Below are 57,284 nucleotides of genomic sequence, written 5' to 3' on the forward strand. Positions count from 1 at the left end.
CCCACACATAATAAACACGGGGTGGCTCAGGGGCAACTTCCCAAGTAACGCCCCATCAATATAAATGATGCACAGTGCAAAATAAAGCTAACCACAATTCTGTAACTAAACATAGAATGTTTATCATATGATGAAGAGGTGTTCAGCAGTGCACATTCAACCCACACATAATAAACACGGGGAGGCTCGGGGGCAACTTCCCAAGTAACGCCCCATCAATATAAATGATGCACAGTGCAAAATAAAGCTAACCACAATTCTGTAACTAAACATAGAATGTTTATTATATAATGAAGAGGTGTTCAACAGTGCACATTCAACCCTTACATAACAAACACGGGGTGGCTCAGGGGTAACTTTCACGGTAACGCCCCATTCACATATATCGTACACAGTATAACTACACCACGCTCGTTTATAGTCACACAATTCTGAAACTAAACATAGAAAGTGTATGAAATGCTACAGATCGGTCCTCCAGTGCATGTTCTGTGAAAATATGAAGTGTCTGGGGTGGCTCAAGATTATATCTGAACGTGATGCCCCGTTAAATGTCGAAATTCGTAGATCAGCTTAATATTCAGATTAGACCTACAATTCTGAAACTAAACATAGGATATTTATCATATGATAAAGAGGTGTTGATATATATGATACACAGTATAACTACACCACTCTCGTTTACAGTCACACAATTCTAAAACTAAAGATAGAAAGTTTATGAAATTCTACAGTTCCGTCCTCTAGTGCATGTTCTATGGAAATCGTTCATTAATAGTGTGGGACTTATTCTGACAGGGGTGAAATTCGTCCTCGCAGTGTAAAGTAGGCCCCTGACACTCTCCTGAGATTTTCCTCTTATAGTCTTTACATTTCTTTTTCTGTCTGCTTAGCATGTGTTTTATAATTATATCTCTGTTCGCTTTACATTCCTATTTATTATTTTGACTTTATTTATCTTATATTTGATTCTTTTTTGTTTTCTGCCTGTGTTGTAGTTTCCATTTTCTTTCCAGTTTATCTATCTTATTTCCTTGTGTCTGTCTATTTTGTTTGTCTTTCTATTATCTTATTGCTATTTACTTTTCTGTCTCCTATTTTCACGTCCTTTTTTTCTGTTTCTATTCTATATTATTTTCGTTTTGTCCAACTATCTTCCTTTCCCTTTATCCTAATCTCTGACACTTTTATTTTCTCTTAATCTTCTTTTCACTCTTTCCTAGTCCTATTTTCACTCTCCTATGTTCTCTTCCTTCTGTTTGCCTTGTTTTTGATAAACAGAAGGAAGAACATAGGAGAGTAAATAGAAGATTAAGAGAAAAAAAAAGTGTTAGAGATTAGGATAAAGGGAAAGGAAAATTAAAAGGAAGAAAGTTGGACAAATAGAAAACGAAAATAATATAGAATAGAAACAGAAAAAAGGGACGTGAAAATAGGAGACAGAAAAAGTAAATAGCAATAAGATAATAGAAAGACAAACAAAATACATAGAGGCAAGGAAATAAGATAGATAAACTGGAAAGAAAACGGAAACTACAACACGGGCAGAAAACAAAAAAGAATCAAATATAAGATAAATAAAGTCAAAATAATAAATAGGAATGTAAAGCGAACAGAGATATAATTATAAAACACATGATAAGCAGACAGAAAAAGAAATGTAAAGACTATAAAAGGAAAATCTCAGGAGAGTGTCAGGGGCCTACTTTACACTTCGAGGACGAATTTCACCCCTGTCAGAATAAGTCCCACACTATTAATGAACGATTTCCATGGAACATGCACTAGAGGACGGAACTGTAGAATTTCATAAACTTTCTATCTTTAGTTTTAGAATTGTGTGACTGTAAACGAGAGTGGTGTAGTTATACTGTGATATTATCATATATATGGATAGGGCGCTACAGTGAAAGTTGCCTCTGAGCCACCCCGTGTTTGTTATATATGGGTTGAATTTGCACTGCTCAACACCTCTTTATCATATGATAAACATTCTATGTTTAGTTTCAGAATTGTGGGTATAATCTGAATATTAAGCTGATCTACTAATTTCGACATTTAACGGGGCGTCACTTTCAGATAGAATCTTGAGCCATCCCAGACTCTTCACATTTCCACAGAACATGCACTAGAGGACCGATCTGTAGCATTTTATACACTTTTTAGTTTCAGAATTGTGTGACCGTAAACGAGCGTCCTGTAGTTATACACTGTACGATATAAATGGATGGGGTGTTACCGTGGAAGTTGGCCCTGAGCCGCCCCGATTGTGTTATATATGGGTTGAATGTGCAGTGCTCAACACCTCTTTATCATATCATAAACATTCTATGTTTAGTTTCAGAACTGTGGTTACTTTATTTTGCACTGTGTATTATTTATATTGATGGGGCGGTAATTGGGAAGTTGCCCCTGAGCCACCCCGTGTTTGATATGTGTTGTTTGGATGTGCACTACCGAATACGTGTTTATCATATGATAGACATTCTATGTTTAATTTCAGAATTGTGGGTCTAATCTGAATATTATTCTCATCTCCGAATTTCGACATTAAACGGGGAGTCACGTTCAAATAGAATCTTGAGCCACCTCAGACTGTTCACATTTCCATAGAACATACACTATTGGACGGATCAGTAGAATTGCATACACTTTCTATGTTTAGTTTCAGAATTGTGTGACTATAAACGAGCGTGGTGTAGTTATACTGTGTACGATATATGTGAATGGGGCATTACCGTGAAAGTTACCCCTGAGCCACCCCGTGTTTGTTATATATGGGTTGAATGTGCACTGCTGAACACCTCTTTATCATATGATAAACATTCTATGTTTAGTTACAGAATTGTGGTTAGCTTTATTTTGCACTGTGTATCATTTATATTGATGGGGCGTTACTTGGGAAGTTGCCCCTGAGCCACACCGTGTTTGATATGTGTTGGTTGGATGTGCGCTACTGAATACTTGTTTATCAAATGATAAACATTCGATGTTTAGTTTCAGAATTATGGGTCTAATCTGAATATTGTTCTCATCTCCGAATTTCGACATTTAACGGGGCGTCACGTTCAGATATAATCCTGAACCACCCTAGACTCTTTACATTTCCATAGAACATGCACGAGAGGACGGATCTGCAGAATTTCATACACTTTCTATGTTTAGTTTCAGAACTGTGTGACTGTAAACTAACGTCGTGTCAGTGTTCGAGATTAACAGTATCCCAGTATCCCGGGGATACCAGAATTTAATTTTGGATACCAGACTTCAAGAACCCAGTATCCCACCGGGATACCATATAAGGTTCTTGGTTTTATTAATACTGCATTTTTATTTTTTGCTGAAACAGTGAAAGTCGTCATTTACTGGTGAAGTTAAGTAACAGTATTTTTGAGCTCTTACTCAGTCTAATGCCATGCCGTAACAATATCTCCCCCAACTCGTACCCAGTCTAATGCTGGGAACCGCTAAGTCGCTATTGTTTTTGTTGGATGTTTCCTCCTTTCAAATTTTATTTGAGATATTGATCGATTCCACATCCGCAGAAAATTGATACAGGTAGGTTTATCGCTAGTAATGTCAGAAACGCTTATTGATTACTGCTAAATATTAATTTATGTCAGTATTACGCAAAAATAGATGCAGCAAATATTTTTGCCAATTCCGTTTGATTGCGAATTTCACGAATTCTGCGATTTTGATTGCGGTGTAGCAATAGATTGGGAACGAGAACGGTGTCGTCCAAATTTGTTATGATGTTATTTATGAATTTCATTTAAGTGGGATACTAAATTCTCAGGTGGGATACCAGATTTTGAATTGTTAGTATCCAACTGGGATACTGCCCAACACTTTTAATCTAGAACACTGAGCTGTACCGTTAAAAATAATTACCTTCGTTTTAGTGATATTAATTTTAAGTTTCCATGTCTTGCAATATTCATAAAAGGTGTTTAACGTATGCTGTAGGTCAGATGCAGTTGTTGCTAAGACAGTAAGAGGGCTGTATCATCAGCATATAGCAGACAAATAAGTTGAAGACCAACGTCAATTGGGTTTTCGGGATTATCTGGGATAGGGGAAAGCCCTTCACATCCATGATTGAATAAGTAGTCTTCTAAATCATTTAAATATAAAGAAACTAAAACAGGTGATAAATTTTCGCCTTGCCGGATACCGTTGTTGCATGGAAATAGCCCGGAGTGTTGGTTGTTTACATATATATGTGATTTAAGGCCTTGGTACATCTGGTGTATGATTCTAAAGAATTTGCCGTTTATATTATTATATAATAACTTTTGCCATAGATTAGTTCGTGAAACCATGTCGAAAGCTTTCTGAAAATCAACAAACACGCAGTACAACTTCTTTTTTCTTTTTTTCAAGATATCTATCAAATTATGTAAGGTGAATATGTGGTCTGTTGTGGAGTAGCCTTTACGAAAAGAAGCCTGGACTTCACTCATGATATTATTTTCTTCAATAAATATATTTAAACGGTTATTGAGTATAGATGTAGATAACTTAGAACAACAGCAAAGCAATGTGATCGGTCGGTAGTTTTCAGGCGATAGGCGGTTTCCTTTATTTTAAAAAATTGGTATGATGATACCATTGAGCCATTCCTCCGGCAAAACACCGTGCTCGATGAGTATGTTAAAAAGTTTAACGTAAACTGGCAAGAGAATTGTTGCGGTTGATTTAATGTACTCGTTAACGACTTTGTCAATACCAGCAGCTTTACCCATAGCCGACTGGTAAGTGTTACATGGAGACTGAAAGTAACATTGTATAACAACTGTATGGGAGTAAATTACAGATAATGAAAAAGAAGATTGCATAATGGTCTTACTTCAAATTTAGGTCTGCTGAAAGATCTGGATAAATTTGTAATAAGTAAAATACACAGGTATCACCAGATGCCAGTGTGTTCATGAGGAGGACAAAGACTGGCATTGTTGACTAGGTAAATGATCCAGAATAGTTAAAACATGGTTGTTGAGTAATCAGTAGAATGTTTAATCCATTAGCATTTCTGTCTCACTCTACAAAGTAAACAGCCGAGATACAAGTATTACTTTTTTCGGATGGCAGTGATGGCATCAACTTTTGAATTAAAGTTTTGCCTTTAGGTCCTAGATCATTGACACTTGGTTGATAGTTGCACCTGTGGATGTTCATCACAGTGCACAAGTATGTTTATGGTAGCCGAGACATTTTCATTTGTTTCTTGCTACAGCTCTTGACAAATAAAAATAATTTCCATTGAAACATAAATATGAAATGGAAGCTAATCTTTAATGATGTAAATGTTACAACAGATGAAATTCTATTGTCTTATATGCAAAATGAAAAATAATCTGTTTAACATAAAGGGATTAAAAATTATGACTTCTGTTTTCTTTAAACATTTTTATGTTAAATATTATAGTTCATAAAAAATTTGTTTATTTAAAATTCATTCTATTCTATATTCACCGGCCTCGGTGGCATAGTGGTTAGGTCATCGGTCTACAGGCTGGTAGGTACTGGGTTCGGATCCCAGTCGACACATGGGATTTGTAATCCAGATACTGACTCCAAACCCTGAGTGAGTGCTCCGCAAGGCTCAATGGGTAGGTGTAAACCACTTGCACCGACCAGTGATCCATAACTGGTTCAACAAAGGCCATGGTTTGTGCTATCCTGCCTGTGGGAAGCGCAAATAAAAGATCCCTTGCTGCCTGTCGTAAAAGAGTAGCCTATGTGGCGACAGCGGGTTTCCTCTCAAAATCTGTGCGGTCCTTAACCATATGTCTGACGCCATATAACCGTAAATAAAATGTGTTGAGTGCGTCGTTAAATAAAACACTTCTTTCTTTCTTTTTTTTTCTATTCTATATTCTGTTAATATAGGCATGTGCCTGTTTGCCAATCCCATACCTAATGTTAAAATTAAATGTTTAAAACAAAAATTTATTGCAGGTGATGGTGACCATTAACAACGAAGGTTACAAGTTCTGTAAGATCCGTGTACGCACTGTGAAGACTCCTCAGATTGGGGACAAGTTCGCCAGTCGTCACGGACAGAAAGGAACTTGTGGAATTACTTACAGACAAAAGGTGAAGAGATTGGTTTTTTTTCTCTATTTTATAGTAAAATATCTAGACGTGAAATTGTTCATCTTGTTTCTCAATCTCTCTGCTTATTGACTTCCTTTAAAGCAGCTGATTTTTTTATTGTTGATATTGTTCTATCAGGTATAAATAATGTTTCAGAATTACTGATTAGAGTTTAAAAGAAAATAATTAAAAATGGCACAGCTTTCTTATCGGAGATATTTTGTTCAGTTAATAATAAAAAAAATTTTAATTAATTTTTAAATATATGTTTATTGTCCCCAGACCTATATGACAGTGTGAGTTTTTGTCTCTCCTTGATGAAGTAAAAACAAATTATGGGTATTAATTTTCCTGTGGCAACTTTATCAACATTGAGTTTAGCTCTATAGTGTCAAGTTTTTGCATGATCCATTGCTCGCAAACTATAAGTCCTAGATCACTGAAACTTAGTTTCTCGTTGCATCATGAATGTTCACCACAAAGTATGTTGAAAAATTATCAATTTATTAAATTAAAGTTTTAATTTAATTTTTTTTTTTTAAAGAATTAATTAATTCTGAATGTTACATCACAAATTATTTCTTTATTCACTGAATCAGTTTGTGGTAGATAACATTTAATGTGGCAGAATTCTTGTACGATTGTTGTTCTTGTTTGTTCAGTAACTTTATAAAAGTTGTAAGAAATGCTTTTGTTATGAAATAGATAAATTAGTATGTTGCAATTTTTGTTCAATTCAGGACATGATGTTTACTGTTGAAGGCATCAGTCCCGACATAATCATCAACCCTCATGCCGTCCCGTCTCGTATGACCATTGGTCACTTGATCGAGTGCCTGCAGGGCAAGGTTGCTGCTAACAAGGGTGAGATTGGTGATGCTACACCTTTCAACGACACTGTGAACATCCAGAAAATCTCAAACCTCTTGCATCAATACGGATACCACCAGAGAGGAAACGAAGTATGTTTGTTTATATATAAGAAACATTTTAAAAATACTAAACCACATAATAATGCTTTATGTAGGAATGGATTTTTCATAATTTTTTTGTCTAATTTCGGCTCTTGTTTTGTTTTTGGGTTTTTTGCACAAACTAGATTGGATTTAGCCTGAATAGACCTTTATTTAAGTAAACAAATATGGTATTTATGGTAGTTTTTTTGAGGTAGGTAAAAAGTAACTTCATTTTAATGTGTGTTATTTAATATCTAATATGTCAGATTGCAGAAAATAAAAAATGACCCATTAAAACAAACTATTCTAAAATTACTAAGCTGGAACTTGACTAATTTCACTGGCTAATGAAAGTCCAGCAGCATTTGTCCATGTGTTGGTTGGTTGTAAATGTTTACATGCTTACATGCCACTAGAGCTTCAAGCATGTCTGCCCCAGGGCCGAGTCCTGGATAGCCAGGGGTCTGCTCCGGGCTAGAAATTTAACGGGACAATTTAGATATTTACTCTAAAAATTAAATAAATATGGGGACAAATTTAAAAAATATATATAAATTTGTTTGGTGTAATCCCAAAACAATTTACTTAAAAATAAATAATACAATTTCAAATATATCTTAAATTAAACACCAAATTTGGAACGGGCTTCCGAAATAACATAATCTCATAATCTACTTCATATTAATTACTTAAGCCCTTGTCTGGAGAGGGTTGGAGGTTTAAAGGCTCAAAGAGTCACAGGAAATACAATTTTTTTTAAAAATTATATTATTTAGCAGAGGAATACCGAAAATATCGGTAACTAAAGCTTGGCTGGATGGGGGGGGGGGGGGGAAGGAGGGAGGCACGAAAAAGGGGAGAGGGGGCTAACCCCCAGACAAACCTAACTCCCTACGGCCTAAACCGCCTACACCTAGGCGCCTAACCACTAACCTCCGGTGGCACACACCCCCTCCCCCATACCCCACCCAACAAACCCCCCCCCATCCCGCCCAGCCGTCGTGCCCTCCAACATCGGCATCCTCTATTTATCCAGAGGTGGTGTCCCTAGGAGAGGGACAAAATTAAACCACCTCCGGCAAATTCAAAAAGGAGGTGGTGTCCCTAGTAGAGGAACACACATTAAAACACCTCCAATAAGATTCAAATACTCTGCAAGTCCGGCAAGTCGTGGGTGTGAAACGTATTCCAGTGTGTGAAGATCCGAGGCGCCTCTCTGTAGACCAAAAAGAACACAAACGTTACGTCATTCAAAAGACACTGGCACCCTTTAATTTAGAAAACCGACGCCTATGAGAAGTTATGGGTAAAGCATGTGTGTCACAAGTCAAGGGTAATATGTAGTATATATATTGGTGTATATATTGGTTGTGTATATTTTATTAATGAGCTACAGAGTCACTGGGTTTTATTTGTGTGTTTTGGGTACGGGCAAGCCAGAACATTGCATTTAGTTAGCTTGTCAGTTCATTGTTAGTGTACTTTAAGCAATGTAGGAGTATAGTGTTTAATTAAAGTGGAGAGATTGGGGTATAGCTTGGTGTGCGGTGAAAGCAGTGTAGCTTGGGTGAGTGAGTGTTTTTGTGGAATAAAAGGAGTGCATTTGATATTATGAATTACTTGAACATTTTGAGAAAGAGAGAACTATGGTGTTTGAAAAGCTGGTAGAAGAGCGTGAGTAAATATATATATTTGTTATTTTATTGAATGTATAAAATTATGTTTTGTGCATTGTATAATAAGTACAGTACAACGTAGTTATTGGAATTTTTTTTATTGTAGTTTTTATCACCTGATATTACCAATAAAAGTGGATCGTGATATGGTTGTGGTGGATTTCTCGGTGGAATGAGAACATGGTGGATTCTCAGTGGAATGAGAACATGGTGGATTCTCAGTGGAATGAAAACATGGTGGATTTCTCGGTGGAATGAGAACATGGTGGATTTCTCAGTGGAATGAGAACATGGTGAATTTCTCAGTGGAATGAGAACATGGTGAATTTCTCAGTGGAATGATAACATGGTGTATTTCTCAGTGAAATGAGAACATGGTGAAATTGATGTTGAAACATGGTGATTTAAATGATATCGTGATTTAAGACATATTGTTGTTTATTCAGACTAAGTAATTATTAAAAATGTTTTTAAAGCATCTACGCTCTGAAGTTTGAACTTAATTGGTTAACTTATAAACAATATTATGTGACGACATCTTCCTTTGGGTTCAAGATACATATTTAACAGAACACGTTCTATTTTAAAAATTGCTTGACATCAAAATCTATGGACACTGATACTAAAACTGTTTTATTTTAGTGATATTAAAATGGCCTGTTATATTTTAGTGATGGTGGACTGCATTTTGGAGAGATGGAGCGGGACTGTCAGATTGCCCATGGAGCCACTCAGTTTCTGCGAGAACGTTTGTTTGAAGCATCCAACCCATACCGGGTCCATGTGTGTAACATCTGTGGACTGATCGCCATTGCTAACTTGAGAAACCAGACATTTGAATGTCGGATGTAAAAACAAAACACAGGTATGTTGCAATTACAGATACAATAAAAGATAACATCTCGTCTTGATTATAAAGTCTGTATGTTATTTTTCTGAATTTTAAATTAACTGAACCTTAATAGATACTTGTAACAGCAATGCCATCTACCCTCACTCTTATCCATATTATTTGTTCAGACATGGCCGGATATGATTTTCTAATTAACTGAACCTTAAAAGATACTTGTACTAGCAATGCCATCTACCCTCACTCTTATCCATGTTATTTGTTCAGTCATGGCCGGATATGATTTTCTAATTAACTGCACCTTAATAGATACTTGTACTAGCAATGTCATCTACCAGCACTCTTATCCATGTTATTTGTTCAGACATGGCCGGATATGATTTTCTAATTAACTGAACCTTCATAGATACTTGTACTAGCACTGCCATCTACCTGCACTCTTATCCATGTTACCGGCCTCGGTGGCGTCGTGGTAGGCCATCGGTCTACAGGCTGGTAGGTACTGGGTTCGGATCCCAGTCGAGGCATGGGATTTTTAATCCAGATACCGACTCCAAACCCTGAGTGAGTGCTCCGCAAGGCTCAATGGGTAGGTGTAAACCACTTGCACCGACCAGTGATCCATAACTGGTTCAACAAAGGCCATTGTTTGTGCTATCCTGCTTGTGGGAAGCGCAAATAAAAGATCCCTTGCTGCTAATCGGAAGAGTAGCCCATGTAGTGGCGACAGCGGGTTTCCTCTCAAAATCTGTGTGGTCTGTAACCATATGTCTGACGCCATATAACCATAAATAAAATGTGTTGAGTGTGTCATTAAATAAAACATTTCTTTCTTTTCTTATCCATGTTATTTGTTCAGACATGGCCGGATATGATTTTTTAATTAACTGAACCTTAATAGATACTTGTACTAGCAATGCCATCTACCCGCACTCTTATCCATGTTATTTGTTCAGACATGGCCGGATATGATTTTCTAATTAACTGAACCTTCATAGATACTTGCACTAGCAATGCCATCTACCCACACTCTTATCCATGTTATTTATTCAGACGTGGCTGGATATGATTTTCTAATTAACTGCACCTTAATAGATACTTGTACTAGCAATGCCATCTACCAGCACTCTTATCCATGTTATTTGTTCAGACATGGCCGGATATGATTTTCTAATTAACTGAACCTTAATAGATACTTGTACTAGCAATGCCATCTACCAGCACTCTTATCCATGTTATTTGTTCAGACGTGGCCGGATATGATTTTCTAATTAACTGAACCTTAATAGATACTTGTACTAGCAATGCCATCTACCAGCACTCTTATCCATGTTATTTGTTCAGACGTGGCCGGATATGATTTTCTAATTAACTGAACCTTAATAGATACTTGCACTAGCAGTGCCATCTACCAGCACTCTTATCCATGTTATTTGTTCAGATATGGCCGGATATGATTTTCTAATTAACTGAACCTTAATAGATACTTGCACTAGCAGTGCCATCTACCAGCACTCTTATCCATGTTATTTGTTCAGACATGGCCGGATATGATTTTCTAATTAACTGAACCTTAATAGATACTTGTACTAGCAATGCCATCTACCAGCACTCTTATCCATGTTATTTATTTAGACATGGCCGGATATGATTTTCTAATTAACTGAACCTTGAATGATACTTGCACTAGCAATGCCATCTACCAGCACTCTTATCCATGTTATTTGTTCAGACATGGCCGGATATGATTTTCTAATTAACTGAACCTTAATAGATACTTGTACTAGCAATGCCATCTACCAGCACTCTTATCCATGTTATTTATTTAGACATGGCTGGATATGATTTTCTAATTAACTGAACCTTAATAGATACTTGTACTAGCAATGCCATCTACCAGCACTCTTATCCATGTTATTTGTTCAGACGTGGCCGGATATGATTTTCTAATTAACTGAACCTTGAATGATACTTGCTCTAGCTCCTTCTATTATTGGTACTGACAGAGTGTAAAAGATTATTATTGTAATTTTAAATCAGGTGTGTGTATGGCAAGACTTCTGTCTGTGGGCAGATTTAAAAGATACATTGCTGCTAATAAAAAAATTAAGGTTTTCTCTAATGCTGTCAGAATTATCAAATGTTTGACACCCAATAGTTGGTGATTAAGAAATCAGTGTGCTCTAGTGGTGTCACTAAATAATACAAATTGGTCTTCAGAGGAAACTCGCTACATTTTTCTATTAGTAGCAAGAAATCTTTTATATACATTTACGCACAATCACAAACCCTGCAATTAAGAAAACGTCCACAGCAAAAAACAAGCCATGGAAAAAAAATCTAATATAGTTCCCCGCTACATTTTTCTATTAGTAGCAATGAATCTTTTATATACATTACCCACAATCACAAACCCTGCAATTAAGAAAACGTCCATGGCAAAAAACAAGCCGTTGAAAAAAAAATCTAATATAGTCCACAGCAAAAAAGTGCAGTGGAGAATGAAAAACTCCACGGCATTGCTGATTGCTGTGGCCAATTGCAGGGGTTGCAGTCAGGACCACACATACCAGATATACCAGTCAGAAAATGGGTTCACCAATTCTAGCACTTTACTGAGCTAGATCACACACCCAGTGTGGCAATGCAATGCCTTAACTTCTTTCCCTAAAACCCAACCCATAACCCCCATCTCCTGGATGTGCAGCCCAGAACTGTGTGCTGCCAATTTATGGGATAGAAGCAGACATTATAACGAAGTAAAATGTTATTCCATTTCACCATGGTTACGACTTGTTCTGTATTTCAGATTTCACAAGTACGGATGCCATACGCTTGCAAGTTGCTGTTTCAGGAGCTTATGTCCATGAGCATAGCTCCCAGAATGCTCGTCAGTTGAGGCAGCAAGACGGACAAACATTGTGTGAAAAAAATAACAGCTTTATTGAGTAATCAGAGAAGAGAAACGCCCCAGTTTTAGAAGAAAGCTAAAGACTTATCATCGACATTGATGGGTGAACACATTCCAAATTGAAGTGTGAGGATGAACGCACCAATAGCTATCTTAAGATGACTGGATGGCATACAAGGGTGCTATGCGACAAACTCATCCATCTGAAAGAACCCATTGCATACCTGTTGGTGTAATTCTGTATGTTGTTCATAGTTGTGTGTGACATTCATTCAGATAATACCATCAGTTTGTGGTAAAAATGAGATAAACACAAGATGATACTTCAGAGCTGCCATAAGCACAGTTGTGTGATGTACAGTGAATAATAAGACCGACTTCTGTTCACAAGAATCCCTATACTTAACAGGACTAGATGTTTATACTGTCCATCAGCAAATAGGACACTTGTAAATACAGTAAGATGGTTATTATGTCTAGTCCCAAGTTACCGTATTATGTCGGAGTTTGGTATTATCAGTTATACCAACTGAAATTGTAAAAAATGCAGTGTATTTATATCTACAGAATGTACACTCCATGACGACTTTCTCAGTGCAAGTAGCTTTTGATTCTATTAATTATTTTATACTTGATCAGATCTGTAGTACAACAGATGATGGTACTGGTAAGGAAATAAAACCCAGTTGCACAAGCACAAGTTTTAATATTAAAATAGTTCAGTAATACATGTTTTTTTAATGAACTTCCATGCTCAAAATAAAAGAAAATGAACTACAGAATTTAGATGTCTAATAACAATTCTCAATTTTGTGTTCATACAGGAGTCATTACAACAGGTTTTTGAAATTAAATTGTCACATTTAAAAAAAAATTGTATTGAAGTACAAAAAATGTAAAGCAAATCTTCCTTCTAAATACTGTGACATTAGTTACCCAAAAGGAACATCACAAATAATACTTAGTATAGCGTTTACAACAGATGCAAAACAAAATTACTATTGTAAATTTAGATCTTATGCTGTAACATATGTTCATGTGTACATAATTTATTCTATTTTGTACAGTTCATTCAATAAAAGAAATTCAAAACATGTTGTCATTCTACTTTTCACTTTGTAAAAATTCTTGTATATACTGTTTTTGAGCTATGCAGTACTCTGATGGGTTAAAGTTTGTTGTGGTAATTTTTACAGTCAGAGAGGAAACCCTCTACATTTTTCCATTAGTAGCGAGGGATTTTTTTATATGCACCAACCCACAAACAGGATAGTACATACCACAGCCTTTGATATACCAGTCATGGTGCACTGGCTGGAGCGAGACGACCCACTAATAGGGATCGATCCTAAACCGCCCACACACCAAGCGAGTGCTTTACCACTGCAAAGAGTAACACATCTAAAACATTTGTAAACAAAACAAACCAACAAAAACATGGTGCTCATGAACCCTTTAATACACATATCCAAATATGTTTGTATAGATGAATCTTTTATTTATTACAAAAATAGATGAAAATAATTTTATATTTCTAACAAATATGACTATGTACTGTTGATAGCCAACAAGGACATTTACTAGAAATAAAAATGCTGAAAAGCACTTTTTCTTGTCATTGTTAGTTGGATGCACTTTCAGGAACTTTTATCTAAACCTTTAATTGGTACTGTAGAACATTGTCACTTGGGATAAACATCCAAAAATATTTAAGGATTGTCGTATTTCTTTTACGTTCATCAGGGTATGAACAAAATAAATAATCTGCAAACTGAATCGGCAAAACCGTTCTCACATAAGTTTGCAGATTATTAATTTTTTTCATCAGGGTTAAAAAAAAAAACCCCACACAATACTTATAACTAAATTTGAATCATACTTGCTAATAATAACACTAAAAGTTCACACTTTATTTTGGTCCATAAACAATAACGCTTAAAAAGACCACTTGCCCATATAAAATGACGTTCCCATACGACTTAATTTTCACGTTCATCGATAAATGAACAAACTCCTGTTGCTACGTATGGACCATTGGGATGACTTTACATTGTAATGACTAACGGAAATTTAATTATTTGTAAATGAAGGACTAGTTTTATAAATATCACAGTGTTTGGAACTTTTAATTGAATAATAAAGCGGCATGTAGTTGTGCTATATAATTTGTGTATTCCTTTAAAAATTATTTCGTAAATGTAAGAAACAAAACAATCTTCAAGTATAAATCATTAATCAGACATCTCACATAACACTAAGCAATAATTATTTCTACAACCTATATGCCTACTTTAGTAAGAATGGTTCAGTGTATAGTAGCACGGATGTTAAAAAAAACAAAAGAAGGGAATAAGCAGGAAGCATAAAGTCAATGGATAGGTGCCCAAAGCAAGAATGTGCAGTCCAAAGAATCGAAGCATCAGTCTGAATAATGGCACTATTTTGTTCTCAACAAATATTAACATTGCTGTTGAAAACTGGAACTTTCATCGACGAGCTCATTTGTTACATCCTGGGCATATCCTTGGCACCACGAAGTGACCGATCAGTGCGACAAGGGGGTTAGCCGTGGGGACTCCGGGGTACGGCCCACTGGACCCGGCAATGTCGAGGTGTGTGTAGGGTAGTGGTTTGCCTGAGTCGATCCCATGCTTGTCCATCCCCGACGCCCCGATCATGAATGCTGCAGGCATCTGGTGACCTCTGGCGGTCATTGTTGAAGGCTGGTTGTTAGCCTGCAGAAGATCTTCATACTCGGACGGACCCTTGACGAAGTCGTAGTCCTGCAGGAAAAAAGATTACTTTTTACTGTGTGTTGCCCTGTTACTAGGTTATGGCAGTTTCAAAGTTCTGTCGGCTAGTTTGTAGAATATATTTCTAAAATACCATATTTTAATGATGACCTGTTTGATAAATGTTTTAAGAGGTATGGACACATGCTTAGAAATCGCAACTACTAAACCTAAGAGAAAAAATGTGAAGGATTTCCTAAAGTGTATGTTTTTTGTTAGTTTTTTAAAAAGTGTACCTTCAATAACAAATTAAAAACTCAACCTAATGTGTTTATATATTTTTTATAGTGCGGTGCACACAAACACTGTGCACACCCTATATGGGAATGAACCTACTCATATAAATACAGGAATCAAATTCATTAATTCTATCTTAATTATCTATTTAAAATTTGTACACAAATGATTAAAAGATCCGTTTTTCTGATGACTTATTAATATTTGTTTTTCAAACCCAAACATAAAATGCACTGTAAATTACATTTTTAACATTCTACCAATGACTGTTATAATAAATAATTATATTTACATCTCGTCGCAGTGTTGATATTTCAAATGGATCACCAAACTCGTCACCAACTTCCTGAATTTTCTGAGCATTATTCATCTTCTTAGCTGGTCCATTGTCAAGGATACACTGGTTGAAAAAACCCAGAAGATATTTCAAATTAATATATTTAAATCTTGAAGGTACTGTTTTTGAAATTCTGTCAATATTAAATATCAATGTTTGACAAAGGTCTCCTAGGCTCTGTTAGACAACAAAGCATCCTCTTTGCAAGTCTTTTAGCATTGCACTGCGAGATCGCAAAGTTGCGAGAGATTAGTGAATTGGGCCTCAGTTCAGCAGTATATTTTTCATGCCGGAGTGTCATATTTTGTTTGATTGTTCATTCACACTCACACACACTCCATTCATTCATTCATTCACTCACTTATTCATTCACATTCCATTCATTCATTCACTCACTCACTCACTCACTCAGCCATTCCATCGATTGATTGATTGATTTTTTCCCAGATATTCTGCGTTCATATGGGTTTGGTTATAATAATCATCAAATTTTCGGAACCTATAGATGATGCCTCTCATTTGGCAGATTTCAATTTGTAACTGAAATATTCTAATGAAATCAACTGTCTGAAGTAAGTGATATTTATATATTCTGATGACAAAAAAATTAAACAACCTGCATATTTATTTATAGCCCCATCACGTAATATGACGATAATAACAAGATGAGACTGGGGTGTAACGTACTGTGTAGTTGGGTCCAACAGCTCGGATTGAATGTCCAGTCAGTGTAGCGATGGTGAAAATCTGAGGATTGACAGCTTCAACAGCCTGGAACATGACACAGTAACTTTAATGACAAAGCTAATATTTATAACCTATATATAAGTTAGAAAGCAAATACATTAACAGAAAATTGATATCAGTTCAGTTCCAACATTGATGGAAACATCTCATATTTAAGTATATTTATTTTAGCGTAAACAGCCGCCTAGGACATTATTATAATGACCGGTTATTTAACATCCAATAAATGTACACCAAGTGTTGATGCCACTTAGCAATTATGTAATACAAATCTCATCCCATAACTTACAAATAGGTATATGGAATGGAAACAAACACACTAAATAATCCTGTCTCTCAAGCTCTATATAATTGTGGAATAGGCCTTGTGAACTACGGTAAAACACTAAAAATCACTATGAGTCAGTTTACAGTGAAGTGAATTATGATGTAGAACTTACGAGTTCCTTGCTCCTACAAAGTACGTCTGTCATCACCATCCTTCCTTCAGCATCCGTGTTACCAACACGCACTCGAACACCCCCCCGCGACGTGATGATCTCATCAGAAACATAGCATTCTGGGATATAACATATTCATAATATAACATTCTGATATACAGAACATTACAGCATTCTGGGATATAACAACATTCATAATATAACATTCTCATAAAATATTCATCATATAGCATTCTGGGATATAACATAATAACAATATAGAATTCTAGTGTATAAAATACTAACAATATAACATCATAATATATAATGTATATTTACCATATAGCATTCTATTTATAATAATTTATAACATTCTGATATATAAGATATTCATAATGTAATGTAGCATTCTGTATACAAGATATTTACACTATGACATTCTGGTATAACAGCATTTGACCAGTTGTGGTGCACTAGTTGGAATGAAGAAAAAACCCAATCAGTTGAATGGATCCACCGAGGTGGTTTGATCCTGCGATGCAAGCACCTCAGGCGAGCACTCAAAAGAAGTTGACAAAGAAATGATTAAACACTAATCTCACCTGACCCCACACTGTTCCTGACCACGGCCAAACCAGCGACAACTTTGAGACCTTTCGGCTTCAGAATACACACCGTCTGTTAACAGACACACAAACAATCAGGTATACAGTCGGACAATTTACATTCCAGTATTATTATTGCTTTTATAATAACTTTGGCATTTGCCCAGTGTAAACATAATTAGAATAGCATTGACTATAAAGAGAATAATGTAAAATATAGGGCGAGAAATGCTTGAGGAAAATTGTTCATTGTAACACACTATGTATAAGAAAAACATCTATAATCTACTGAAAAAATCCAGTTGTTTTCTAGTTTAATGAATTAACCTAACCTCTAACCATGTGCATTCTCCCCGTCCCCCCACATCCTTAAACCATGAACTGGCCCGAATATACAAACAGAAGGGATATGAAACTTGTTTAAAAATAAAAACTGAAATGATCTTTAAAAGCTGACACTTCTATAATATACCTAAATAAGTTAATTTTTCAGAATTTCAGATCAAATCCAGTCTACTTTGTGAAAATCATTTCACACACACACACACACACACACACACACACACACACACACACACACACACACACAGAGCTGAAATCGGAAGAAAAAGCCCCCAAAAACTCCATCTCTATACATGGCTATTTATTACTAAAATATAATTTTCTAGTACTCTGTACCTCCATTTTTTCATTTTACACAAGAATGCCCTGATTTCAGTCCCCATCTGGAATATATTTAAATAAAGACTGATAACTGGCAGAGGTTTCTTCTGGATTTCATGAATCCAGCCACAGTAACTGGCCGAGTTTTCCTCTGGACTTACCTTCATGAATCCAGCCACAGTGGCTGCTCCACACTTGTCCCGATGCATGCCAGCCATCACCCCACCAGCCTTGATGTCTGCTCCACCAGTGTCATAGGTGATACCCTGAAGTTCAATAATCATTTACCGTATGTACAATATTCAACCGAAAAGGAAAGGAAGGAAATGTTTTATTTAACGATGAACTCAACACATTGTATTTATGGTTATATGGTGTCGGACATATGGTTAAGGACCACACCTATACTGAGAGGGAACCCGCTGTTGCCACTTCATGGGCTACTCTTTTCAAGTAGCAGCAAGGGATCTTTTATATGCACCATCCCAGACAGGATAACACACATTACAGCCTTTAATATACTAGTTGTGGTGCACTGGTTGGAGCAAGAAATAGCCCAATGGACCCACTGATTGGGATCGATCCCAGACCGACCGCACATCAAGCAAACGCTTTACCACTGGGTTAAGTCCTGCCCCAATATTCAAGCGATACACAGTTTACCTATGTTGATGCATAGAAACTTTCATAACAAACATGTTGTTCTTAAAATAGTAGTTGGGGTGGAGTGTTCCTGGTTCTGCCCTACTTTTACTTTTCATAAAAATAGATGTTGGTCTTCCCCTCCAATGAAAAAAGAAACCCCATGCTTTAATGGATTTGGTAGTTTATCAATGCTATTAAATTTTACATTTTTCATTATTTTATTTGTACGTTTTTTTACATAATATTTTTTAAATTACATTTTTTAATTTTTCAAATACGATCAGATGCATTGGTAATCATCAAACTTAAATACGAAGAAACAAGACAAAGGGAGATAATTTAATCATGCACTTTTACAAAAAAGTAAATACAATTTCTATATTTTCACTGTAGCTAAAATACAGTAAAAATATGACTTTTCACCGGATATCACTTTTATGGTTTCCATAGATCTATATATTTCATTACTATGTATATAATAAATCTATATATATCATTTAAGTGAAGACACTGTATATTATAATATTGTTAATAATATATTATTCTATAGACTGGTGGACTAGTAGAAATTATTGCGGGTTAATAAATTTTAATTGATTCTGGTCCAGTGGGCTAGTTAAATATTTTCAATTTCTGCACCTCCGATACTGATTCTCACCTTCCCGACAAGAAAGAGTGTCTTTTCAATGGGACCTTCACCTTCGTATTCCAGCCAAATTACTCTCCCCTGATGTCGTTCAACACCTGTAAATAAAAACATACACTATTTTATTCATTCATTAATTAAATGTCTCACTATATGCAGTGTTTAAATGTTTTTTAATAACAATATATATGCTAGATTAGACTCCCATGACCTGTGACCATCTTGTTTAAGGGTCATTTCATATAAGACTGCATACCATCAGTGGTGTAGCATGCGTGGGGCCACCAGGGTGGTTGCCCTGGGCACAAAATTCTAGACTGGTGGAAGGGATTCGGGGAGTCCTAATGGTCCACTGGTTAGGGAGCACAATACTTGCCTTGCCCCGGGTGCTGGCAACCCACGCTACGCCACTGCATACCATTAATTACTTCATGCAGTCCAATATAATTTCTATGTCAGAATATGAAGAGTTCAGGCACAAAAGCCGATAAACACCATTTTATCCAAAAACAGACTTCTACTATGATCATTACTCAGTTCAAGGCGTTATGTTCTGATTTTCATACTCGTCTTTTGACATTCTCTCCTTTATTTACGTTACTTATTTCAACATAAAAACTTCTTTTGCAGAAAATTACTAATTAATGCATTTATCGTTTTTTGTGCCTGAACTCTTTATATATTCTGGTTAAAATAAATACTGGTTACCATGAACATTTTCAGTTAGCGACCATCATGCCAAAGCACCGGCTTGTGTTGCTGTTGTGCAGGTGGCAGTATACCACTTGTACAGCTGTTATCAGTTAGTACTAAATATTATAATGGGTTATTTAAATACTACACAGTAATCATCAAAGACAGATTTCAAAAGGCATATCAGGATTTTGTATTTTTTTTTTTTTTTTTATGAGGAACTAAAACCAAGTAAGAGCATGACAAATGGTGATGTTGTGCCATAAGGGTCTCCTATTAGTCCCATTCGAAACACACTGTTTATTTCAAATACATGTAATTTTTAAATATCTGACGACTGAAGAGACCAAAGTTATATACCAGGTACAGCACTGGTCTTAGGAATAGTTACTAAATTACACTAGTTTGTATCACCGTTTTAGTTTTAAGGAGAGCCTTACGGTAAATGAAACAGCCCTTAATCAAAATGTCAAAATGAAAGAGTATCCTTCAAACAAATTCTAAAGTTGTGTCTGAAACGGTTACAGCAGACCAGCCTGGTATAAAATACTTAGTACAGACCTCACCGTGAAAAAAACTGAGGGGAGTGATTAATTGCTCCCCTAATTTAGATTGTGGAGAGCCATTAAAGATACCATACAAGGAAGGAAGGAAATGCACTCAACACATTTTACTTATGGTTATATGGGTCGACATATGATTAAGGACCACACAGATATTGAGAGAGAAAACTCGCTGTTGCCACTTCATGGGCTACTCTTTCCCATTAGCAGCACTGACAGGGATCGATCGTGCATCAGGCGAGTGCTTGATACCACATAAATTCACATTGCTAATGGGAGCTAACAATTATCATCCTTCAACTGGTCTCAGGGAAGAGATGGGGAGCAAGATGATAGCTCCCTTTAAACGGCCAACAGCCTCCCCTACATGATCATTTCCAGAACAAGCCTTACCTTTTGCAGCGCGGTTTACGGCAGCCAGCAGTGGGTATTCCTTTTTAAGTGTTTTCTCATCAGAAATAACATCAATCTGCATACAAAGAAATATTTCCTATAAACAAATCGGCAAAATATCTGCTAATTCTTACAATTACGGTGAACCCCTCTACACCAGACATTCATGGGACCAAGAAAAAGTGTTTAACGACATCACTACAGCACATTAATTTATTAATCATTGGCTAGTGGATTTAAAACATTTGGTAATTTTGACAGTCTTAGAGAGAAAACTCGCTACAACTGTCCAATAGTAACAAGGAATCTTTTCTATGCATCATCCCACAGATAGGATAGCACATACCACAGCCTTTGATATATCAGTCGTGGTGCTCTAGCTAGAATAAGAAATCGCCCAATTGGCCCATCGACGGGGATCGATCCTAAACTGACTATGCATCAAGCGAGTGCTTTACTATTGGGCTACGTCCCACCCTAGGACCAAGTAAAAAGTCCAGTTTTAAGGGATGTCCGGATTAAAGAGGTTGTATTCTGTACTGGTAGTTAAAATGGGATTATCAAAAACATTTGGTTTGAGGGAATTCTTACTTCTGTACATGTTATGTTCAAGAACACATGTATTTTATGTTAGTTTGAAAATATTCAACATTATGAAACATCTATGAGCATCTAAATGGGAGAAGGGGGCATACTTATATTTATTATCCATTAAAGGCTTTTGTAGGAGATATCGCTTCTTATAATCTTGATTGGTCAAATTTTAATCACAAAATAATATTTTGTTATGTCACTGTGTTTGTTTCAGCGCTAAACCTATTATTAATGATGTCACGCCACTACCGTTCTGCTAGTTAACGAGTCTACCGCTGCCAAATATAGTGACATTCAACCCACATTACTAATATTGTCTACAAGTGTCGCAAATGAAAAGAATGATAATGGATATCATAATTTATCAGCACTCGTTGATAAAAGTATAAAAATGCTTGGCAAGTCTTGGATTTCATACTTTTATCAACTCGTGCTGATAAATTATGATATCACAAGACACTCGGGGAGTATCCTCTATATAGTACACTAAGATAAATGAAGTTGTAGTGCACCTACCTTGATACAGGTATCCTTGAAGACATGTTCAATATATTCCTGTACCCTTGGAGCAGCCATTCGTTCTGGGTCAGAGCCGCCAATGTCACGTGTGACAATTCTATCAAAAAACAAAGTATAGACATTTTTATTAAAGGGACATTCCTGAGTTTGCTCCATTGTAAGATGTTTCCAACTAATAAAATATTTCTATGATTAAACTTGCATATTAAACATATTTTCTTATTTGGAATATCAGTGTCTGTATATTCAATGTATTTCTGGTCATCTTAATATTTGTAAGACGCTCAAACTGGATTTTGTCTTCAAATAATTTCATACGTAAGAAAATTATTATTTTTAGGAAATAAAATGAAATTTAAACTAATACAAATATTAGAATGATCAGAAACACGTTTAATATACAGACATATATTGAGGGGTTAGTGCCAGAACCCATTATATGGTGAATTATACAAAAATGAGTTAATCATCTTGTCAGCATCATGGGAATGTGTACTATCATTTCACAATGTCTCATTCAAACCAATCATTTATTTATGCTTTTATGGAACAGAACCCAAACCAATTATCTTTTATGTTCATTTCCACAAAAGGCAAAAACCATGTTTTCAGCACTACCTTATTCTGTCTCTCTAGAAGTTTGTAGTATCACCTATAGCTGACAGACATAACACGTTAGCTCACAACACTGGATTGTGGTGGGCTGTAAAATGTCTGAGAAGATTGAATCCTATGTGCCATACCGCATGACAGGCTAATGACATATGCCAGCTCTAAGTGTTTACATCCAGTGAAGGTGTTTTATGTAAACTATCTCTGGCTGGGTGTTTTGGCTTACAAAGAAATAACAATTCTGGCTGAGGTAGCTAGAATTAACTGTTCACGCATCACGGTGACCAGTCCGTTTGTGATAATCTGAAATGGACTGCAGACATGGTGGTGGGGTGTGTGGGGTGTGTGGGCTGGAAGTGTTTAGTTCTTAGACATCTGGAATGTGGTAAAATGTGTGTGTTGTTAACTAGTTGCTGAATAAATGCTGGTTATGTAAATAGTTTATCAGAAGTGATTGCAGAGTTCATTTAGTTCTACAGAAGAAACACGCAGTTAAGAAAATATTAACTGAACAGAGACAGAGAAACTAGTTAAACAGGAAAGTTGTTTTCCCTTATTTTAGTCTGAATAGTTACTATGTGTATTAGAGAAAAAATAATATAACTAAATTAATTTGCCGGGGGCAGGACATAGCCCAGTAGTAAAGTGCTGGCCTGGTGTACGGTCAGTCTAGGATCAATCCCTGTTAGTGGAATCATTAGACTATTTCTCGTTCCAGCGAGTGCTTCATAACTGGTGTTACAGACCATGATATGTACTATCCTGTCTGTGGGATGATGCATATATTAAAGATCCCTTAGTGCTAATAAAAAAAATAGTTGCCCGTAGTTTCCTCTCTAAAATATATTTGTGGTCATTAACCACATGTCTGACACCACATACCTGTAGTTGTGTTGAGTGTGTCATTAAATATAAAATTCCTTTCTTTCTTTCTTTCTTTCTTTTTTTCAAACATGGCTCCCATATGCAACAACCTTGGTTAAAAATTATGATCTAGCTATGTCTGTATTTTGTAGACAATTTGAATATTATATAAAAAATTAATTTAAGTTGCAATTTAAAATGAAAATGCCTGGGAATTGTTTATTGTAAAAAGGATGCTGGCCCAAAGATGATAAATGTTTTATGACCATACGCAATAAAATATTTTAATTTATTTAGCATAGAGGGAAATTAGTTTATATTATTTCAAATGCATCATCACAAGATTGTAACTTTTCTAGTCAATGTATATTTTATAGACATTATATAATATTTGACATATAGTTGAACATGAATTAGTAGATAAAGGTCAAGTATTTATCTTTAAATCGGAGTCCGTTCATGGTAGTTCATATTATAACTAATTGGTTAAAAGAAGTGACCCCTTTATATAAATGGCATAAAATAAATATGCATACTACTAATAAATATTGTTCATTGTAGTAATTGAAATGTATGCACATTCATATTTTCTGGGCTAAAATATCTAGATATTACTACATTAACTGGAATAATTGTAACATTTCAGATGTTCCAATGATGAGGGATCTCTGGTATTATAACAAAGTGGTTACTGCTATAGTGTGTTTAAATAAAATGTGTGTGTGTACATGTATATCATTCTACGAGTGCATTAGACAAACATTATACTTAATCACGCACCAGATCAATGCTGATGACGAATGCATTAAACTATTTAGATATTTTTTACACCTGGTCTTATTGTACTTAATGGCATTCACTGTTATCATTATTATAACATCAATTTATTAAATATTTTAATCAACAATCTTTATTCAATTAACAAATTAAAAGTGGACTTATCGCCTTTTATCTTACTTCAACCAGTGCCCAGGACTGGTACATTAAAGATTGTGGTATGTACTTTCCTGTCAATGGGGAAGTGCATATGAATGATACTGTGTCGCTGTTTTGTTGAAGCAGCCACTATGCCGGCAACAATTTTCCTTTTGCATTTTACAGACCAAGTGTTGAAATACCTTACAGAGAGGACATATGATAACTATGGTTTAAACAACTTCCAGATCAAGTTGCCGGGGTCTGGATTGAAAATTAACGTTGCGGAAAGACACTGGCTTAAGATGTGACAATAATCCAGCTCAGATTTCAAGATATCATTTGCCGGATTCGTTTCGAGTTGTGCTGTGTCATAGCCAGCTTTGTTTTGTAGATCCACAGTCATGATCACGGGACACACACACCATCCCACCTGCACCATATTAAATTCTTAGGGGAACAAAAATAAGAGTTAAAACTTGATACACAACTATCCACAAGCCACAAACACCTACAGTTTGAGGATTTAAAAAACAATTCACTGAACATGGAATAGGTGATTTTAACAATTCACTAGCCATAGTAAAACACCTACCAGCCCTTCTCATGTGTGTACTAATACTACAAGTAGAACATAAAGCCAGAATCCAACATGACCAAAACACTTTTATAATCACTCTAATAATTAGCATGTTAGCATGTTAAAACTATCCCAGTAAATTAATTCCATTTAATGTACAATTGCAATGCATCTACAGTTCACCTGAGGTTGAAATTTGTTTAAGACAAAATTTAAAAATACAAACTTTACTTTCTACAAAATTGGGGATTTCTAATTAACACATTTATTTTATTTCAAATGCCACGAGACACCCTACGTTTTGCTGGTAAAATAAAATGCACAGTACCACATGTTATATGTGTTGCCTGAGTAAATCGATACATTGTTTTTATCAGATAAATGTTTTATTACAAAATGTTTACATTATCAACAATGAAATCTAATTTTGTAAATTTGACTGTTGACCATTTGCGTTTTGCCTACAGTGTATTACTAAGAATAACACGTTTGAGTACCAGTGTCAATAAAATGGCGAGTTTTATTAGGAATCGTTTTTGTCTGTTCAAGTATAGGCTGGAAGGCATTAAAAATATCATGTGCTGGCATGCCTTTAAATATTTCTTTCCCATCCATGCCAATATCCAATTAGTCAACAAAGCCCAACGGGGCATATATATATATATATATATATATATATATATATATATATATATATATATATATTAGGGTAGCCAAGATTGTTTACTGGGGGTGGAGTGGAGATAGAGGGCACTGTTTTTACACATTTTATGGGGTGACATGCATTATAAAAGTTGTATTGTGAAAAAAGAGGTATATTCGAGAAGGCAAGGTCCTCTTGTGCCCAATCCCTGGCTACCCGGATACGCCAGTGCATATATGTGCAATTTAAAGTATATTGATCAGTAGATTTTGGTTTCAACACAGGTACCTTTAGTAGTATCACTTGCATATTTAAAATGTACTCAACAAAATGAATTAAGGGACAGTAGAATTGTGGTAATTATTTGCTAATGTCATATTATTTTAGTAAGTTTTTATCACATATAACTTCTAAACATTGGTTCGAGAATACCGGTAGGTTCGACCATTGGGCGTTCGAGCCAATGAGATTCTACTGTATATGCAGTGTTCGAGATTAACGGCATCCCAATATCCCGGGGATACCAGAATTTAATTTTGGATACCAGACTTCAAGAACCCAGTATCCCACCGGGATGCCATATAATACTAAATTCTCAGGTGGGATACCAGATTTTGAAATGTTAGTATCCAACTGGGATACTGACCAAAATTTTTAATCTTGAACACTAATATATGTACATGTATAACAAATAGAAGATTCTGTGGCATTAGTAAATTGACAAACCTCCCATCTTCAATGGCATTGGCCACTATAATGCCACACTTTAATTTTTTTTCGTTGTTACCCCAGATCCCTAGCTTGTCTGCCTTCTGTGCCTTGTCTGGGAGAGCTTCCCGTATTTCTAGAGGCTGAAATGGTAATGAATCTCTGATCACAGGTCAAGATCTTTTGCGATATCTCCAGTGATATTCTCCTAGGAGATATTGCTTATTTTTGTTACGTCAATGTGTATGTTTCTACGCTAAACCTATCATTAGTGATGTCACGCCACTGTCGTTCTATTAATAAGTCTACTGCTGCCAAATATAGTGACATTCAACCCACATTACTGACATGTTTACAATTGTCGCAAATGGAAAGAATGATAATGAATGATAAAAAGAATATCTTGTAATATAATAATTTACCAGCACTCATTCATACTTTTATTAACTCGTGCTGATAAATTATGATATCAAAAGATAAGCTAAATCCCACTGACTAAGATATATTATTTGAAAATTCCAGATGTTAAGATCAAAAGAAACTACCAGTAATTTGTCTTCGGACAACTAAAGTAATAAATTCCAGTTTAGTCATGTAGGCCTACATATTATTCTCATTATTTATCAGTGGTCAAGTGTACAGTATACTAATATTCAATTGCCATTTTGCCTAGATAATAATTATGAACATATTTAACTAGATAAATATTAACCGAGTATACAGTTATAGTGATATAAAGTTGGTTTTGTTTAACAGCACCACTAGAGCACATAGATTTATTAATCATCAGCTATTGGATGTCAAACATTTGGTAATTTTTACATAAAGTCTCAGAAAGAAAATCTGCTACATTTTTCCATTAGTAGCAAGGGATCTTTGATATGCACCATCCCACAGACAGGATAGCACATACCACAGCCTTTGATGTACCAGTCATGGTGCACTGGCTTTAACGAGTAGTAGCCCAATGAGACCAACAACAGGGATCGATCCCAGACCGACTGCGCATCAAGCAGACACTTTATCACTGGGCTACATGCCACCCATATATTACAAGTGTTAAAGAACAAGTGTAATTTGCAAGAAAAGATCTAGAATTTGTGTGTGGAAGGTTAAAAATTGTAAAACAGACTCCTTGAACCCATGAGATCTGCCAGATCAGAAAAAAACCTATTTCACATTGATACTTAAAAGCATCTTTGTATTTATGCAAGATAGAAAAACTCTACATTTAAATATGGTATTACCATAATACATAGGGCACTATAGTCAAAGCTTCCGTGAGGGCTAGTGACTTTCACAAACATTTATCAAACACTGATGGACCAGAGCCCCATGTTATTCGATCCCCTTAGATCTGCTCTTGAAATATACGGTTTTAATATTTTAAATTTCTAAATTAGCCTTAGCAAATTCAGGAAATCCCTGTCCCGAGTTAGACCCCCGATCCCATCAGAGGCTGGACTCGGGATAGGCATGTTCGAAACCATAGTGGTACATGGACACGTTAAACCACTTGATAATAATAATAATTGAAATATACATATGAAACTACAGTAACAAACCACATAAAGAGCCTGCAAAGAACCGAGAATGGCCACTAAACCAGCGCGGGGGAAGCTGTCATCAATGGGCCACACAAGAAGAGGGTTCTTGCAGCCAGCCTTGAGGGCTCTGAAAGTAAATATAGCACACAACATGTAAAACACTGTGAAAACACCTGAAAACCCGATATTAAAGAGACCAAATAACACATCTGGTTTTTACAGTGCATCCGATTTAGAAAGGTTCTGTTCTGAACTGATATCTTGAAAAGGGACTGGAAAAAGTTTGGTTTGAGAAAATTTCACTTTATTGAAGGGTCCAGTTTTGAGGGGTTTCATTGTATCAGTTAAGCAAGAAAAATTAATTAGAACTAAACAGTTGAAATGATATTTATTGTAACACAGATAGTGATAATTGACGTTTGTTTTGTTTAACGACACCACTAGAGCACACTGATTTATTAATCATCGGCTATTGGATGCGAAACGTTTGGTAATTTTGACGTATAGTCTTAGAGAGAAAACCTGTTATATTTTTCATTAGTAGCAAGGGATATTTTATATGCACCATCCCACAGACAGGATAGCACATACCATGGCCTTTGATAAACCAGTCGTGGTGCACTGACTGGAATGAGAAATGCACAGATGGTGGTGGGCAGTGTTTTGAACACAAATAAATCCTTTAGAAGCTTACCTTTTGATGCCCTTAACCGCTGCATCACTAAACCTCCGAACATCATCATAATCCCGATTCAAGGGTCCAGTAGGTGCGTAGATCTGAAATGAGTTATTTTAGTACTGTATTCATGGTTAAGCTGTTGTAAACAAAGCAAGGACACAGACACAGATAAAGATGAAGACAAAGCCATGAATAGGAGAAGTCCGTATTAAAGCATGAAAAGTTTGTTTTGTTTAACAACACCACTAGAGCACATTGATTTATTAATCATCGGCTATTGGATGTCAAACATATGGTCATTTTGACACAGTCATAAAGAGGAAACCTGCTATATTTTTTTCATTAGTAGCAAAGAATCTTTTATATGCACCATCCGACAGACAGGATAGCACATACCACAGCCTTTGATATACCAGTCGTGATGCACTGGCTGTAAGAGAAATAGCCCAATGGGCCCACCGACGGAGATCGACCCCAGACCGACCACATATCAAACAAGCGCTTTACCACTGGGCTACATACCGCTCCTTAGAACATGAAAAGAGCAAAGAACAATCTTACTTTATTATAATTTATACAGACCACTATTTCAATAATAATTATATAATTTATACTATACTACAGTGTAAGAAAAACATATTCTGAGAGTACTACTTAACCAATACATGTTCCCTACCAGGCACAATTTTTTTTCGTATAACCAAAGTTGAAAATGGGTAAATTGCTATGAAAGTCAAACTTTATTGTAACAGAACATGATAAAGCTATACACAAAATTTCAGCTGGGGACTGAGGCACTGCGAAACAAATCATCAAATGGGTAAATCATCATGAAAGTCCAACTTCATCTGTAATAATATATACACAAAATGTCAGCTCAATATATCAAGGCATTGTGAAAAATAGACCTGGAAATTTCTTTTTCATATCTCCTAAGTTTAACTCTGTCAAAAATGGGTAAATCATCATGAAAGTCAAACTTCATCTGTAATAGTGTATGATAAAGCTTTACAACAAAATTTCAGGTCAATAGCTCGAGGCATTGTGAAAAAACTTCTGAAAAACTATATGTGGGACAGATGGACGAATTGACAGGACTGACAAAAAGGATGGAGATGAAACCGATAGTCTCTTCCGATTAGACAGGTAGGGTACTAATAATGGTCAGATCTAGCTTTTGGTGCATCTTTATAATAAAAGTTAATTTTAATATTTTTTAATTTATTAATTTTTTTAATAGATTCAATCATGGTCATGCTAGTGTCAAAACTGAACCCACAATTAATTACTGTTATAACACAAAACATATGAGAACAATTAAATTAAGACACCTACCAGTCGCTTTGATGGAATGACATCAGTGTTTACCACCACAATCTCAGAGTCACAGGAACCATCAATCTATGAACAATAAACAACATTTATTTATCAACAATTTTTCACCTGATTATTAGTCAATCATTGATTGGTTGGTTTATAGAAACTGTTGATAGATTTTCATAAAATTGCATCCAGTTATCATTATTAAATATACATGTACGGTATAAGTTTATTATTTAAGCATTGAGAGAAAAATAATCAATCAGTTTAAAATGCAAACATGTGAGATATAATGAGTACACACCCTCAATGGCTGAAGTTTCCACCTGACATCTTGGCAATGTCCAAAGTTAAAGTTTGTTTAACGACACCACTAGAGCACATTGATTAATTAATCATCGGCTATTGGATGTCAATCATTTGGTAATTCTGACACGTAGTCATCAGAGGAAACCTGCTACATTTCTTCTAATGCAGCAAGGGATCTTTTATATGCACTTTTCCACAGACAGGAAAGCATGTACCATGGCTGTTGACCAGTTGTGGTGGACTGGTTGGAATGATCTGATCTGAATTGTTTTAACATGCTTATATAAGCTTTAAGTTTTAAGCATGTCTGTCCCGGTTCCCACTCCTGGATAGCCAGGGGTCTGATCCGGGACAGAAGTTTGGAATGAGAAAAACCTTGATCAGCTGAATGGATCCACTGAGCTAAATCCTGGACAGTAATAGGATATGGGTTGTATCTATCTCACTCGGTAGAGTGCTTGCCTGGGTATAGTTTTATCACAGGATCGAACCTCCTCGGTGCACACATTCTCCAATTGTTTCCCTCCCCCATTCCAACCAGTGCCTCATAATCAGTATGTCAATGGCTGTGGTATGTGCTGTCCTGCTTATGGGAAAGTGCCTATAAAAAAAAACATTTTTTTCCAATGGCAAAATGTAGCTAGTTTCCTCTGAAGTTTATGAGACAAAATTACCAAAAGTTTGACATCCAATAGCCAATGATTGATAAATCAATGTGCTCTAGTGGTGTCAAAACACAACAAACTAAGCAACGGGTAAAACATATAAGAATCTGCTGTAACAAACCAACCATTTCCAGCACATGTACTTTGTAGCAGAACTAAAATCAAGGGAGAGAATTTGTCACAAACCATACCTGAGCATATTCCTCTAGTGGTTTTTTCAGACATTCCAGGTTGTCAGTCAGTTTTGAGAAACTGTCTGTCACCACAACAACACCATCAAACTGACGGTCCTTAACATCCAGGCAAGGTATCAATGCAGGCTTTCTAAAAGTAATAATATAAAACAAAGAAACAATGGGTCAATGTGGAGTTATTAAAGTTAATCTTAATCCGGCCTTGGTGGTGTCGTGGTCAAGCCATCGGACATAAGACTGGTAGATACTGGGTTCACAGCCCGGTACCGGCTTCTACCCAGAGAATTATGTCCGATGGCTTGACCATATGACATCACTGGTCGAGTTTAAAATATTACCACTCCTTATATTAAGGGGTCTGAAAAGAGAAGCAACTCTCATTAAACCTCAGTATACAGGCAAAATACTACATGAAACTATTTTATTTTGATTTGTACCTGCATATATCAGAATAGAATGTAATGCGAGTGCGTACGTGCGTGCGTGCATGCATGTATGAATATTAATTTTAAGATAAATTGTAAGGCGGTGTATCAGGGCTCCCCAACCGTGGCACTGTCTAATGGTCTGGGGGAAAAAAAAAAAAAAAAAAAAAAAAAAAAAAAAAAAAATCCTGGGGATTGAACATATCAAGGACGTTAACAATACCTGTTGTTATATACACAAATAACCTAATACATTATTGACAAAGGGTATTCATATGCTAATGGCTGCTTCTTATCATTCTACCCAACAAAACAAGAATGCACTCTAAAAATCTACAACACAAATCAAAATTAATGACCTACGGTAACCTTGTATTGACAACTGTGACTCAGTGTGGTGAATAACTAGGTTATTTTTTCAGCCAGTGTTTTATGATGTAGGAAGGTGCCAAAAAGGGGGGGGGGGGGGGCACACACACATAAATATATATAAATACATGTATAAATATATAAAAAAACATTGCTTCCTCCCTCCACTTCCTATGCTAGTGTCAGAATGCATGGTACTAGGCCACGGGAGGCCTCTAGATTTAATGGAAACGATTGTATTCTGGTAGCATGTTAGAAGTGTATTGGCAAAATCATGGAACTGAAAATCTGTTGCCTACGCCACCATTACCATGGTTAAGGAAAATCAGTTTCCCCTGAATAAATTTTGTTTTGTTTAACGACACCATTAGAGCACATTGATTTATTAATCGACTCTTGGATGTCAAACATTTGGTGATTTTGACATATAGTCTTAAAGAGGAAATCCACTACCCTTTTCCATTAGTAGCAAAGATCTTTTATACGCACCATCCCACAGACATGATAACACATACCACAGCCTTTTATATACCAGTCGTGGTGTACTGGCTGGGACGAGAAATAGCCTAATGGGCCCATTGATGGGGATTGATCTCAAATGACCGTGCATCAATCAAGTGCTTTACCACTAGGCTACGTCCTGCCCCAAGTCTCCCATGGGTTCTGATGATCAGAGGGAACAGACCTGAAGACATTTCAGGGCTCGAAATAGGAAATAAAATATGGCCTGCTGTTATTTTTTATAAATAGCAGTCCAAAAGAAATATGTCCTGCTAACAAAACAAAAAAGATAGCCTGCTGGAAATAATGACAACATGGAATAAGGGGAATTTTTGGTTTAGTATGTAGAAAATGAGGTCCTCTACGGTATATTTTAGAGCATTATGGAGCTAAAATACAACAGATTCACAAGCTAAATAACAGATGACATAATCGTACAAACATCGGTCTCTTGAAAAATGGCCTGCGATACTGCAGTGGTTTTAGCAGATGAATTTCTATTTTGCCTGCTAGGTCTAAAAAAAAAGGAACTTTTTTTTAGCAGGCTGCTATTTTGTGGAGGATCATTTATTGCTCTCCTAACTCAGATTAATGGGAACCATATTGATACTATATAAATTCACATGCCAAGGCAATCTTTGCCAGAAAATATGAGTGTTTACTCTCATGCATTCCTCTTCACATTCGCCTGGAAACTTTTAAGAGAGTTGCAAACTGATTGCCTTGCAAAAATGTTTTAATGAACTTTATTTGAAACTTCATGAGATTGCTCACCTCGATTTTGCTGATTGCAAAGACTGCTACTAGAAGCTAAAACCTACTCTCCTTGAACTAGTATCAGAGGAGTGATGGGAAGCAAGAGTGGTAGCTCCCCTGAAATGGCGAATTCTGAAATCCTGAGAGGTTTACACAATATCAGCCTGATGATGGTGAGACATCAGTACATCAGCCTGATGATGGTGAGACATCAGTACATCAGCCTGATGATGGTGAGACATCAGTACATCAGCCTGATGATGGTCAGACAACATCAGTACATCAGCCTGATGATGGTCAGACATCAGTACATCAGCCTGATGATGGTGAGACATCAGTACATCAGCCTGATGAAGGTCAGACAACATCAGTACATCAGCCTGATGAAGGTCAGACAACATCAGTACATCAGCCTGATGAAGGTCAGACAACATCAGTACATCAGCCTGATGATGCCCAGACAGCATCAGTACATCAGCCTGATGATGGTCAGACAACATCAGTACATCAGCCTGATGATGGTGAGACATCAGTACATCAGCCTGATGAAGGTCAGACAACATCAGTACATCAGCCTGATGATGCCCAGACAGCATCAGTACATCAGCCTGATGATGGTCAGACAACATCAGTACATCAGCCTGATGATGGTCAGACAACATCAGTACATCAGCCTGATGAAGGTCAGACAACATCAGTACATCAGCCTGATGATGCCCAGACAGCATCAGTACATCAGCCTGATGATGGTCAGACAACATCAGTACATCAGCCTGATGATGGTGAGACATCAGTACATCAGCCTGATGAAGGTCAGACAACATCAGTACATCAGCCTGATGATGCCCAGACAGCATCAGTACATCAGCCTGATGATGGTCAGACAACATCAGTACATCAGCCTGATGATGGTGAGACATCAGTACATCAGCCTGATGAAGGTCAGACAACATCAGTACATCAGCCTGATGCCCAGACAGCATCAGTACATCAGCCTGATGATGCCCAGACAGCATCAGTACATCAGCCTGATGATGCCCAGACAGCATCAGTACATCAGCCTGATGATGGTCAGACAACATCAGTACATCAGCCTGTTGATGGTGAGACATCAGTACATCAGCCTGATGATGCCCAGACAGCATCAGTACATCAGCCTGATGATACCCAGACAGCATCAGTACATCAGCCTGATGATGGTCAGACAACATCAGTACATCAGCCTGATAATGGTGAGACATCAGTACATCAGCCTGATGATGCCCAGACAGCATCAGTACATCAGCCTGATGATGCCCGACAGCATCACAAGCCTTGAAATAAAACATTTTAGTGTACCTGACACAATGTCCTGCACCAATCAATTTGTGCCTGACATGAAAGAAATTGTACCTGTCACAAAACATTGTAAATAAAAATGAAATAAATTATGTTTTGTGTTGTTTAATAATTGATATATTTAATTACTAAATAACCAATGCAGCAATTAAGGTAATAGTCACCAAATGATGACATTTATTATTGTTACATACTTACTAGTCTATGATGCATTAATATATGTCCTCTGGTAAAGCTGTATCCTAACCAGCTGCGAGCTACATGAGCGATTATTTTAGAAATCATGCGTACAGTTAGGATGCGGCAATGGAAGTCAATGATTTCTAAAATAATCACTCACGGCCAGTTAGGATAGGGCTTAAGAAACCCATGAAACTGTTGTCACTATCACTTTGTGTTGAACTTTCAGATTCATGATGATCTGACTCGGACTCCTCCATTTTTTTCAATGTCATCAGTGTCTTGTTTGTGGTAATATTCTATACTTTTGGTTGCCGAGTGATCTTTAGCATTTGACACACGCAGATGTGTGGACTCTTTGATCCATGCGTCCGAGAAATCGTGATTATACTGCATTTCTTTTTGAAATGTTTTGCAGAGCGAACACGTCATAAGTGTAACTGCGCCTTTGGTGTTTTCTTCAAACTGTAGCCATAAAGAGGCATTTGTTTTAACTAAATACTCCTTTTACCATTTTAGTTCAGTGCTAGATTTTAAAATACTACTCTGCGGGATATTCGTTCGGGAATTTTTTGGAGACGATTTAATCGGCGGCTGCCCGCCACGAATACTGGGAACAGGGACAGTTGATTTGTCATTATCGGTACCTGTCTGTTCTTTTATAGCAAAGACTGAAGTTATTTTTTTCAACATCCTTTAATTGCTAACCACAAGGCAATTTGAATTGCAAACTTTAAACGAAAACGCCACAGGAAGTATACACTAAGTACGAAAGGTCAATTACTAATATGCGTGACATCACTTTTCACAATGTAAGTTCCCGCAAAATCGAGACTATAAAAAATCCTACTAAACAGATACGCGGACTGTAGATGAACTTCGTGTCGAATCCCACTGGTACACATTTGTATTTTTTGATTCGTAATCAATTTTTTTTTTAATCGGTGCATTAAGTGTATTCGACTCCAAAACAGCCGACTTTTACTACAACGCGAGCTTCGCACATGGTGACCGGCGCAATCGACATTGTTACTGACAAGTTACAAATTTGTACCGGACAATGACCGTGACCGGCCGCTTATTTCAAGGCTTGCATCAGTACATCAGCCTGATGATGCCCAGACAGCATCAGTACATCAGCCTGATGATGCCCAGACAGCATCAGTACATCAGCCTGATGATGATCAGACAGCATCAATACATCAGCCTGATGATTTCCAGACAACATCAGTACATCAGCTTAATGACAGGGCACAATATTTCACGAGAACCAACTTTAAAATCACAAGAACCGCCATCGGTTACGTGGTGAACAATTACATTCTAAAATTAAAAGCACCATATATCAGTAATGAAAGCAGGGCTTCTAGAATTGTTTTAAAATCCACTAGCCATGGGATCAGTGATTAGATTTTTTTACTAGCAACGATTAAATATTCACTAGCCCTACTTTAAGTTAATACAATTTTACCAAATAATAGTAATAATCGGATATGTCACCTAATGAGGGAGATAAAGCTTAAAAACACTAACATTGGGGGTTGGGGTGGGGTCAGGATATTCATATTTACAAAACAGACTTAACTGCAACATTTGACAATTTTGTTTTTCACTAGCTGTCGGGCATGGCAATAGTAGTTATTTACTAGCCCAACAGTGAATATCACAAGCCATGGGAGTGGGGCTACCATAATATAGAAGCCCTGCGAAAGTGAAAATCAATTTATGTTTTTAAATACATTTGAACCACCAATGTAGCACAGAACCGTAGTTCAAGTGTTTCAGGATTAGGTAGGCCTAACTCATCGGTTATTTGAACTATATTCACGTTACCGAACAATCGGTGACCTAAGTAAAACTCATGTGAACTGACTTCTGGTTACCTAAGATTTTGAAATATTGTCCCCTGGATGATGTCCAGATAACATCAGTACATCAGCATAGATGTATGTTATTCATTAGAATAAATGTTTTGTTAATAATTACCACTTGTTATGTTTTGTTATGGGGTCATACTGTAGTGTCCATACCCCATGACCCCATACATATTGTGACCATTGCCACAAAAGAAGTAAAACAGAATGCTCAACAATATATGGCTCAAAGATGCAGAAGATGATAGACATTCCATTGGTATCTATAACAGTTAGAAAGAAAGAAATGTTTTATTCAACACATTTTATTTACGGTTATATGGCGTCAGACATATGGTCAAGGACCACACAGATTTTGAGAGGAAACCCGCTGTCGCCACTACATGGGCTACTTTTCCAATTAGCAGCAAGGGATCTTTTATTTGCACTTCCCACAGGCAGGATAGCACAAACCATAGCCTTTGTTGAACCAGTTATGGATCACTGGTCGGTGCAAGTGGTTTACACCTACCCATTGAGACTTGCGGAGCACTCACTCAGGGTTTGGAGTCGGTATCTGGATTAAAAATCCCATGCCTTGACTGGGATCCTAACCCAGTACCTACCAGCCTGTAGACCGATGGCCTACCACGACGCCACCGAGGCCGGTTTCTATAACAGTTAGATTCAGAAGACTCATTACATGTGTTTTGAAACAACTCATTACAAGATAAATGGTATCTAACAACCACTCATGTACTATTATTTTTGTGGAGGCGGGAAGTAGTCCAGTGGTATCCGGCTTGGTCACCATCAACCTGTAGCCTGGGTGGCTTGAAAGCGAGTTCGATACCATTTTAAACCTGTTTTAAGACACATGGTATCACAAACAGACACATACCGGTATGTAACATTTTATTTCTTACATATCCTTCAAAACCAAGTTTAAAATAATTTAAATGTTTTCTGCAACTAAAATAATTTAAATTTCTTCTCCAACTAAAATTTATTTAGGTTGCTTGTGCTTGAAGTTAATTTATGTGTCACAGAGCAATTAGTTTCATGTTCACTTAAGTCTCAAAAATCTATTTTAATGAATGCCGGTCAACTTGCCCCAAAACCAACTTGCTCACAAGCAACTCAACTCAGTGTTTGGTTAACTCGCCCAAGTGTTTGCACAACTCGCTCCAGTGTTTGGACAACTCGCCCCAAACTTTACTGTCTATAAATAATTGTGACAAAATTAAAAATGGATGTCTACAACTTTGTTATCATTTTATTTATTAATATTACAGTGAAACTCCACTATTATGATCACTTATTAAATGGTTTTATATTGGGGAGATCCTAATACCAGATATTACAATGAACTGTCAAGCATATTTTAATGACGTTTGTCCCTTATTTTCTTAAAGGAACAATCAAGCAAGGCTTTTGGAATCAAACTGGTGTGCATATTCAACAATATTTAATGCACATTATTGCTTAAAATATTGGTATATTAATTAATAAAATGGTAATAATATGACAGTGTTGGGCGAGTTGACCTGCTCCCATTTTAATTGTACTTGTCATTGGATTGGATTTGGCAGCCAATCATGTTTTTAAACTAGTAACATGAATGTGTGTCAAACTGCTTCGTGATATCACAAAATACCGGCTTTGGTGGCGTCGTATTTAGGCCATCGGTCTACAGGCTGGTAGGTACTGGGTTCAGATCCCAGTCGAGGCATGGGATTTTTAATCCAGATACAGACTCCAAACCCTGAGTGAGTGCTCAGGTGTAAATCACTTACACCGACTAGTGAGTAGGTGTAAACCACTTACACCGACCAGTGATCCATAACTGGTTCAACAAAGGCCATGGTTTGTGCTATCCTGCCTGTGGGAAGCGCAAATAAAAGATCCCTTGCTGCTAATCGGAAAGAGTAGCTCATGTAGTGGCGACAGCGGGTTACCTCTCAAAATCTGTGTGGTCCTTAACCATATGTCCGACGCCATATAACCGTAAATAAAAGGTGTTGAGTGCGTCGTTAAATAAAAACATTTCTTTCTTTCTGATATCACAAAATAACCTAGCTCCTTGTTCCCACCATCCACATAATACATTAACAGTCCCATTACGAACTGTGGGGGATAGTTCAGTAAAATGGTCTGCAGTCTGATATTAATGGACATTTTTTTTACACAATGTACGTTTGTGTGGACAAACCTTGCAATTCTACCATAAAAAAACCCAGACAATACAAAATACGCGACAAAACTTATGCAGCCTAAAAAGCTTGCCAAACGTACCCAGTCTTCTCCATGTTGCACGTGACATTAAGTCATGTGACCGTCTCGAGTCAAAGGTCGGATCGTGACCTCGTATGCATTTTATGTTTGTTGGGTTTATTATCACTGTTATCAGTTATCTAAATATATTTACGCTTATCGGTGCTTCTTCTTAAGGTGTACTGTTAGTTTTTAATCACACACAAGCTGGCGTACAAATTTGCAAGCAGGACAAACATGCGTTTTGTGCAGTTTTTGCTGAACGGTTCTTCCCGACTGGGGGTGGAGTTGAAGGAAGGCGGGGACATTGTTGACCTGAACGCTGGTAACAAGTCCCTGCCTGGTGACATGAAGACGTTCATTGAGCAGGGACAGCAGTCACTTCAAGCAGCCAAAAGGTCCGCTCAAGTATCTTTCTTATTTATCTTTGATAGGGCACTGCACTTTTCACTTGTCATGTAGCCAAGTGTTATAAATCTGCACTGAAACAGAAATGACAAATGTAAGGGACTGTTTATTGTTTATGAAGATAGGTAATACAATTATAAAGTTTGTTTTTGTTTAACGACACCACTAGAGCACATTGATTAATTAATCATCGGCTATTGGATGTCAAACATTTCGTAATTCTGACTCGTAGTCACCAGAGAAAATCCGCTAAATTTTTTGAGGGATCTTTTCTATAGATGCAATTTCCCACAGACAGGAAAACAGTTGTGGTGCACTGGGTGGAACGAGAAAAAAGCCAATCAGCTGAATGGATCCACCAAGGTTGTTCAATACTGCGACGCAAGCACCTCAAGTGAGCACTCAACCGACAGAGACCGGCCTCTGTGGCATCGTGGCAGGCCATCGGTCTACAGGCTGGTAGGTACTGGGTTCGGATCCCAGTCGAGGCATGGGATTTTTAATCCAGATACCGACTCCAAACCCTGAGTGAGTGCTCTGCAAGGCTCAATGGGTAGGTGTAAACCACTTGCACCGACCAGTGATCCATAACTGGTTCAACAAAGGCCATGGTTTGTGCTATCCTGCCTGTGGGAAGTGCAAATAAAAGATCACTTGCTGCTAATCGGAAGAGTAGCCCATGTAGTGGGTTTCCTCTCAAAATCTGTGTGGTCCTTAACCATATGTCTGATGCCATATAAACGTAAATAAAATGTGTTGAGTGCGTCGTTAAATAAAACACTTCTTTCTTTTTTTCAAACGACAGAGCTAAATCCTGCCCCAAATACAATTATAGAAATTGTTATAATTTTGTGGTTGTTTTTTGTTTGTCTGGTTTTTTTTTGTGTGTATGTGGGATGAAGGATGACACTGTTGTGAAGCACTTGCTTTGAAAAGCAGTGGTTAGCAGGATTGATTGCTGTGGGATTTTGTGCTGTTTTCCGATGTACATAGCAGTTGGTGAAATTGATTTGAATTGGTTACCCAGATCATTTGCAATGTTTTTTTATGTTGCCACTTCATCCATTGCAGCTCTTGCAAATAACTATTGTTTGGACATAAATTAGAAGTTGCACCTCTGCAATCATGCATCTAATTCTTTGAATGAAAAATGTGGATATTTAACAACTGATTTATCATCATCCACAGGATGTCATTCAGGGGCGCACCCCTCTCCCCCCACAGCAAATGGTCTACTTTCAGAGCTAAAACATACAGGTTTATACATACTGGTATGGAGTTTCTAGTGGTGTAAAAACAAAAGAAAAAGAGTCCACTTGGTTCATATTCGAACCCCCCCAGGTCCAGATCACGCTACACCCCTGTCAATTGATAGATCTGAAAGGGACATAATTAATATACTAGAATAGGTCTGAAAAAATTAATATATCATAAACCAAATAATTAAAACTGATAGCACTGGTACACATGGAATGTTTTATTGCAGCTAAAATAGTATCTTAAAAAAGGGTGGGGATAGATATTTCAAAAACTTGGGTAACTCAAAGTTGGTTCACACGATTTTTACCTAGGTAACCGATTGTTTGGATATGTGAACTGTATTTGTATAACCTAATCAGTTATCTCAATCACTAATTTAGATTAGTTATCTTCTGAAGCTCGCCATGTTTAATTTCACAACATATTACAGTTCACCATGTACAGTAACTGACTGGCAGTTTGTATGAATTTTAAATTTATATAACCAACATATGAAACGAATGACAGTTTGTGTGAAATATTGTGCCCTACAAAACTGTTTTTGCATTGTATATTTTTGGGAACGGGACGTAGTCTTATGGTAAAGAGCTTGCTTGATGCGTGGTCGCTCTAGGATCGATGCCCATCGGTTGGCCCATTATTTCTTGTTCCAGGCAGTTCACCACAACTGGTATATCAAAGGCCATGGTATGTGCTATCATGTCTGTGGGATGGTGCATATAAAAGATCCCTTGCTACTAATGGAAAAATGTGACAGGTTTTCTCCCTAAGACTATATTTAATGACTATATTTAACGACGCAGACATAGATGAATCGGGGAATCGCAACACTAGCCATGCAATCCTTTTGTCACCACACTTGTCATGTTGGTTGTGACTATCGGTAATGATCTTTCAAGTACAGCTAGTGTTACTGCAACTGTTAGATGAACTGTGATACCAATCAAACAATCAGTGCACAAACGGGCATCAGCATAAAGCGTTACTTTGAAAACAGCTACATTTCTGGAAAATGGACAGTGCTGCATTTTTTATTGTTGAAATATTCAAATTGTTTAGTAATAAATTCATGTAAATACAGATTAAGAATTTGCCATTTATTTATTTGATTTCAGTGCATTTACGTGTATTACACAATTTGTATCTAATTCAACTTTCTAACTGATGCTATGGAAATGTCCGATGTTGACCGAATGGTTCGGCCGAACTACGCGATGTGTCGAACACTTTCTCGAGCACCGACGGGGTTCGAGCCAACGGGATTCAACTGTATGTCAGTTACCAAATGTTTGACATCCAATAGCTGATGATAAATAAATCATTGTGCTCTAGTGGTGTCATTAAACAAAACAAACTTTTGTACATGATCTTCAGGATATTCCACAAAAATAATAGAGGGGGGTAGGGAGGCTAACTATACTACAGGATGTGCGTTGTGCTATTTCGTGCTTGAACCTTAATTGGATATAAGCACAATAAGATGAAATGAAGAACTCTGAATTATGTTTGCTTTATGCATGTTTCTCTCAGTATTGTAGAAAGTGGACAGCATGTAGTGAAGAGAGAAAACATCGAACTGCTGGCACCGATCACAGACTGCGACAAAGTGATATGTATTGGCATGAACTACAAGGACCACTGCGAGGAACAGAAATGTCCCGTGCCAGTGGAGCCGATCATATTCAGCAAGTTCTCCAGTACCCTGATTGGACCACACAGTGACATAGAGTATCCCAGTGAAACCACGGTATATATATATATTATATATATATATATAGACACAGACGCATTAAAAATCATATCTCAACACGTACAGGGGTGGCATGTAGGCCAGTGGTAAAGCGCTAGCTTGATGCGTGGTCGTTTTGAGATCGATCCCCCATCATTTTGGCCCATTGAGCTATTTCTCGTTCCAGCCAGTGCACCACGACTGGTATATCAAAGGCTGTGGTATGTGCTATCCTGTCTATAAGATGGTACATATAAAATATCCCTTGCTACTAATAAAAAATATAGCTGGTTTCCTCTTTAAGAATTACCAAATGTTTGACATCCAGTAGCCAATGATTAATAAATCAATGTGCTCTAGTGGTGTTGTTAAACAAAACAAAATCAACATGTATATGTGAACACCATGTGTGGTGTATGTGATATATCAGATTGACTACATTTACTGTCCAGGGCCCCGTTCCACGAAGCGATCTTAGCCCTAAGATCACCGTAACTGCACACCTAACATATACAATTAAGGTGATCTTAGCGCTAATATCACTTTGTGGAACGGGGCCCTGTTAATTAAATTAAAAATCATATCTCAACTTGTACATTCACATAAATAGAGGATTTGTTATGAGTGTTTTTTATTATGTAAAAATCAACAAATCATATGTTAATTGTTTTTCTTGAGGCTCTACCAAGACAAATACCCATTAACTACACAAGATTAATATCACATATTAAAAAATATGAGTTGCAAATTCTGTTTATACTACAACATTTGTAAAATAATATTTCAGCTAGATATTTAGTAAATGAGTTCTAAAATGTTCTTCATCGGTAATATGACGTCATCATGATTGGCACTACCGGTAATGACATCATTATGCTCAGGTGTACAGGACTTGTTGGCTTGTAAACAAATGAGCCGCTGACAGCAATATAGGTATATTAACTGGGTTATTACATATAGAATACTAAACGAGCTTGCCTGTCATACCATTTTCAGGAAACAAGTGAACAGTCTTGGTAGCTGATGAGCAAACGTGAGTCAGATACCAGCATTGTTCACGAGTTTCATAAAAATGGTATGACAAGCAAGCTAGTTTAGTATTTTATTTATTACAAACCAACTGCAAACAAGCCGCAACGCAGAAGTAAGCAAATGTCAAGACCTACTACATGTTATTTTTTTTACGAATTGGGTCAGCAAGTGATCAACGTCACACGTAAACTTAAACAACGTCACAATAAGCAACGAGATGTAAGCAATGTACAGTTTAGATTTTGGCATCAAGCTTGCATTAATTGGCAATTAATGAGGTGTTGTTATTCACAGTAATGACTGAATTGTTGATCTGGGCCCGTATTTATCAAAGATGGAACTGGATGAATGGAATTGACTAGATGTGACACTGACATTTTGTACATAGGTCCGTAAAAAAAAGAGTACCAGTTACCACAACATCGTTTTAGCTTTGTACACAACAGGCCCAAATATAACAGCCCGTCTTATCGCAATTTCAATTCATGGCCATATTTTTAATGGTACACTTTTAAATTACACTATTTTGTACAAACACGGTTAGATACGTTAATAATCTCTAAACAAACCATTTTCAACAGCATTTTAGAACTTAAATTGACTTAATGTTTTCTAGTGTTCTTAAAAAGGACATGTCAAGCACCCAGTTTATTTTATTGCAGGGAGATGCAAAATTACGTCATTTGCATACCAACGTCATTCAAATTAAATCAAAACTACTGCGCCAGTCTGTGTGTGCCAATATAACACTAGTTAAATATTGAGTAATTGTTATGACATTAGTAATATCTTACACTGGTGTGTAATAAATCAAAATATTAAATGAGTTTATCACATGGATATTAATATTATAATGGGTAAGTTATAGGATAAAATACCATATTTGATACTCGTAGATCAAAAACTGGTGTACACTATCCAGTTTATGGGCTAGATGCTGACCCATTTAAGTACTACAGTCAGACCTGTCCTAGCGGCCACCTGTATTCAGCGGTCACCTGCCTTAAGCAGCCACTTTTTTCCCTCTCAAATGATTTATAACGTAAATGCACCTGTAATAAGCGGTCACCTGTCTAACGTGGCCAGCGGCCACCTAAATCGGATCCCAATTTGCTAAAATACCTGTATTAAGCAGCCATATTAAATGTTTACTATTATCTAAAAGGGGTATTTTAACAACACCGATAAGGTGCAGCAAATAATAGATCTTCACACCTTCAGGAATACTAGTACCCTTTCAGTCTCGACATCTCGACTGTATATCAATTGAGAAAGTCTGACTCTGCAATGCATTTAATCGCATTGTGGCAAGCTACGCTTGACATTTGTCGATTCACTTACTATGACAATACACAGCATAAAATAGAAATTAAGTAATTAAATAGAAAAAGAAAACAAACTTGTTGAGAATGGTTAATTTAATACATTCGGTTTCCATTTGCATTTTTTTCTGAAGGAAACATGTGATAAGTTGATTTATAGTCAGCTGTGAAGCACATCTGTTGACTAGCAGTACAGACGGTACAAGAAACAACAACAAATATTTTATTTTAAAGAATATATATGTGGCAACCTGTAATCAGCGGTCACCTGTCTATAGCGGCCACTTTTATTTACTCCCTTGTGTGACCGCTTAAGACAGGTTTGACTGTATTTACATACATATTCATGAAACTGTTGGCATAAGCAAAGCTGAACAGGCATTTTAAACATTTAATCATGCACATAATGAAGGAATTGAAAACAAATCTTTGTTACAAATTAACAGCAGCTGGATTGGGAAGTGGAGATGGCATTTGTTATTGGCAAGGGAGGTAAGAACATTAAGGTGAGTTCTAATACTTATGTACTAGTATACATGTATATAATATAGATACATGTATGGTAGCATTGCAGTCTAATTTAGTTATGTAAGCTGTTTGGAGAGAGAGAGAGAGAGAGAGAGAGAGAGAGAGGGAGAGAGGGAGGAGGGAGGGAGGGAGGGAGTAACTGATATGTATACAGTAAAACCCCTCAAAACCAGACATTTTTCATTGTGCTTTTTTTAAAAAGTCAGTACAGAACAGAACCGCTTCAAACTGGATACCTTTAAAATCTGGCTCATCACTTTGTCCAATGGGTGTCCAGTTTAGAGGGGTTTCCATGTAATTATATTTAATATGGACATGATTTAGAATTCGATTTGACATCCTTCATGGCCAATTTGTTTGCCATTTGAAGCATTGGTCTTTATTATAATTTCAAGTTTGATATGAAGAAAAGGACCATAGGCCTACTGGCTGAGTCAGTGTCAAGTAATACTACATTAATTTGGATGTGTAGGATATGGGTATGTGTATGTATATATATATATATATAGAATATTAGGTTTCTACAATTTGATATGGTGGTTATTTGGCGAGGTTTAGATAACGGTGTAAAAGGCGAACTTCAGCGAGCCTGTTACACCGTTATCGAACCAAGCCAAATAACCACAATATCAAAACGTAGTAACCTGATATATTTTTTTTATCATGCAACTCCTTTCAAATTATATTTTTGTAATATGTTTCAGTCAAAAGTGGTATAAAAACTATTAGTTTTATCATGTAGAAACTACTACCGGAAGTCGGACAATGGCAATTGCCCGAAAGCATAGCCAGCCTAAAAGTTATGTGTTTCCAAATTTTAAATAAAATACTTTGATTATATTTCAGTCTGTTGTGTCACAACATTACAATTTTTGTACTTTTTTCTGTAACATTAAACTGAAGTTTATATGGGACCTGAAGAAGATCTACATCGCTAGCTGCTAGTGACTGTGATGTCAGACGCTGTTTCAATGTAAACATTATTTGTAGGAAGCTACTTGCTTTTTTGTTTCAAAATGGTTAATTCAAATGCTGGCTAGTTCCGAATGGGAGCAAATAATGGAGAATTGAAAAATAAGGGGTAATTTTATGATACAGGAAGTGTAAATGTTATATTTATTTATGCAGTTCAACAATTATTGCTGTAAATGGATGTTTGAAAAATAACAAAACAGTCTACCTGAAAATTGAGCAAACACCCGTCATGCGCACAACTCATTGCCTAGTGACATGATAACACTTTGAATTATCAGGTAGGGGTTATTAGGTCAATAGGAAGCATGGTTGCATGGTAAATATATATATGTATGTGTATGTTGTGTGTGTATTTTATGTGTGTGTGAGAGTGAGTGTATGTATATGTATGTGTATGTTCGTATTTGTTTCATATCTGCATTTTGACTTTAAAATTATATTTAGTTAAAAACTTGTATCTGTTGTACTAGAAATCGGATGCTATGCAGCATGTGTTTGGATACACAGTAGCCCATGACGTCAGTGCCAGAGACTGGCAGATGAAGAAAAATGGTGGACAGTGGATTATTGGCAAATCCATGGATGGCTTCTGTCCACTTGGACCAGCCATTGTGATGAAAGAAGACATAGAAGGTACAGAAATAGTAACAACAGTACTGAATTAATTGGAGCTGCGGTTGTATGCTTGTGTTTATACGATGCAGGCAAATTGCCATGATAGTATATACAAGAGTGAATAACCACCAGGATTTAATTTCGCTATGTTCCATAGCAGCCACCAGATAGAGGCATAAAGCACATCTCTGAAACTTATTCATCCATCCACCCATTCATCTATCCATCCATCCATCCATCCATCCATCCACCCATTCATCTATCCATCCATATGTCCAACCATCAATTCACCCATCTATACATTCATGCAAATCCATCAACATCCATTCATGCAAATCCATCCATCAATCCATGCAACCCACCATCCGTCCATCCATCCATCCATCCATCCATGCAACCCACCATCCATCCATGCAACCCACCATCCATCCATCCATCCATCCATCAAAACGCCAACTCATCCATCCATGCAACCCACCATCCATCCATGCAACCCGCCATCCATCCATCCATTTATCCATGCAACCCACCATCCATGCAACCCACCATCCATCCATGCAACCCACCATCCATCCATCTATTCATGCAACCCATGCAACCCACCATCCATGCAACCCACCATCCATCCATGCAACCCACCATCCATCCATTCATCCATCCATCCATGCAACCCACCATCCATCAATGCAACCCATCATCCATCCATGCAACCCACCATCCATTCATCCATCCATCCATCCAACGATCTATGCAACCAACCAACCAGACATGCTAATTAATGACCTAACCAAACAATTAAAAATAAGTTTATATAATAACTCTGGTGTTTTATTATAGATCCACATAACCTGCGGCTGTATTGCCGAGTGAATGGCGTCACAAAACAAGACAGCTCCACCTGTCAGATTGTTCACAAAACTGAGGACCTTATTGCATTTATATCCAGGTAAGGCAATAATTGTTTGTAGCATTCGTCCTTTTGTATATGCTTTATTCTGACACGAATCTCAAGAAAATCAATTCATAGAGCGAGCTTTAATGATCTGTAAGGATTGTTTTCTTGAGACGATTTTTGGAAATGTTTTTTACTTCATTCAGTTTTATAATTTTAGTATAATTATTATAAAATTCACTGCAATATAAAAATTGTACCTTTTTGTAGCATGTGCGAGATGTAGCCCAGTGGTAAAGCACTCGCTTGATACACAGTTAGTCTGGGATTGATCCCCATAGGTGAGCCCATTGGGCTATTTCTTATTCCAACCAGTGCGCCACTATTGGTAAATCAAAGGCTGTGGTATCTACTATCCTGTCTGTGGGATGGTGCATATAAAAGATCCCTTTTTACAAACGTTAAAAAGTAGCGGGTTTTCTCTCTAAAGACTATATGTCAAATTTACCAAATGTTTGACATCCAATAGCCGATGATTAATAAATCAATGTGCTCTAGTGGTGTCGTTAAACAAAACAAACAAACAAACACACAAACTCTTTCTCTTAGCTGATATATATTAAGTCACAAGAAGGAATGCATACATTGTTACATATTATGCGAGGTTACATACCACCGTTGCTTACAGAATGTTGTAATCAACAAGTTTTAATATTATAGCAAAGAAAACTTAGCTGCTCTTTGATGTTAAATAAACTAATAAATGTAATGACGATACAAATAATCAAAATTTAAAATTGGTTCTTTCTTAAACAGAAAAGTCTTTTCCATCTGTACTATCATTTCATCTGAAAAAGGATAAAAGTTTAGGGTATAACAAAAATGCACTATTATTATGATTTTGGATTAAATAGCAACACATACAGCTAAATCCACATGGAATGAAAATATTTTATGTGTTGGTTAGGTAAGGTAGATAACATATAATAAAGATATTGAAACAGATGGAATAAAAAAAGTAGAGTTATTTCCCTTGCTTAACTGATTAATATGAGATGTAACTGTTATACATACATGCACCATATTCGATTCAACTGCATTCTGTCCCAGCCTCCACAAATGTATTTTTAAAAAAAAGGTTTGAAGTAAAAGAAAACGATAAAAGTTTTGAAAATAACAAATAAAAAGTTAATTTTATTTTCAGGCTTTTCACACTGAGATCTGGTGATGTGGTATTAACCGGAACTCCACCAGGTGTTGGAGTGTTTAGGAAACCACCAGAGTTCCTTAAGGTACTTGGCAATCAAATATGGTCCAGGGCCCTGTTCCACGAAGCAATCTTAGCCCTAAGATCAACTTAAGTGCATAGGGTAGCTATGCGCCTACGGTAATCTTAGGGCTAAGATCGCTTCGTGGAACGGGGCCCTGGGGTCTAATTCACTAAACTCTCACAACTTTGTGATCTCGCAGTGCAATGCTAAAAGACTTGCAAAGACGATGCTTTGTTGTCTAGCAGAGCCTAAGAGAACTTTGTGAATTAGGCCCCATGTCAGCTTTGGCACTGGCCAAATTAGCAAGTGGAGAATTTAAAAAAGAATTAGCAAATTTTGTTCCAATGTAGCAAAAATATATTTATGTAATAATTGAGGTTTTGTTAGAAATTAACTGTTGGTTTCTGCATTTTTGAAGTTTAATAGATAAGTTGGCAACATTTTCTGCTCACCCAGAACTATCCCTGATGGTACAAAATGGATTCTACTATGAAATAGAAAATAAATAAACAAGCTATTTCACCTCATCGTGGACTTCAAGGTAATGTACAGAGCTGTTAGGTGCTCAGTGTTCACCATGTTGTATTGTAGAGTCAAACTGTATTTAAGAAAATTAACATATGAACTGTCGTACGTTATTAATATCACTGAATACATTGAATTGTATACATACTAAATAACGCAGACAAGAGTGTTTCACTTAAACAAGGGCAGGCCATAGCCCAGTGGTAAAGTACTCGCCTGATGTGCGATCAGTCTAGGATCGATCTCCGTCAGTGGGCCCATTGAACTATTTCTCTTTCCAGCTGGTGTAACAAAGGCTGTGGTATGTACTATCATGTCTGTGGGATGATTCATATAAAAGACCCTTGCTGCTAATCAGAAAGAGTAGCCAATTGCATGGCACAGTGGGCTTCATCTCACATTAAAATCCATGGCCCTTAAACATGTCCCATGCCATATATACTGTAATTAAAATATGTTGAATGCATCATTAAATAAACCCTTCCTTCCTTCCTTCCTTCTTCCTTCACTTCAAACAGTATTATGTACATCCAGTGCACCACGACTGGTGTAACAAAGGCTGTGGTATGTACTATCCTGTCTGTGGGATGGTGCATATAAAAGATTCCTTGCTGCTAATAAAAAAAAGTAGCCTATCAAGTGGCGACAGCGGGTTTCCTCTCTCTCTATATCTGTGTGGTCCTTAATCATATGTCTGATGCCATATAACCGTAAATAAAATGTGTTGAGTGCATTATTAAATAAAACATTTTCTTCTTTCCTTCCAAACAGTATTATGAAGAACATAATGCCATATTTAAAATAAATTGTTGGTTTGTGTTTAATTTGACTTTGGTAGAGATATTTTGTTATGTTTGAAATTATATTTATAAAACCATTTGTAGCTGGATTGCATGCTTACTACAATTTTAAACTACTTTTATAAATGTGTACTGGTATGTTGTTTTGTACACAGTGTCATTACTCAAGCATTGGTGGTACATCTGACATCCAGTAGCCAACAGGAGCCATTGAATGGTGGGGTGGGGGGAGTGAGTGCATGGGTCATGTTTTCTGGGGAGCATACCGCCTGAATCCCCCTAACAGGTTTAGGCTCTTTGAGCCCTCCTACTTCCAGTCCATCATGTACTGACAGTGCCCCCAACCTTCACTTTCAAATGTACTTTGTGGGCCCTAGCTGGCCAATGAATAATTGATCAATATGCTCTAGTGGTGCTGTTAAACAAAAACAAACTTTGGTAGTACATCAGACTAATTTTGATATCACAGACTGTGCATGGCACAAAAAGAAGAAATGTCAATTATGTTGTTCATGATTGTATTGTTGTTTATATTTCAGAAGGGAGATGTAGTAGAGTGTGAGATAGAGAACATTGGAAAACTGGTGAACAAGATTGTCTGAATACTTGAAGTTTGTTTTATGAACATCAGGATAATCAGAGAAATACATTTAATTAACTGATGATCAATCACAATTACAGGAGGAATGAGAACCACTACTTTGATTGAAATCTTAGATTTTGTAATGTTACGTTTTTAGTGAAACAATTATTTTATCGTTTTATATATTAAAGTATTTGTAAAAGTTGATTGCAGATTAAAAAATATGTTTATCAAGAGCTTAGGATTTAGGTCAATTAGATTTTGTTTGGCTTAGGGTGGAGGTTGCAGTTTTATAACATTTTGTATAATATAGAAAATTATTTATTTCACAACCTTGAATCCTGTAAATCTTTGACTGGACAAATTACATCAGATATTCGTTTTAGGCCAACTTATGAAGGATTTGTGCAAAATTGTGATTTATGTGAATTAATATACCCAGTATGTATTTAGATATAATTTAAGGTTTTGTGTTTTGCTGTTTCTCTATATCTATAAACTTGTGTCAAGTCAGGCAAAATGAACACACACACATTCAATGTGAATAAAAGAACACCCCTAGTCATGTGGTAGTTCATGTCTAAAGTTAAGATCATGATGTGATTTGATTATTGTAAATTATTGAACTTACCAGGGGATTGTGGGTGGGTTGTGTGTGTGTAGAGGAATTGTTCTACAGTCATACTCTATATAAATAAAGATATGGCTTGTGTTCCCCACTAGAGATTGTGAGGGCCTGACTACGCATACGTATTTGTGGCATCACATTGGATCGACAAATTAATACATGCACTTATTTTTTTATATGACTTTAACGTCAAACACTTAACTGTTACGTTTGTCAGCCTTGGATGTGACTTTCTTATGATCATCAGTATTATGTGTGTGTGTGTGTGAGGTTGTGTGTGTGTGAGGTGTGTGTGAGTGTGTGTAAGGTTGTGTGTGTGTGAGGTTGTGTGTGAGGTTGTGTGTGTGTGAGAGGTTGTGTGTGTGTGTGAGGTTGTGTGAGTGTGTCTGTGTTTGAGTGTGTACCCGTGTGTGCGTGTGTCAGGTTGTGTGTGTGTGTCTGAGGTTTTGTGTGTGTGAGGTTGTGTGTGTGTGTGAGGTTGTGTATGTGTCTGTGAGGTTGTGTGTGTGTGTGAGGTGTGAGAGTGTGTGTGGGATTGTGAGCGTGAGTGTGTGTGTGTGAGTATTTGTGTGTGTGTGTATGTCTGAGTGTATTTGGTTTATGTGCATTTGTGTGTGTGTGTGTGTGTGTTTGCATGTGTGTCTAAGTAGGTTTGTCTTTGAGTGTGTGTATGTATGTGTTTGAGTGTTTGTGTTTGAGTATGTGTGTGTGTTTGTGCTTGTCTTTGAGTATTTGTGTTTGAGTGTGTGTGTTAAGTGTTTGAGTGTATGCATGTGTGTTTGAGTGTGTGTGTTTGAGTGTTTGTGTTTGAGTGTATGTGTGTGTCTGAGTGTGTGTGTTTGTGTTTGAGTGTGTGTGTTTGTGTTTGTGCACGTATGAGTGAATAAGCAAGTAAGCAATGTGTTTTAATCAGGCCTATAAAATTGAAAATTGGCATAAACCATTTACGGGTTAAGCAAAAGCAAGTTGAGGTAGCCTATTTTGTTTTTGTTTAACCAATCATGACCATGTAAATGATGTCCAATATTTCATGCATGTATGAAAAGTGGATTATGCAAAATTAGGCACAGTAGCCAAACCATCTGTAAAGTACTACATTTCTAATGGATACCAAATGATGAGTTTCTGCATTTTGATGAAAAGGGATAAATTATATTTTTCTTTTTTCTTTAAATATATGTATGCATGCAATAGGTAACTCAAACCATCAATCTAAACTTCTACTGTTAATACTAGTAATGTAAACTATTAGTTAGGTAGAAAACAGGTAATTATGTACTAGTAATGTAAACTATTAGTTAGGTAGAAAACAGGTAATTATGTACTAGTAATGTAAAATATTAGTTAGGTAGAAAACAGGTAATTGTGTTATTTTTCATATATATCTGATTAATATCAGGTGCCTGTGTTTCTTTCAAGGTGAAAAAGAAATATCTGAATATGCATTATGATGTTATGTATGTGTGTATAATTATGTGTGTCTTATTAAAATATGATTGTTCCTTAGTACAATATTTTAATGTTTATTTTAGTAACAAAAACTTAGACGTTTTTAAATAATATATATATGAAAGCACTAAAATATGTTTTCAATCAAACCTGAGCATAACAAATACCTGCTCTTAAATGGTGTTAAAATGCAGCTTCAGTATCTTTCTTTTGTAAGTCCACAGGCTCGTAAGAACAATATCAGGGGTGAGGAAAGCACACATTTTTTACCTTTATTTACATAGAATAGGACAAACCCCCTTCCCAAAACCAAAAAAAAAGCCCCACCAATATCTTTTAATTCTAAAGTTGAGAGTGGGTCGGTGGTCAAAATATGGTGCTAATCATACAGTTTAGTTCCGTTGTAATGCATAGCGTCTCTAGATAATCACATAAACAACCCAATAAAGAAATAAGCCAGACGCCAGTATCTGATTACGGGTAAGTGGTAATCTGTTAGAAGTGTTAGTTGGGGTCGTGCCACTGTTTCAAAGGTCTAATACCACGAGGGTCTGCTAATCTGAAGGTCTAGTACTCCAGCACTTTGTCACTAATGTATGTCATAAATGTGAGTTCATATTTCATGGCAACTGTCCAATTGTTGTTTCTCGTTTGTGTACATGCGATGACAACATGGATTATCTCCAAAGGCGCGTGTGCAGGTAGTGGTGATGGTGGTGGTGGTGGTGGTGGTTGTTGTGGTGGTGGTGGTCCCCTGCTCCAAAGCGAATTTGGGTTTTTAAAATTTGTTTAACATATTATAATTTTCCATGCCCTGAGTATTACAATCTTGTGTCAAGTTGGGATTGTTTGATATTTTGCTTCTTTTAAATGACATTTCAAACTCACCGTGCTGATGTTCACATTGCCCTATAACTGACACATTCGGAGATGGGATCATATTAAAATAGATGGCTGCACATTACCCAACCGACCCCAAAACATGCAGTCGTGTTCAGCACTTAAATCTTAGATGCACATGGGAGCGTTCTGGGCAGGATTTAGCTCAGTCACTAGGGTGCTGGCTGATGCGATGGGGTCATGGGATCGCATCCCTTGGTACACCCATCGTTCCCCCCCCCCCCCCCCCCCCCCGCCCGATCAGTGTCCCATCAGTTGTATTTCAAAGGAAGGAAATGTTTTATTTAACGACACACTCAACACATTTTATTTACGGTTATATGGCGTCGGACATATGGTTAAGGACCACACAGATATTGAGAGAGGAAACCCGCTGTCGCCACTTCATGGGCTACTCTTTTCAATTAGCAGCAAGGGATCTTTTATATGCACCATCCCACAGACAGGATAGTACATATCACAGCCTTTGTTAGACCAGTTGTGGAGCACTGGCTGGAACGAGAACTAGCCCAGTGGGCCCACTGATGGGGATCCTAGATCGATTGCGCATCAGGCGAGCGCTGTACCACTGGACTACGTCCCGCCCCTGGTATATCAAGGGCTGTTTGTGAGACAAATATCTCTAAAAGATTTCTTGCTACTACCGGAAAAACATAACGTTTCGTCTAAGACTGCAAAAATTGCCAAATGTTTGACATCCAATAGCTGATGGGGGCGGTATGTAGCCCTGTGGTAAAACGCTCGCTCGACGCGCTGTCGGTTTGGGATCGATTCCAGTCGGTGGGCGCATTGGGATATTCCTCGTTCCAGTCAGAACACCACAACTGATGTATCAAAGGTCGTGGTATATGTTATCCAGTCTGTGGAATGGTGCATATAAAAGATCCCTTGCTACTAATGGAACAATGTAGCGGGTTTCCTCTCTAAGACTATTATATGTCGAAATTACCAAATGTTTGACATCCAATAGCCGATGATTAATAAATCTGTGCTCTAGTGGTGTCGTTAAACAAAATAAACTTTCTTTTTTCAATTAGCTAATTATTAATTAATCAACGTCTTCTAATGGTGTTAAACAAAACACACTTTAATTTGAGCGTATTCTGGAACATTTTAATTTTAAATATTCCATAATTTTCATCACAGCTAAATTTATTCTAATAATCTGTCTTGTGCTAGTTTTGATTTAGTAAACTAGTCTGGTAGTGGCAGTCTTCATTTATCGATGCAGGAAGGATGTACTGTCCAGGAAAGGATCTCCTCGGGATTAGATACTTTTCCATCGATGAGACACCAGATAGAGATTCATTGAATCAACCACTATTATGTCAAATTCCCATTCGACTCTACATTGTGCGGAGATACGGTTTTGATCATGAATAATGGTTTTGTCGTTGATAATTAATGAGGTAGGCACACTGTGTTGTCAATGTTGACCAGAAGTGGTACTTTAACAACTGAAGTAAGAACAACCCAAAATTTCTTCATCACACCTTTATACAATAGAGTATATGACAGATGGTTGACAGATATCACAATATGTGGTTTGTTGATACACACAAACAGAAAAGGTGTACAGTAATATATATATATATAATACATGACAAACAAAAATACTGGGATGGTATTACAGGTAAAATAAAGAAAAACGCCACAAAAGCACTGAATGCCGTGAGTGAAATTAGAATAAAACTGTTCTCATTACAGATATCAAATTGAACAAAATAAATATTGTAATTTTTACTGTTTTAAAGCCAACATTTCTTAGCATTCCTGTGAAATAAATGACAGCTTGAAAAAAAAAAATATATATATATTTTTTTTTAACAATGTTTTTGCATATATTTTTGTCAAACTAGTCTGCTACTCAGGGGCCTAATTCACTAAAACTCTCGCAACTCTCGCGATATCGCAATGCAATGCTAAAAGACTTACAAAGAGGATGATGCTTTGTTGTCTAGCAGAGCCTAAGAGAGCTTTGTGAATTAGGCCCCAGCTATGTACGAGTACATTTATTATTAACTTGTGAAAACTGTAAAACAATTCTGAAATATATATAATCTCATATGTCAAGTCTTTTGTCTGTCTGACAATTTTCTGTTAAATATAAAATATAAGTAGAAGAGGTTATTCATCTATGACACCATGTTAAGCCAACAATTAAAAGAATAGTTTTTGTCTAGTTTTTACACCTTTGGAGTAACGCAATTATATAATATATTGTACAGGGCCAAATGTTCCATAGGCAATGCGCCCAGGACCTACTAGAGGTAGGGACCAACACATACATAATACACGGCGAACACAAAATATGAATAAACTTACACCCCTCCAAACGTTCTAACATAATTTTAAATACAGATTTAATACTGACACAGTTCATAGGACTGAAAATGCAGTATCTAAATTTCAGTTAGTAGGCCCCATTGATATTTAATTTATTAAGTATGAATTAAATTATTTTAATATTGACACAGTTTGTTCTAATTTTGACTTGACCAAACGAAAAATGTCTATGATTAATCATACGGTTTTCTCGTAATATGGAAAAGTAAATTGAAAATTTTTAAATGCAGTCATTTTGCAATATCATTTTGTCCATCGAATTCTAATCTTGTTGTATTATGCAATAAAAGTTTTGTTCGTATAAAACAAATCACACAAAGTACCGGTATGTAAATACTACTGGAATAATGATAGTATTGGTATGACAGCAGTATATAAAGAAACACAATGTATGTAAGAACCATTACCAATGAGCACCAGGATGGTTACGTAGCCCGCACCACACACATAGACACATGGAAGGATATACGAGGTCATAGGAAGCGATATGGCCGATTAGGCTTCGGCCTGACCAATATTTAGCCTGATTTTCTTATTTAAAAAAATTACAAAAAAACCCCACTCAACCTCCCAAACAATAAAAAATTACACCCCCCCCCACCCCCCAACAAAATGCAATTTTTTTTTTTAAATCCCAACAACCTCCATCAAACTCACCTATACCCCTCCCTCAAAACACCGCCCAAGAAAAACAAAACGAATAAAAGTCATACTTCATAGTGTTAATAATGCTGGAAATATAATATTGATAAATACTCGCATCAAAATGTGTACATTTCTGCTTCAAAATACCCCCAGAATGCAACAAAAAGATACTAGTTTTAAAAATGTGGGTGGGGGACATTGTCTCACACCCTCCGAACGTGGTGGAGTCTAAATGGGTCTTACCGAAAATTTTGAGCTTCCTACGGGCCTGATATATAATTATAAACTAATAATTA

At 36.7% G+C, this 57,284-nt stretch overlaps 2 protein-coding genes and 1 long non-coding RNA gene across 5 annotated transcripts; 2 read left to right on the forward strand and 1 right to left on the reverse strand.

Annotated features, from left to right (window-relative positions):
- Window positions 1-5,965: 5,965 nt before the first annotated feature.
- On the forward strand, window positions 5,966-13,778 carry LOC121384143. 2 transcript variants are annotated; one of them, XR_005959349.1, is made up of 5 exons: window positions 5,966-6,102; window positions 6,843-7,064; window positions 8,841-9,133; window positions 9,406-9,599; window positions 12,394-13,778. It is a non-coding gene; the product is annotated as an uncharacterized LOC121384143 (long non-coding RNA). The 2 variants fall into 2 exon arrangements; XR_005959350.1 differs by having other exon boundaries at window positions 8,841-9,055.
- A 158-nt stretch (window positions 13,779-13,936) lies between these two features.
- On the reverse strand, window positions 13,937-39,178 carry LOC121382872 (putative aminopeptidase W07G4.4). The gene is made up of 15 exons (XM_041512542.1): window positions 39,102-39,178; window positions 31,382-31,514; window positions 30,232-30,297; window positions 28,912-28,994; window positions 28,236-28,344; window positions 26,689-26,813; window positions 22,346-22,445; window positions 21,236-21,311; window positions 19,599-19,684; window positions 18,457-18,561; window positions 17,630-17,705; window positions 17,049-17,167; window positions 16,549-16,632; window positions 15,817-15,924; window positions 13,937-15,278 (listed from the first exon to the last, which is right to left on the reverse strand). Exons 1-15 carry the CDS (start codon window positions 39,113-39,115, stop codon window positions 14,994-14,996), a joined length of 1,569 nt encoding a protein of 522 aa, XP_041368476.1. The 5' UTR covers window positions 39,116-39,178; the 3' UTR covers window positions 13,937-14,993.
- Window positions 39,173-51,610, forward strand: LOC121382873 (fumarylacetoacetate hydrolase domain-containing protein 2-like). Of its 2 annotated transcripts, XM_041512543.1 has the most exons (7): window positions 39,173-39,478; window positions 42,279-42,495; window positions 45,278-45,337; window positions 46,805-46,967; window positions 47,787-47,895; window positions 49,046-49,133; window positions 50,977-51,610. In XM_041512543.1, exons 1-7 carry the CDS (start codon window positions 39,318-39,320, stop codon window positions 51,037-51,039), a joined length of 861 nt encoding a protein of 286 aa, XP_041368477.1. In that variant the 5' UTR covers window positions 39,173-39,317; the 3' UTR covers window positions 51,040-51,610. The 2 variants fall into 2 exon arrangements, with proteins under 2 accessions (XP_041368477.1, XP_041368478.1); XM_041512544.1 differs by lacking the exon at window positions 45,278-45,337.
- The last annotated feature ends 5,674 nt before the right edge of the window (window positions 51,611-57,284 follow it).

This window comes from Gigantopelta aegis, chromosome 10 (assembly GCF_016097555.1).
Source record: "Gigantopelta aegis isolate Gae_Host chromosome 10, Gae_host_genome, whole genome shotgun sequence".
Lineage (NCBI taxonomy): Eukaryota > Metazoa > Mollusca > Gastropoda > Neomphalida > Peltospiridae > Gigantopelta > Gigantopelta aegis.

What these genes read in the sequence shown, in the direction of transcription:
- LOC121382873 (XM_041512543.1), top strand. Translation starts at nt 39,318, where the DNA reads ATGCGTTTTGTGCAGTTTTTGCTGAACGGTTCTTCCCGACTGGGGGTG. An exon ending in AGTATCCCAGTGAAACCACG is followed by an intron (nt 42,496 to 45,277) that starts GTATATATATAT and finishes ACAAATTAACAG; the next exon opens with CAGCTGGATTGGGAAGTGGA. An exon ending in GATGAAAGAAGACATAGAAG is followed by an intron (nt 46,968 to 47,786) that starts GTACAGAAATAG and finishes GTTTTATTATAG; the next exon opens with ATCCACATAACCTGCGGCTG.
- LOC121382872 (XM_041512542.1), bottom strand. An exon ending in CACTAGAGGAATATGCTCAG is followed by an intron (nt 30,298 to 31,381) that starts GTATGGTTTGTG and finishes TATTGTTCATAG; the next exon opens with ATTGATGGTTCCTGTGACTC. An exon ending in CTGTTGGACCCAACTACACA is followed by an intron (nt 15,925 to 16,548) that starts GTACGTTACACC and finishes TTTTTCAACCAG; the next exon opens with TGTATCCTTGACAATGGACC.